The sequence below is a fragment of the Solanum stenotomum genome, chromosome 3, assembly GCF_019186545.1.
Source record: "Solanum stenotomum isolate F172 chromosome 3, ASM1918654v1, whole genome shotgun sequence".
Classification (NCBI taxonomy): domain Eukaryota; kingdom Viridiplantae; phylum Streptophyta; class Magnoliopsida; order Solanales; family Solanaceae; genus Solanum; species Solanum stenotomum.
In genome coordinates this window covers 62,289,991-62,362,079 of record NC_064284.1, presented here as the reverse complement: position 1 = coordinate 62,362,079, position 72,089 = coordinate 62,289,991, and the positions used below count along the sequence as shown (strand labels likewise).

General features: G+C 33.3%; 5 protein-coding genes across 6 annotated transcripts in view; 1 reads left to right on the top strand and 4 right to left on the bottom strand.

The window, feature by feature from the left end:
• Positions 1 to 2,107, bottom strand: part of LOC125860965 (calcium-dependent protein kinase 28-like) — a 7,601-nt gene extending 5,494 nt beyond the window's left edge. The window contains exons 1-3 of one of the 2 annotated variants that reach the window (XM_049541023.1): positions 1,501 to 2,107; positions 238 to 368; positions 94 to 135 (exon numbers count right to left, since the gene is read on the bottom strand). In XM_049541023.1, coding sequence (XP_049396980.1) covers positions 94 to 135; positions 238 to 368; positions 1,501 to 1,938 — 611 coding nt within the window. In that variant the 5' untranslated portion in view covers positions 1,939 to 2,107. The remainder of the gene's footprint in view (positions 1 to 93; positions 136 to 237; positions 369 to 1,500) is intronic. The other variant, XM_049541024.1, reaches the window with a different exon arrangement.
• A 17,145-nt stretch (positions 2,108 to 19,252) lies between these two features.
• Positions 19,253 to 20,823, top strand: LOC125858609 (WEB family protein At2g17940-like). Its single transcript, XM_049538437.1, has 2 exons — positions 19,253 to 19,428; positions 19,895 to 20,823. The coding sequence occupies exons 1-2, from the start codon at positions 19,288 to 19,290 to the stop codon at positions 20,408 to 20,410; spliced, it is 657 nt and encodes a 218-aa protein (XP_049394394.1). The 5' UTR covers positions 19,253 to 19,287; the 3' UTR covers positions 20,411 to 20,823.
• A 174-nt stretch (positions 20,824 to 20,997) lies between these two features.
• Positions 20,998 to 36,876, bottom strand: LOC125858608 (ranBP2-type zinc finger protein At1g67325). The gene is made up of 7 exons (XM_049538435.1): positions 36,614 to 36,876; positions 24,275 to 24,666; positions 24,118 to 24,184; positions 23,072 to 23,145; positions 22,808 to 22,980; positions 21,678 to 21,758; positions 20,998 to 21,337 (listed from the first exon to the last, which is right to left on the bottom strand). Exons 1-7 carry the CDS (start codon positions 36,771 to 36,773, stop codon positions 21,289 to 21,291), a joined length of 996 nt encoding a protein of 331 aa, XP_049394392.1. The 5' UTR covers positions 36,774 to 36,876; the 3' UTR covers positions 20,998 to 21,288.
• LOC125858610 (agamous-like MADS-box protein AGL61) lies at positions 32,973 to 34,219 on the bottom strand. Its single transcript, XM_049538438.1, has one exon. The coding sequence runs from the start codon at positions 33,640 to 33,642 to the stop codon at positions 33,097 to 33,099; it is 546 nt and encodes a 181-aa protein (XP_049394395.1). The 5' UTR covers positions 33,643 to 34,219; the 3' UTR covers positions 32,973 to 33,096.
• Positions 36,877 to 56,333: 19,457 nt separating the features above from the next.
• LOC125859148 (agamous-like MADS-box protein AGL29) lies at positions 56,334 to 56,882 on the bottom strand. Its single transcript, XM_049538859.1, has one exon. It carries the CDS (start codon positions 56,880 to 56,882, stop codon positions 56,334 to 56,336), a length of 549 nt encoding a protein of 182 aa, XP_049394816.1.
• Positions 56,883 to 72,089: the final 15,207 nt, after the last annotated feature.

The following is a 72,089-nucleotide window of genomic DNA, read 5'->3' as shown; positions in this document are numbered from 1 at the left end:
CAGTAAAACTTCATAATCAGCAATTTGAATAAAGAGCCGGGGTTCTGCAACTCACAAATAATCAACTGAAACTGGAAATTTCAGAATACTTACTTGGACAAAATTCGGTCCAATAGTTCTCCACCTTCACATAACCTAAAAGAAAACAAAAACTGAAAAATCTTAACTTGCCATTCAAGTGGAAGGATTAGTAGTAGGGAAATAAACCAGGACCTGAGAGATTTTAAAAAAACTTACTCCATTACAATGTAGACATAATTATCATCCTCGAATGAATTATAGAATTGAACCACATTCTCATGACCACCTAAGGCCTTCAATATCTTGACTTCTCGTTTCACATCCTCAACCGCAATGGGAAGAACCATCTGCAGCAAAAAATGAATTGGTACGATACATTGAAACTGTGATAGACTGGTAAACGGAAGACTAGATAATCATACAATTAATGTAAAAGTTAACAAGATTGGACAACAGAAAAAAAAAACACTTCGAAATTCGTATTTTCAAAATTCATAGGCCCATCATCCTATAGTGTTGGCGAAAACTCCAGATCTGATGAGAGGAGATTATAGAAGACAAAGCAGGCAGAACATTTTACCCAGGAAAAAAAAATTTACACGCAAACAGCATAAACTTGCTGCACCATGGATCAATGGATAATCGAACATTTGAGAAGTCATTCACCCATAAGAAATAAGAGATTCTGCAAGTGCTCTATAGACTAGAAAGCAGCTTTTATGTGAACCAGGTCAGTTATCCATTTTCCAGCAAACTAAGCAAGACAATAACAGCAGAATTACTCATGAAAGCCAATAGTTCAGTATCAGCTTCAGTTTATGATTCTCTGAAGTTCGTTGACTTCAGATCGCTACAAGTCCACAATCCCAAAAAGGCAATCAACCACCAAGTGCAGCTATGTTTTTCAAATATGATGTCTGTTTACATGGACAGATTCAGTCTCTAGCCAATTAACCATCTACAATAACTACTTAAGCAGGAAAAATCAAGATTCCACCAAAGATACTCCTTTTCAGGCAGAAAAAGCAAGTACAATAGAATGAGATAGCACTAAAAAAACATAGGCATCTACCAACAAAACCAACACTAGAGTGGCTGATGGATATACTTTTCTAAGAACCGAACGACTGTGTCAACAAGAACAAGATGAGCCTACAGAAGATTTCAGAATCACTGATGACTGCCATCTTCCAAATATCTCTATCAGAATCTAACATCTCAGAAACACATAATAGATTCAAAACAAGAACACAAATAATCCTCTAGAACTCAAAAGCAAAAACTGTCCACAACCCCTACATGTGAAAATCAATAGGAAAAATGAAGTCTTTATACTTCAGGGGAGGGGATTACAAGGTGCGGAATCAAACACTAGTCAACAGGGATGAACTAACCAACTAAGCTGCTAAGATTAACCAGAAAAAATGAAATCAGCTATACAAAAGAGGAAAAAAATATCTTTTTTTGATATGGTAATACCTTGTTTTTCTCAATTCTTTTGACAGCCACACGATCTCCTGAAGATTTATCTGTAGCAACATATGTATAACCAAATTGACCATGACCCAACAATTTCCCAATTGTATATCTCTTTTCAAAATCTTTATCATACCCAAAATCTGTTCTTTTCCCACAAGGAATAACCCCACCTTGTCTTCTTGAACTTGGCTTAACATTCTGCTGTGAATTCCTAGGTTGTTTTTGTTGGTTTTTCTGGTTAATATTACCTTTACCTCGATTATAATTCGACCCTTCTTGATTTCTTGAATTAACAACCGTTGTTGAAGGTGCTTTTGAGGTTTCCCTGCGGTTTGGATGAACATTTACCGTTGTGTTTGTGTTTGTGGTGGTATTGTTGGTTGAAGGGGTATTGCTATTTGACCCACTAACTTTGGAGCTTGAAAAACAACCACCCATTTTGTCAAATGATGTAAAAATGCAATCTTTTTTAGATCATTAGACAAATGTATTTGTACATATAATCAAAAGAAAAGAGAAGCCCCCTATTTGGGTGAGAATGTGAAACAATAATGGAGATTTAAGAGGAAAGTTTGAAGTAGATAGGAGGAAGAAGAGAAGAAAGAGAGGGGTGGCGGGGTGGGTGGTGTTGATGATGGTGGTGGTCAAAGAGACTTTTTTTTGGAAGAAGGAAGAGGGAAGGTAGGGGGTGCGGAGTGGGGGTTGGGGGTGCGGGGGAGTGGGAGGGGGTTGCTATGAAAAACCCCCCTATTTTTTCCAGTTTGGATTTTGGTGAAAGTTGAAAAAAAATAATCACATTTTATGAATTTTTTTTTTTTAAAGGTTTCTTTCTATTTTGTGACTTTTGTCTATGGTGTTCTTGGCATTTTTTTTTGTAGTTTGAAGATTTTTTTAGGGTGTGTTTTGCTTTGGGGAGTAGAAGCCAAGTCCACTCCTTGCAAGCTTATTCCACACGGCCTAATAAGTACTCGTTAGGTATTCAATATGTGTATTAGGATTTGATTTATTTTTAGGAGAATTTCGAATAAGAGTAGAGGGATTTCAACCATTCAACCACACTCATATTAATATTAAATGTGAAGACTCAAAAATATGGTGTGAGTAGGGGTGTTCACAATTTGGATAAAAATCAATCCAAACCAAAAAACCGAATCAAATCGATAAAATAAAACCGATTTTATTTGGGTTTGGTTTGATTTGGTTTTAGATTTTTGAAAACCGATAGTATTTGGTTTGATTATGATTTTATTCGAAAAAACCGAAGAAATAATCAAACCAAACCGATGAATTATATACATATATTTTATTAATATACATACTTAATATATTATTTTTATAAAGAATTTTAAAGATCTTATACATATTTTCTTTATAATTTACTTATTGAAAGCAAAAACGTCCAAGATGAAACATTTATCTTATTGATTTCATGTATATGAGTGTCTATAACAATTCTTGTGGGACTGAAAATGTTATTGTCTCTTCCTTCTAGGCCAATATAGTGAATTTTAAAGCTTTATTGATGGTAAATTTAGTGATCGAATGTTCAGTAATTTAAGTTATTCTAATTATTTTTCGTTTTGAATGGATTGTTGTCACTTTTTTCACATTTTGAATGAATTATTTCTTTTATTTTTGTGTATGGTTTATAACCGAATAATCAAACCAAACCAAACCAAAACCGATAACCACCAAACCAATAAATGTATATTATATTTAGTTTGGTTTGGTTTTGATAATTTTAAAACCAATTAAATTGATTTGGTTTTGGTTTTGATCAATAACCGATCCAAACCAACCTGTGAACACCCTTAGGTGTGAGTTTCATTGTGAAATTATGATTGACGAATTATTAAAATGATTTTAAAATTTGAAGTATGAAGTTGAATAATCCAAGAATTATTATAATTTTGTACAAAATCTTAAAATTATTAATATATTAGTCGCTAAAATTTTATGAGAGAATGAGGTTTTAGCACAATTTTATTATTTATAATTATGTAATTACTAATTTCTAGTTGTTATACACAATTACGCTCTATCACCATAAATAATCACAATTATCAACTTTTATTGTACAATTACTATTATCATCATCTTCTTTCCACCAACCACCTTTACAAGAATTCAACCTCCATCAAACATCCATTAGGTAGAAATTCAAATAAATTCTCTATTATTCTTGACTTCTTGTCGTATTTCTAAGTATACACTCTTTCATAGAATTTCATGGTATGATTAATTCATGAATATAGCTAAAAAAAAAGTTTTTATACATACACATTTGGAGGTCTAAAATGTTATTCTCATGACTGAGTTGAGTAATTGGTCAAAATGGCTTCTTCATCTCTTCTTGATTTCACTATCTAATCTCAAATATTTTTTGAGAATTATCTTTAATACACTTTACATGTTTAATTTAGATACTGATAGGATAAACAAACATTATTTATTAGAAATTCAAATTTAAAAATATCTTAATAATCATATATACATTCTAATTTATTATTTTCATATTAATAAAGCAAAAAAAAAGTAATATTATAAAAATTCTTACTATCAATGATTTTTTATCTGTCGTATTAAAGAAATAAAATTTGTAATAACATATTAGTTACAATTTTTGTTAAGCTACCATTTAGTGCTTATAGATATTTATATATAATCACATCATAAGTTAATTGATTGTATAAATATTTTTATATCAATAATACATAGGATTTAAACTCACATCAAAATGCTCGAGTCTAATCCACATAAATACAAATCACAGTCAATACTTACATGAAATAAATTTATATTATTATTATTTATTATAAATAAACACCAAAAAAATTCTTCTGTGGTCAAAATAAACATTTAGACTTCACTAGAAGTAATTCGTAGGATTTTAAAGAGATGCAAGCTGCATGAAAATTGAAAACGTGGTAAAATTTAAATTTTTTTATATTATATACTTCATATTTTTTATTTCAACTAACAATAAAATATTATTATTGATCTCTAATATTCAAATATTTCATCAAGACCTTCTTTAATTTTGCCTATTCATTTATTAACCTATCATTTATTTTATTTTTTCATTCATCAATCAAATAACATTTTTCTCAATATTTTTTTCAAAAAATGATTTTCATAGTGTCAAACACACCCAAAGAAAATAAATAGGAAATATAAACTAAGCTTATGATGACAATAGTCTCTTATATTTTAGTCAAACACCATTTTTAAATGAAAATTGTGTATACATAATTGATTGTTTATTATTTTGGATAAGCTAACAAGAATGAGTCAAAGTTCCTTTCTTTCTTACGTCGAAAATAAAGTTTCATTATTTTACATGGAATTTATGATATAATTATATGTAATTAATATAATTTTTATCATTCTAAGTATTATTTATTTTTTTACATATAGTATACATTAAGACCTCACCGTTAATTTAAGAATTTTCTTTCCTCACACAATTTTTATAATAATAGCTTGAGCATGATGGGATTAATCGTATTATATATATAATATAGGATCTATTTATTAAAATGTAATTTGACTATATAAATAAAATTGAACCCTTAACTTTAATAAAAAAGATTATTTGGTGTTTGATATATGCATTATAATTCAAAAAAAATTGAATTCGTGCATTTGAAGATTCATTTTTTAAAACAATGCGCCTATTCATTCTCAAGACTCTCCTATCCAATACTCTCATCCTAAATATATGTTGCTTCAAATGATATTGGATAGTATATGTATATGACTAGGCTGAAAAATCTCAACAACTAATGATAATAAAATTTATATGTATCGGGTGTTTATATTAAACCAATGAATATAATATATATATATATATATATATAAAATAAAAAATTTAACATCATGAATAACTAATATACATTTGTATTTTAATTTAATATTTTTAATATTAATGATTTAGTTAGGTGTAACTATATGATGCAGATAATTAATATTCTTCACTAATGGCATTATATTTAACTTTTTGTTGATCACATCATAAAACAACAACATTTGTAGGGAAAAATATTACAATATTGATACTGGATATGAATTATAAAATAGAAAATAACTTATCGCAAATACTATGTTATGGCAAGTCATTACCTTGAAAGCGATTTATGTTTAACTCCGACGCAATCGTTGTAGTCGATCACTCCTGAAGATTTCACAGTTATTTTCAAACATGTGCACTCGTGATTGAAAGTTTAGAGATTGTCCAAAATCACTTGTTAAGAATATTTTAAGAAGAAGAAAGGAGGAAGATGTTTTCTTTTCGGGATAAGGGTCTAAAAATACTCCAACTTTGGTCGAATTTGCTGTTGCGATACTAAACTTTTATGAGGACCTATTACCTCCCTAGACTATTTAATATCATATTTTAAACATATATATTTGTCCACGTGGACATAAAAAATAATGCAAAATTATAAATAGTAATGTGTCCACGTGGGCACATATATACCTTTAAAAAACACTATTAAATAGTTCATGGGATAAAAAATACACTATTAAATAGTCTAGGGAGGTAATAGGTCCTCATGAAAGTTTAGTATCACAACATCAAATTCGATCAAAGTTGGGTATTTTTCAGACCCTTATCCCTTTCTTTTCTTTTTGGTGTTTTCTCTTATGTTCACCAAATACACTTCTTATATAGAATTTGTAAGGGGATGAGTTGCAAAGAAGCAAGTTAATTTTGAGAAATGAATTGTGAATGTAAATGATATTAAAAAGCCATTACATTACATTTACATAAAATCTTTTTTAAATTTTTTTTGGAACAGATATGTATGTTCATCTCCTTTGTAACGTAATTGATTTTATATCATTTGCATTATACTTAATTAATATAAAGGTAGAATTAACTCATTTATAGAAGGAAGAATTAACTCAACAATATTAATACACATTGTGCGTATCTTTATATACGTATTTCACTATATTTTAGGGGTTCTCGATCTATACAATTATTGTTATTGTGTTTTTCAATTAATCTAACACTTGGTATCAGAGAATATTATATAAATCTAGAATCCTATACATGGATAAATTAAGATGTTAGTAAACTACAAATTGAAATTAGAACCTAACAATCATGACACAAGAACTTTACATTAGGGTTTATGCTTCTAAATCAACTGCAATCAAATTTGCAGTTAATTAGTACTTCAATCTATTTATGAATAGGGTCATAAATCAATTGCAATATGCTCTGATACCAAGTGTTAGATTGATCGAGAAACACAACTAGAATAATCACATAGACCATGAACATCTATAATATAATGAAATAAATGTAGAAAAAGGTTTGTACCTTTATCCATCATAGCAACCTGTAACAGAAAACGAACTAAGTTGAATATTTCTCCCTTTTTGCTTATGACGGCTGACATCATATGAAGAAACATTTTAGATTAAGTTAAGAGAGGGGACCTAGCCTCATATTTATAGATTTAAAAGTCTTAATTTAGTGTGTCTCTCCATTATGAGCTCATTGATCTCCAACATCCATACACTATTGACAGCCAACATCTATTTCATCAAAATAATACATACTCATTATGAATTCAGATAAAATATAAGGCCTGTGTTTTATCCACCAACTATTAATATGCAGCCGACCGTTTTATTAAATCGTAATAATAAGTTGATGTTAAGTTTATATTTAATTAAATAATTATAACACATTATTCATAATTAAAATAAAAGATGAAAATCAAATTATTGTGCATTGTTTAACGACAGAGCTAAAAATTTATATAAGAGATTTTAAAAAAAAAATTGAGATAAATTTTAAACATCATTAATTACTCCAGTACTAGAATCGTTTCTCATGTAAACAAAAATTCAAACATCAATCATAACGGAAAATGTCAATTTTAGCTTATTTGCACACTATAATATCCGAAGATTTAAATGAACCCCTTGACCTTTTTAGCAATGTCATTGATTTTGATTTTAATATGTTGGTTTAATAGTAAGAGGACAATATGTTATGATTGAACTAAACATATTTGACAGGTTCATATTCTGCAACACACAAAGATTCTATATCTATATTTAAATAGAAATTTATATCTATGTTGACCTCTTTATAACATCATTCTTATGTAATAATACTTTATTATAACAATCACGATTTTCTCAAAATTAATTTTTTTATATCATACTTTAGCTCTCTATAAAAATCATTACCCATAACAAACAGTGGTGGAGCCACATTTGAGGGGTGTTGATCGACACCCCTTCGTCAAAAAATTACACTGCATAGCTAACAATTTATATATATATATATATATTTCTTTATATTTTGACACTCCTTAGTTGAAAATCTGGCTTCGCCATTGACAACAATAACCTTAATTTTTAACAAAGTGCTATTTGGAAAATTACACCCCCCTCCCCACGCCCTCCTTTCGAACTCCTACAACAAATATCTTTTTTTTGGTCATATAAAATATAAAAGTTAATCATCTTTAGAAATTATAAGATTATCAATAACATTTTTAGAGAGTTTGATAAAATATTTGATATATATTTTAATACACTATGTATGATATATTTCTTTCATTACAAGAATTGAAATCTACAAAACAAGCTACTATTCCATCAAGTTTCCAATAAAATTAATTTTTAGGTAGTTTATAAAATATGTGTCTTAGAGATTAAATCTCTCTAACATTTAATTATGAAATTATTGAAATTGTATTAATTTTTTAATAGCTGTAATCTTTATTATCAAATATGTCTTAGAGCTTAAATCTCTATTAAAGGTTGACTGACTTACTAACAACTTCTTCGAGCTTAGAGAATCTCCAAAATATTTGAAATTGTATTAATCTTCTTTAATTATTAGTTACATTAGTGAAGTCTACATATCTTTGAGATTTAAAAATTTAAATAATTTTGTTATTTTTTTTTGTAATATTTAAAACAATAGGTTTTATGTAAAAAAATAATTATCTATTTAAATGTCAAATATTGTTATATGTGTGTAATAATCAATCCCTATAGCTATCAAAAATTTCTAAATGAATATTATTATTATTATTATTATAGAAAATTTTGAGTGTATAATAAAGTGTTTTAGGATCGACATGGGTTGCGGTGCAGTAGTGGAACTGTTTCACCCTTAACAAGAGGTCTCAAATATTCCATCACAAATTCATGAAATATTCATAAAGAGATCAAAACCTCAAAAATTTCACCACAAATTCATGGAATATTCATAAAGAGATCAAATTCAAATGATCCATTTGAGAAATACGCTACTAACGACCCTCGAGTTATGAAAATCAAGTCCAAATCATAATAGTTCGAGAAATGCACCACTAACTGCCCTCGAATTATAGAAATCAAGTCCAAATCATCCAAGTTTGGGATATACGCCACTAACGACCCTCGAATCATGAATAAATATCTTATGAGAGAAGAATCAATGGAAGAACAAAATTGTACTTGCATTGATTTATCAACAAAATATTCTTGTTTCTTCATATTTTATTTATGGTTGATTTATTTTCCATATGTTTAAAATTTGTTGCAAACACCTGGATATGGTGAAAATTCTGTTGGGAGTGCCACCTTTGAATGAGTCCTATAGTGTGTGGTCTGAATTTAGTCGAGACTCCAATATGATCAAGTGGGAAATGAAAAAAAAAGTGTTTTAGGAAAATCACATTGTATGGAGTAGTATATTATTGTATGCAGGGGCGGATCTACGGTATCGGAAGGGGGTTCGGACGAACTCACTGACTTTTCCGTAGATCCTATATTCATATTAAAATATCAAATATAAAGTACATATAAATTTACTGCGAACCCACAGGCATAGTGAGGCGAGTAGCCCAGTGGTAAATCCCTCGGCTCGCACTTCGTGGGTTTGAAACCCATTGAGCACCATATTTTTGGAATTAATTTCTAACATACGTAGGTTTATATAAGAAATTTTTTTAAAAACAGAAAATTGGTAAATTAAAAAAGTGTTTTTGGAATTAATTTCTTACCTAAAGATAATAACGTAGGTTTACATATTTATTTATTTATTTTTAAAAACAGAAAATTGGTAAATGAAAATAAACAGAAAAATAGTGTTTGTGTCCTACTCTAAAACAACATCTAACCATTGATTTCTACTCAAACACTCAAAAAACTTTGATCCAAATTTATTTTCAAAAGTTAGGGTTCTAACTTCTATTGTTAATCTGATTGCTACCATCTCCGGTATGTCCTAGGTACTCTTGCCTCTTCCTTTTCAATTTTTTTTTCTTATTTGGTTTCTTTTACATTGTTTGATTATCTATTCAAAAATTAATTTTTAATATTTGATTCTAGGATTATCCACATATTGTAATTGATTATGTTAAATAGTTGTTGTTTGCTTTTCGAAATTTTAACTTTTGAAGGCAATAGTGGTTCAAGGTCGTAGTGAAACTAGTAAACTATATGTTTTAGGTGTCAAAATATTAATGGTGAATCTAATAATTTTAATCTCACTTAGAAAAATATTGAATATTATAGTAATAATGTTCAAAATTTATATTTAAAAAACTATTCATTTTTTAAAATAATATTTTAGAACTTTAAAATAAATTACTCATATCTTTATATTATTAAATCAAGTAGGTAATATTTTCAAACACGATTAACATCTCATTAACAAAATTTGCGTTTTATAATTTTTGAGATCGTTGTCCTTTATAAAATTTAGAACTCATAGACCTGAAATTCTGACTCCGCCTCTGATTGTATGTAGTTGGAAGATGCACTCTCACACACCACCTAAACCCCACCTCAAAATAATATTTTTTTTGAGTATGTGTTGACAGTCTATAAGTTAAGAACATAGTTCTTTCTATGAATCTCCTATACAAATTTTAAAATAATTGTTTTGGTTGGGATTTTTGGATGTAGTCAATGGTGTTACATTAGAAAATTTTATTTTAAAGAAAAAAAGGAAGAGGGATTTACAATGTGCTATTTAAAATTGTACAGCTGGTGCCTTATAATTAAAATATTATTTTGTCAACTAATTATTTTTTATAATACAAACAAACCCCTTGTGATTGGAAACAAGATGTTCAAACTTTAGATGTGAAGTCATCATAGGTTATATATAATCAATTATAGAGTCTTAGTCCATATTCAACTTTTTATATAATCCCTGGTTTTAATTTGGTTGATTTACTTTTTTTTTTTTACAGTTCGTTTAAAAAATATATTTTTTCGTTTTAGTAATTTTTTAATTCTAATTTTCTTCAAGACATGTTTAAAACTATAAGATTAAAGAATAATTTAATATATTTAATATATCTTTAATTTAAGAGCACAAGATTCAATTTTTTTCTTCTTAAACTCCAATGACAACTCAAAATAGGTCACATGAATTGAAACAAAAATAATAAAAATAAATAACTTAAGTAAGTTTTTATAGGGTATGACGTAGTTAAGATGGTAATGATGGAATCTCACATAGGAGATGAACAAATTTCTTAGACGCTTTATATGGCTTAGATAATTCTTACCTTTTAAATTAACTCTTGGGATAAAGTCAAACACAAAATTCATTTAACATGGTAGCAGAATTAGACCCCGATGTTGAATCCCCAAGATAAATTGTTCATGCTCCAGGTGGGATTTCCAAGCAGAATTGATATTTGTAGTACTTTACAAAACACGATAATATTTTGGTAGACAAAAAGAATATTGAAAAAAGTTCAAGCAAAAAAGATAAATACAAAATATAGATTGTCTAAATTAGTAACATTAAAGCTTTTATATGGTGTTATTCATATAATTCTAACATGTGCTTAAACTTTAATACACAAAATTATTGAAAATAATTCTAAAGTGTGTAGAAGCGATAAGTTTGACCCTAAAGCACGTTAATCTAAATTATTATGCAATGACTCACATAATTTAATATTTTTTACGTTTCAATTTATATAACTGTGATTAATTAGACAGAAATTTTAAGAAAAAAAAATAGTGAAAGTTTAAACTTAATTTTTTAAAAATAAAATATATTTATTTTAAAATAGACAAAAATAAATATGTCCTATGAATTTAGACTGACACAAATAAATTAATCTATGCAAATTGAGCATAATATTTCTTTTTAAAAAACAATTTTTTAAGTTTGGTAAAAAGAGAGTAGCACTAGTCCGGTGGTTTTAGCCTTATTCAAATACAAACACTATTAATTAAAGTGACAAGTCCAAGACTCCAACCAATATTTGGGTCGTGCTCTCCCCCTNCCCCCCCCCCCCCCCCCCCCCCCACCCCAATAAAAACCACCCCACCCACGTAATTTTTTTTTAATTAAGTGTTCAGTATTCATATTAGAGTCTAACAATATTCGAGTCTGGGTCAAAAATTTTCACATTGAGAGATAAAATGCTTCCAAACAAAGGAAACTCTATATTCAGAAGGACTCGAACCTGAAACCTTTAATTAAAAATGAAGACATAATTATCACTCTATCACTATTCTTGTTGATCACACACAAGTATTCACACTCTAGTCACTAATGAGAAATATATCCAATAATAATATACCTCCCAAAAGAATCTCAACTATACCTTGTTTTCTAGTTATACTTTCTTCGTTCTAAAATATTTTTCATATTTTATTTTTCGAAAGCTCAATTTTATGAACGTTGACCAATAATTTAAGCTATATTTTTTTTTTTATCATTAATATATGGAGAATATAAATCAATAATATTTTCATATTATATTTAAATATCTAAATTTTAATTTTAAAATATGAAATTAATCTAAATTTGACTTTAAAAATGAATCAAATTTACTTTTTTTTTTTAAAAGTGATAGATATTTTGAGACAGAAAAATAATCACATAGTACTATCTCTGTCCACTTTTAATTGTCATAGTTTTCTTTTTTAGAGTCAAACTATAAAACTTTGACTAACATTTTACGATGTATTTTTTCATCATATTGATATGTAAAAAATTACAATTTATAACACTTTTCGCATAGTTTTTGAATATCTAATTTTTTTGTTTAAAATATTGAATTAGCGTAATCTAATTTAACTTTGAAATTAGTCAAATTAATTTTCGAAAAACACAACATGACAAATAAAAGTTGACGGAGGGTGTATGAAGTAATTGATGATCCAATCCCTGTCCTTGCCACATGGTATTGACCTGGTCTTTTTGACAAGTTCAAATTTCTATATCTTTTTTGCAAGTCCAAGTCATCTTCCTATATGTTGAAAATTGCAACCTAGTGGAGTATATCTCTTTTTTCTTCTTAATTCATATAATTAGATGACCACTCTAGATAAAATGACAGTAAAAATGATCTTTCATGTCTGGAAGGTTCAAAGTAATCACTTAAATATATTCCTGAGAAGTTTTAATCTTTTAAATATTTTTTGAGAAAATATTTCTTATTTTTATTTTTATTTTAGGGGAATGATGAAAAAATAGGATTTAAAATGAACTCATATTTGGATGTGTAATATTTGCTATTGTATTTCTTGTATTTGGGGTAGTTTTTGGAACTTTTAAATCTGGAATTTCTTGTCAAATTTTTTCTTTCATAATTTTTGTTAAAATTGAATAATCAGACTTTGTTAAATATTTGATGGAAATCAAAAGGACTCAATTTTGACATACTTAATTAGATAATCAAAACTTTTTAAGAATATATTTAAGGGATTATTTTGATTCTATCCTAAATATAATGTGTTGTTTTTGTCATTTTTCTATAATTCTATGAGATAAAGCTACATGTAACACCTCGTTATTTTTAAATTAAACGAGTTTAATTTCTCAATTTTAGATCAATATTAATTAAAATGAATTGTTTAATTCACTTCACCTCACTATTTTTCATTATAGTTAGTATCTTCTTGAATAATAGGATCTTACTTAAGTACTTAACACAAAAAGCATTCACATTATGCAAACTTTTTCTTAAAAATTTCACAAACTTTCTTTAAATTAAAAGCTAAAAAATGTCAGAGAAAAGCACTAGTACCAGAATATTCTTAATCTTTTGATTATTTAACTATATATTTATAAAATTCAAAATCTAAGGTTTACCAAAGACCACTTTGAATTAAAATACAAATTGTAGACTTAGACTACATAAACTCTTCATGTCTGGGTGACTCTCATTCTTTTTTATGATTACACGCATAAGTTTTTTTCTCGAAATGAGTAGTAGTAAGAATCAAACGTAATAATGACTTATGTCTGCTTAGATTCTATATTTAAGTGTGTGATGATCTATTAACATAGATTGTGATAAAATAATAAGTATATTTTTTTTTAGTTTTAATCAAAAGTCTCAAATTTGAATTATCAATATAAAGTCGACTTTAACGTTTTATTTTATATTAGAAGAAAAGTCTAACAAGTGATTCATGTGCCATTATGGAGAAACTCATAATGCTTATTGTAATTATTTAGGTAAAGCTTGATGAAAGAGCCTCTTATAGTATGACTAGATAATGTTGCCCGTGCTATGCACTGGCCCAATAATATAAATGGTATATTTTGGGGCTAATAACCGAATTTTTGAAGCGATTGTTTGCGTGGATAAAGGAATAAGTTTTTCTATCACAAACATGTACTTTCTTTGACGCTATTTAAGGCATAATAAGACTACCCACATACAACATTTTGTAAATATTTTATGTTGTCAATTATCATGATTTATAGTATTTTTACGATAGATTCACTTCAAGAATCAGTGAAATTTTTTGTACTTTTTTCAAAACATATTTTATGTTGTCAATTATCATGATTTATAGTATTTTTACGCAATTTTTAAATATAAAAAAATAAGACAAATAAATTAAAATGGACCCAATATATGTTATTTTTGTTGTCTCAATTTATGTGACACAAATGAAATTTGGAGAGTCATCCAAATTTTCATATTTTTTAAAAAAATGTTTTAAGTTATTAATTATTGTGATTTATAATATTTTTATGTAACTTTGAAATAACGTACATTACTGGTCACTTTGTCCTAATTTATGTGATATGGATAAAATTACAAAATTAACCCTTTTAAAACGTCTTTCAGATATTTTAAATTGTTAATTATTATTATTTATAATACTTTTTTGGTAATTTTAAAATGATATGTGTTATTTTTTCTGTCCCAATATATGTGAGCCTGAAAGAATTCTGAGAGTCAACCTATTTTATTATATAACTTTTAAATATTTTAAATTGGTAATTATTGTAATTTTTAATGCTTTTTAAGTCATTTGTAAATGATAGATGTTGCTTCCTTGATTGGGACTTTTCAATTTGTGACATATATATATCTACTATAGGGAGTTTATGCCCAAGTTCTACTATATTATACTTGGGCATAAACTCCCTTTTAAAAGTCCCACAAGTATAATATATAATATTTAAGATTGGGAAAAGTCACAATCTTGAATATTATATATTATACTTGGCCCTAAACTCCCTTTTATAATATAGTAGAATTATAAAATTAACCCTTTTGAAATGTCTTTAAGATATTTTAAGTTGTTAATTATTATTATTTATAATACTTTTTTGGTAATTTTAAAATGATCTATGTTATTTTTTCTGTCCCAATATATGTGACCCGGATAGAATTTTGAGAGTGAACCTATTTTATTATATATCCTTTAAATATGAAATATTTTAAGTCATTTGTAAATGATTTATTATATTATATTATTATATATTATATAAACTCCCTTATAGTAGAAAAATAAATATATATTATATAGTAGAAAAAATGATTTATTATATTATATATTATATAGAGAGTTTATGATTGGACATTACAATGTCCCATCATAAACTCCCTCTTATATAATAGTAGAAACTACACACTCGTAAACAAATGAGACTTTTTTTTTTATGAAACTATATTTTTATTTATTATTTTGGGGTTTAATTAAATGGAAAAAATGATAAATATACCTCCAAACTATCGTAAATGGTATGCAGATATCCTCCGTCATATTTTTGGGACATTGGTGCCCCTACCATCCAAAAACTAGAGTATATATACCCTTCACTCTAACTGAAGACTAAATAGGGACACGTTGCCCAATCTTATCCGTTGATCCGATATTTAATAAATGTCGAATTTGTGGATAAGATTATGACACGTGTATATGTCCGTTAGTATAAAGGGTATATATGCTCTAGTTTTTAGACGGCATGGGCACCAATGTCCCAAAAGTATGATGGAAGGTATCTACATACCTTTTACGATAGTTCGGGGGTACATTTATCCTTTTTCCCTTGATTAAATAATTATTTTTTTATGAAACATGTTGAATATATATATATATATATATATATATCTCCCCATGAGCTTTCTTTTCACACATCAAAATTAAAGAGAACAGTAAAAAGTGTGACTTTTCAACATTTTATTTTAGGTGATTAATAGTCTACAATTTACTTTTATTTTTGTGAAAATAAAATAATGTTTTTCAAATATGAACATAAAATAGCTGCTAGAATTTATTAATTTTTTTAAAAAAACGTGCACTATTACAGGTGGACCAAAAATTGATTGTCTGTGAATTTGTGGTGCTGTAGTGTTAATGTCGGTGTTTTAAAAGAGACAAATGTTCTACTTAGAGAAATTCGGAGCAAATTACTTAGATACACGCTAGTTTGTAATGTTATAAGTCTTATTTGATTTTGATACGTTCAGATACTTCCAGCTATGTTCAGATACGTTTAGATACATGTATCTCAGATAAATGAAGTAAAAATTAGGTGTAATTTGTTGTAGATATACTGTATCCAAGTGGATTCGCGTGTATCTGGGATACATAGACAAATCTCGCTCGCCTCCTTCCCATCTCGCTTGCGTACTTGGTATCCCAGATACATGCGAATCACATAAGATACATGTATCTAAGCTGTATCTAGTGTGATTCGTTTGTGAGATAATCTCACTTGCCTCCCTCGTGTTCTCACTTGTCTCTCTCCCTAGTTCAGTGTATGTGGTAGCAAAATACATGTATCTAGGTGTATCTGACTTGAAATTTCTAATATGAAATTATTAAATAGTGAGATAAAATGTTATTATTTCAAACAATAGGGAGAATCAGTAAATAGGAATGTTTGGGTAATAAGGGAGTTTTCCAGTCCAAAGTAAATAATTTTTTGGCAATTTTTAAACGATCAAAATTAATAATTTTTTCTAAATCCAAAGATACACCAATTATTCCTCTGTTCACGATTACTTATCTACTATACTAAAACAAATGTTTATTTTTATTTGTCTAGTTTAGAAATTTAAGAAATAATTTTTCACTTAATTTCTAATTTACCCTAATTATTGCATTTTTTTAAAATATTAAATTTATGATATATTCAAAAGGTAATATAAAAAACTGTCATTCTTATAAAAATTACTTATTTTTTTAAAAAAAATCAGAAACATTCTTCATAAAAAATATTTTTTGTCTATGTCAAACACACCCTAAAGTTGAGAGTTAAGACTATCAACCATGACTTTAGAAAAGCATATATTAAAAAATGGATTAATTACGGAAAACATTTGTGACTCACATGGGAAAAAAGAAGAAGTGCAAAACACATATATTTCAATGCTTTTATTTATAAAAACAAAAGATAAAAATAAAATATTCATCCATTTCTTTTTTCCATCTAGTTCACTTTTTAATTTTTTGTTTTTATCCATGTGCAAACACTAGATAATATTTTTTTTCTTAAAGAAAAAGTTGGAATTATGTCTTTGGTATACCATTTTACCTTTGAACTATATATGGTTGATTTATCTGTTTTTTCCTTCCATTTATTACTACTTACTAATGATTGAAATAATTTGGTGTAAATATCGAGTATTGATGAGTTCATATAGTGGTGGATGCAACATAACAATGAGTTTATTCGAACTTAATATAACTATGGCACTAAGCATATTAGTGGTGTGTATATGAGTTTTCTTTCACTATCAGAATCATTATTTGACAGGGCTACTAACACTTCAGTCTCTCTCTTGGGCGGAACATCAAGTACATTTATTTTTACCGATTAATCAATTTCTAAAGATTGGAGTACATTCTAAAGACCTACCACTCCCTCATGAATTTATCTTAAATCGAGATCTTTTGGCTCAACTTTATTCTATCGAGGGAGCAACCCCATTTTCCACCTTGAATTGATCAAAATATGTGGAATGTCTTACTTTTCCAGAAGGATTAGATGTATGAAAATCCACTAAAACTTCAATGAATATTATATCCAAATCCATTTATTTTAGAAGTGCGATAAATTAAATTTTCATTTAAGAACCTCAAAAATTAAATATTTTAAATTTATATTTTAAATTCGTCTCAATAATATCATAATCTAAAAATTATGATGGACTAACCAATTCTTTGTCTAGTAGCAATAATTCATTGTAAGTACTCCCCACTAGCTTTTAATATAGAATATGGGGTAGAGTATGGGGTCAACTCTTGAAATAGAAGTCTCCTACTTTATTTTTAGTTCATTAATACTTTCACTTTTACTTGTCATTTTTTCCTAAAATAAATTTTTGTTTTTACTTGTCATTTTTGACATATCAAGAAAAAACAATAATTTTTTTCAATATTTTACCCTCATCATTAAATACTTATTTTCCAAGACCTTTAATAGGGGATAGTTTGGTAAAATACATATATCAACGATTATTTTCTTAATGAATATGCCAAGTCAAACCGTGACAAGTAAACATAAACAAAGGGAGTATAAGAAGCATGTGTTAGTTTTTTTTTCCATCAATTATATTTTTTGAAAAATAACTTTTTAAGAAAAATTAAATTCTCTAGTAAAAGTAGAAAAAAATATTCCACAATTGACATTTTATATTTTTAAAAAATACTTTTCGTAAAAAATATTTTCCTTCCTTGAAACATCCAAAAAGGGGGTAATACAGTGTGGTCACCTTCTCATCAACTTTTGTTTTTTTTGCTTCCCACTTTGGGCTTTGGGTTATTATGAACCACAACTTTCATTGCCCCATGCCAATAGAAAATAGGTTCGTTAATACCTCGACAATCTCTTAAATTTCATTTCGATCTTCAAATTATAACTTATTCTAATTAAATTTTGAACACAAAAAAAATAATATTTTTATTAGATATTTTCAAGTCAAATTTTAAGAAAACTTTATGTTTATTCTAAGTGCTAATTATGTAGATAAGTTAACAACTTAAAATATATCACCTTTTTTTAATTATACATTTATGCACTAGTCCCAATAAGCTGTAAAACCTCAACCTTGTTCCAATCTAGACTAATAGATATTTTATATTATTAACTTCCTAATAGACGTTTAAGAACACACGCGACTGACGTATATAATTAAGCCGCGAAAAATCTATATTCTAAATAGATATTAGATTTTTTGTTTTTGTAAATAAAGTATTATTTTTAATATTGTTTAATTAGTAGGCATTTGTAATGTGATGGAGCAACTAACAAAGAAGCCAATATCAACATCAATTAACAAACATATGATATAATTCTAGTGAAGTGAAAGCCAAGATATGAAACTCTCCACCCATACTATCTTAAATGATTTTTTTAACCTTCTAATTAGGTAATAACTAAAAGTGTAATAATACTACCAATTTTGTAACAAACAATGTGGTCCCTTTTTTTCTTAGTTCTTCATGTCTATATATATTCAAAACTCAGACCATCAAATGACAAACACCAGATTTCATCATCTTTTTCCTGCATATTGAGTTCTGACTGAGTAAGAAATGGAAAGAGGAGGAGCACTGGTGGTGCGGGGACGTGTAGAGATCGATACGAGGCAGCCATTCGGGTCAGTGAAGGAGGCAGTCATGTTATTTGGAGAGAAATTTTTGGCAGGAGAAATTTATGCCAAGCAACTCAAAGAGGTTCTTTTTCTTCTCCTTTCGACTTAACACTTCATTTTGAATTAACCATGTATGCAGTCAAGCAAAAATTCATATAGTCGACCCCAACTTGCTAATGATTGGGGACGTAGTTATTGTATGAAAGAAACTACACAAGCAACATAGATGAAAACAACAATGCTAATGAAATTGAAAACAAGAGAGAAATATAAGTTTAGGGAACAACTAAAAGTGTCAAAAAGCTGAATTTAGACGGATCAAAATAAGTTGTGTTAATAAATGGACAGGTCATTACTTAGGCTGAAATGGGCTTTGGAACAGGCCATAAACCAACCCTCTGGGTTGAATTGGACAGATCAAAATAAACTAAGCTAATAGATAAACGGGGCGTTATTTTCATCGACTAGTTTTGTCACTCTAAACACAACTACTTAAGCCCTCAACTCTAATGCATGTGCATAAAGCTTAATTATTTCAACTATCTCAGGTGCAGAGCAAGGCAAGTGGTGAACAGAACCAGTCTAAAGTTGAATCACCAGTAACAGTAGAGCTTGAAGAAACAAAGCAAAACCTCCAGAAAAGTAAAGAAGAAGGAACATTCATGGCGCATTGCCTTCAATCTTTAAAAGAAGAGCTAGAACTAACAAAAAGAGAGATACAGCAATTGAAGACAAGAGAACTGAAGCAGAAAGTACCGTTAGCGCTGGATAATCCTGAGATTGATGAAGAGCTCAAATTCATCGAGAATCCGTCATCCAAAGTTGAAGCCAGAACACAGTTTCAAGAGGAAGATGACAATGAGATAGAGTTCAAGACAAAGAGGTCTGTTAAATTTGCTAGTACACCTTTACTCACTAGGATCATTGTCAGCAAAGATCATGTAAATAAAGAAATGGAGACTAGTCCTTCACAACTTAAGAAGAAAATGAAAAGGAAAATCAGGCCTTTAATCCCTTTGATTAGTGGATTGTTTTCCAAGAAGAAGGGAAATCAAGAACACTAATATTCATACAAACGGTTCGAGCTCTGGATATGGAGTCATCTTTGTTAAGGGTGAATTTTACCCCCATTGTGGGACTTCCCATCAAAAATCCAAATATAGTCACCGATCCCAATACAGATACCAGGCGGGAAACCAAAAAAAAATAACCACAAAAGCCATGTTAAGTTTGAATTTAGAATAAGGATAATGGTAGAGGTCTCAAGAAAAGATTTTTACCATTGAATAATTGGTTGTTACTCTAAGTTTTCTGTTTATTAGGGAATGTGTTGGTTCATTTGTTTTATAATCAAGACAAAGAGTGCCTGTAAATTAGTTCAATATTCTTTAAATATGCATAATTGTACACATTGAATATGTATACAACAACAACATACCAAGTGCAATTACACAAGTGGGGTATGTTGTTGATGTATATATGTGAATTGAGAAGATGATCAACATATTCTTGTTCATTTGTTGTGTATTAAATTTGATGATTCCTCTGGCAAATACTCGAATAGACTATCATTTTCAGATACATCAGACTGGAGAGACAGAGAGAGGAAACAATTGCATCTCATGTTCGCTTTCACCAGGAAAACAGGCAATTCAATATAAATGTATCAGATGACTCAAGTTGATACAGTTTGCAATATCAGTCTCAGAGTATTTGATGAAACAGTTCAATGATAAAATAGAGAACATACTGATACTATTCTCTTGAGTACCTTGGTCACCTGAAGCAAAACTGGTAAAACAATCAATTTACACCATATCTACTAATGTACATCATTCACCAAATCTACTAAAACTACACACAACATGATAAAAAGTTTAAAGGAGGATACCAATGTATCTTGCAAAGCTACAACAAATTCAAGTTGGTTATAACTCAAATGCTATGCAACACTAACAGGTTGAGCTGGCACGTCTCTCTCACTTTTGCACCTGTACAAGCAAAAGTCCTAGATGTCAAGACACAAGTATATGTTTTGAAAATGGATGGTTGGGGATCAAGATTGTAAGCAAAATAGATATTCCTCATCAAGTTTTCTCAGTTCCATATTTGTCTCTCGGCCTACATATCTCAGGTGATGCAGTTAAGCCAACACCGCTTCCCTCCCTCTGTTCTTCCGAAGGGTGAATCTTTTTAAACATTAAATACTTTACATGTGATTGAAAAACTTTTTATTTTTAATCAGAAAAAAGAAAATGTGATTGAGAAGACCATCATCACAATGAGAATACAAGGCAATATGGGAATTAATTAATCAAGTTTGAAGCATACCTATTACAATTTGATCGAGAAGCGTAATTATGATTACTGCAATTTGTGCACATCCAGTCCCCATCACGCCATTGCTTTGCCCTGAGAAAAACATCCAACAACACAATTTAAAAAATGAGTGTAAAGAATGGTCTCTAGCACTGTACTTAGATGTAGACAATGATTATTTCGTCTGGAGCTAGTCATCTTGCATTATCAGTTTGCAGTTGGTTTTGCCAGTTGCATAGTGATAATACAGATCTGAAACATATTAGATGAAGTTGTGCAAACAAAAGATTGATATATTTTTAATGGGTAATTGCACGAATATCCCTTAATAATAAGGTACAACAAGCCCTGTTAGGTTGCTAGAAGCCCTCTATCAGTTGTCTTTCAATGTGGTCATTGGATAAGTAAAGGAATTTTCAGCTAAAAAGAGGAAAAAGAAAAGGAAACAAACAAACTGAAAATACCCTCAAATCACATCAAACTTCAGACATTTTTATCTTTTTCAGGACAGTGGTGTCCGTGCCATTAGTTGCACCTCGACAAATTCCACCTGGTACCTGCTACCTCCCACTAGCACATGTACTGAATAACTCTGTTCTACAAAGCTTAAGCAGATGCGAAGAACACACGTATTAGGTAACTCAGCCCACTAGCATAACTTTATCTTTATTTATTTTTTGAATTGGCAACTTTAACCTTATCTTTATCTTTTGCCCTTCATTTGCAACTCTAGATTTCGAGTTGTAGCTTGTCCATTTTTCTCTTTCCTATTCCTAGTAAAGATGTCATATATGCCTGCCTCACAGCCTATTCATCCTTTTTTACAATTAGAATATGTAATTGTTCCTATTGGAACACAAAACTCTCGATGATGGCTTGTTGTCCAGCCTCTTAATTTGGTGGTGTTTAGGAACAAAGTTCAACAAAATTGTTCCTCTAATACCAGTGATCCTCAACAACCTGATGTCACTTCAACAAAGGGAAGGGGGGGGGGGTATTATCCTGTGATTGTTGCACTACTACTTTCCAAAATAAATGATCCTAGTGCTAAGTCAGTTTGAAGGACAAATGTGAGTATCTTCTGCTGCCTCCACTAGTCAGTCTAAATAACCCAGAAGCAAAAGTACATAATAAAATCTTACCCTTTACCAAGGAGTGTAGGTACTGCTGGTACACGAGGAATCTGCATGTTGGCTTGCAAAGGAAGCACCATTGAATTTTCTCTAGGAAAGATCGTTGGGATTGCAGTTAGTTGATTTCCCCCTGAATCCCCCATCCATTCTGCTCCTGGATAGCCTTGTTGATATCCAAATGTCTATAAGTTCAAATAAAAGAATATAAGAATGTCAACCAAACAATCCATAACATCAATTTATCGATATCAATACCAGAAGATGGTTCCTTACATGCCCTGCATTCAGCCTCTTGTTGTCCCAATCATGAACAAGTTCCTCAGATGCTAATCGCTTTGTTCCAAGAGCTTCATTGTGCAAGGGAAGACAGGAGTGATCACACTAGTTCAGTTACACGCACAGATTACTGGACTAAAAGCAAACATGAGCAGGTAAAAAGACCGACACAATTTTCTTTGCCAAAGAGCAACAACATACCCAGTGAAATCCCACAAAGTGGGGTCTGGGTAGGGAAAAGTGTACGCAAACCTTGCCTCTATCTCGTGGAGGTAGAGAAGCTGTTTACGAAAGACCCTTGGCTGAAGTGAAGCAAATCAAAAACATAATGGAAAGGAGAAACAGCAGTGAAGAAAACATGACAACTAATAGGAAACCGGTGCTGAGCATACAAGTAAGGAACAGCATCAGCAAAATAGTGAGATCACCTACTCAAGCATAATAAACAACAGATGCCAAAGCCAGAAAATAGCAAGTCCAAGCAACATAACTTACGGCTTCCCTTTAATCTTCCCACTATGTTACAGCAAAAAAATAATTCTTTTTAAATACAGATTCAGCTCAGGAACAACATGTCTAAATGTTCACATCACTTTTTCCTCCAAACACAAGTAAAATTAATTGGAAGCCCTTGCTCAATAGATGTTTTGTATGTATAGGTTCCAATGGTTTGGCAGGAACTAAAATGAAACCGGGAAAACTAGTCAGAACTAGCCAGCTATAAAGTAGAAATAGTTAAAAAGAGTTCTGCAAGGACAGTGACTGTGACAAGCGAGGGCTGCTCAAGTGTAAGAACCCTCAGCCTCCAACGCTGAGGTTGCAGGTTTGAGTAACCAAGGGAGCACAAAGTGGGGAGCTAAGGTGGAGGGTCACAACAAAAATTTAAAATAAGGACAGTGACTGTATAAGCATTCTGATATATATATTTCTTTTGGATAAAGTAATAGCTTCTTTTTTTTTCAGGTAACTTTAAAAAGTATAAGCTTGTGATCTATACTCATTAATTAAATGGAAAACCAATGAAAGATTTACGATGTGCAAACCTGTTATAGGGGTACTGGTAAGAGAAGACGATGAAGCTGGAGGTGCAGAAGCATTGCATTTTTTGCACTACAAGAGCAGATGGGCATCCACATGAAACTGCCAGTTAAAAATGCTTTTTGATACGTTGGAAGTATTTAGTGTTCTATTTGCAAATACCTGAGCTCGAGAAGAGTAGTTGTGAAAGCCACAACTGCAGAGCCAATCACCATTACGCCATCCATTTGGAACTGGAAGAAGCTGATTCGTTTGGCTTGCATATGGAACTCCAGGAGTTTGCAGCCGTCTATACCGATCAGCAGGCTGGCTTTGGTATTGACCAGCCTCCCCCAGAGACCAGTTAGAGCTCAAGGGAAGTTGTTGGAGAGCTCCATGTCCTAAGAACCCAATGTTCAACCTTTGTTCCATACCTCCTTGTGTCCTGGCAAAATAATTTGTATGAGATGGGAGAGATGCTCCAGGGATTGCAATTGCTGGCATTGCTGCTACCTCCTTTGGTTGTCCACATTTTTTGCACTTTTCTCTTGATGCATAATTGTTGTTAGTGCAACCTAATGGAGCATTCCCACACACACGCAATACACATTGCATCCAGGAAGAGGAAACAAGCCAAGAATACGCACGCCAACCCCGCCATCCAAGATGAAAACAGACAGGAGAAAACATAAAAAACTCAACCTAGCTGAAATCAGGTTTCTTATGAAGTTTAACATAACAAATCAATCTCTCTTAAAATATGAATAATGCATAACAACCTCCACTATATTTGGTAAACAACAACATATCCACTGAAATCTCACAAGTGAGGTCTGGGAAGGTACAATGTATGCAGACCTTGCCACCACCTCGTGGAGGTAGATAGATTTACTTCGAAAGACCCTGGGCTCAAGTGCAACACATTCTGGTATAAAGGAGACAATGAAGAGAATATAGCAAATAACAAGGAAACAGTGCAAAGGTCTACTAGGGTAGAATAGTAAAAAAACAATAATAAACAATGATAAAAATAAAAATCAAGAACTACAATAACACAACTAATACCATCGCACACACCAGCCACCCTAAGCAAGACAACACTACAATACCTACTAACCTTCTACCCTAATACCTGCCGTCCATACCCTCCTACCTAGGGTCATATCCTTGGTAACCTGAAGCTACGTCATATCCTGTCTTATCACCTCTTACAAATAATTCTTCTGCCCACCACTGCCTCTCCTCGTACCCTCTATAACCAACTTCTCACACCTCCTCACTAGTGTGTCTATGCATCTCCTCTTCACATGTCCAAACCATCTTAGTCTCGCTTTCCTCATCTTGTCCACCACTATATCTGGTAAAGACAATTCAAAATAGTCAAGTACTAGTAGCTTTTGGTTTATAATTTGCTCATGAACATCATTTACATCATTTTTATTTAGTCCATTTGGATTCTATAATTTGCCTAATGACAACATACACTTATAATGCACCCTATATTCAATTTCATTGTTTGGCTTTTCTTTATAGGCAATTAATTGATGTACAAAGAAACTAAGTGAGTTAAGAAAAAAAAAAAGAGAAATAACCAGGAAGTGCATAGCTCACCAAAGCCAAAGAGCCAATAATGCAATGGTTATGCCAAGAGTAACTTCTGACCATTGTCCTATTTTGTTGCAATGCGGTGAATGGGAAAAGCAAAAATCCTACTTCAAGTTTAAAAATTGGTGGCTTGAAGTAGATGGTTTCCGGGAACAAGTCCAGAGGTGGTGGAGTGAATCTGAAGTGAGGGGATGCCCTGATTTTATACTAAGCAGGAAGCTAAAACAAAAAATCAGAGAATAAGGTAGTTTGTGGTGAGTTGAGCACCAAGAAGAACAACTTACTAGCTGAATTGGCTGATATTGATTTGGCTCAGAACACAAGGAATCTAAACGAAGATGAAATGATGGTTAGAGCAACAGTCCTGGTTGAGCTGGAAAAGTTAGCAAAAAATGAGGAAGCTAGGTGGAGACAAAAATCTAGAGTTCTATGGCTTAAACAGGGAGATAATAACACACAAAATTTTCAGAGGATGGCAACAGCACACAAGATACAATGCTATTGATAAATTGTTAGTAAAAGGGGAGGAAATCAAAGAGCCAGAACAAATCAAAGTAAGCATAATTGAGTTCTACGAGAACTAATACTCTGAGTCAGAAAGCTGGAGGCCAACTTTTGATATTGCTAATTTCCCCAGAATCTCTCCGGAAGAACAAGACTGGTTGCAAAGGCCATATACTGAAACTGAGGTATTGGGTACTATCAAGCAGTGCGATGGTGACAAAGCCCCTGGCACAGATGGCTTTACAATGCACTTCTTCAAGGAATGTTGGGGAACCTTGAAAGATGACCTGATGCAAACAATAACCAATTTCCACTAGAATGAGTTTTTTGAGAAATCTTTCAATGCTAATTTTGTAGCACTTATCCCTAAGAAGCATGGAGCTGAAGAACTAAAAGACTTCAGACCAATAAGTCTGATTGGAGGAGTTTATAAAATCATAGCTAAGCTGATCACTGAAAGATTGAAGATAGTTATGGGGATCCTAATTGATGAACACAAAATGGCTTTCTTGAAGGGCAGACAGATAAAGGATGCAACTCTTCTGGCAAATGAGTTGGTGGATTCGAGGGTAAACAAAATATACCAGGAGTGCTATGCAAGCTTGACATAGAAAAGGCCTACGACCATGTGAATTGGGCTTTCCTCCTCAAAGTATTGAGAGATATGGGATTTGGCAACAAATGGATTAACTGGATCAAATTTTGTATATCCACTGTGAAATGTTCTCTCATAATAAATGGCAATCTAGAGGGTTTCTTTCAATCACAGAGAGGGTTGAGCCAAGTTGATCCTATGTCACCCTTTCTATTCATCCTAGCAATGGAGAGACTAAACTACATGATCAGAAATGCAACGGAGAATGGATGGATTAGAGGTTTCTGTGCTAACAGAAACATGGGCAATGCTTTGGAGATATCTCATCTCTTGTATGCAGACGATTCCCTAGTATTTTTTGAAGCAGAAGTCCCACAGATAAGGCATCTGAGAGCTATCCTAACCATCTTTGAGGGCATTTCAAGACTTCATGTTAACTGGCATAAAAGCTGACTTTACCCAGTTAACTATGTGCACAATATGCAGCTTCTAGCTGAGAATTTAGGGTGTCAAGTGGCATCCCTTCCTACTAAATACCTAGGAATGCCTCTTGGAGCAAAACACAGAGAACTAGAAATGTGGAGTGAGGGTTTGGAAAGAAGTGAGAGGAAACTAGCTAGATGGAAAAGTCAATACTTGTCTTTGGGTGGTTGACTGGCTCTTATAAAAACAGTCATGGATGGCCAACCTACATATATGATGAGTCTATGCCCCTTACCAAGGAGCATAGAGAAGAAAATAAATAAGGCAAGAAAAGTTTTCCTGTGGCAAGGCAATAAGGAAAAGAAGGGCTACAATCTTGTCAAATGGGATACGGTGACCCTTAGCAAACAACAGGGTGGAATGGGAATAAAGAAGTTGGGTGCACACAATGAAAGCTTACTGAAGAAATGGTTATGGAGATTTTGTCGTGAAGATATGGCACTATGGAGGAGTTTCATCTCACAGAAATACGGGCTTCAAACTAGCTGGATTACTGAGGAGGTGATTGGTACTTTTGGATGTTCAGTGTGGAAAACAATTAGAAGAATGTGGGTATCTTTCAATAACAACCTGAAGTACAAAATTGGTAATGGAGAAAAGACAAGTTTCTGGAATGAACTATGGATTGGGAAGAGGATCTGAAGACTACTTTTCCAGACTTATACATCTTGAGCCTGCAACAGATGGATAAGGTGGCACAATTGTGGAGTCCTCAAGGGTGGAACTTGATTTTTAGGAGGGCACTAAATGATTGGGAAATCAACAGAGTAGCAGATTTCCTGCAGATTCTAAATGCCTTCCCAGGGACAACTGTAGGTCCTGATTTGCCAATCTGGAAGATACATAGCAAAGGGTCCTTTACGGTGAAATCATGTTACTGGGAGCTTGAATTTTAGACAGACAATGACAACAAAATGGCCATGGGAACTGGTTTGGAAGGTCAAAATACCCCATAAAGTTTCATGCTTCATTTGGTTGGCGACCAGGAGAGCATGCTTAACCACGAAGTACTACAGAGAAGAGGTATCTAGATTTGCTCAAGGTGTTTTATGTGTGAGCAAGAGGCAGAGATAAATACTCATTTATTCATGCATTGCAAAACAGCCACAAATCTGTGGAACATGTTCTTCTGTATACTTGGGATAAGTTGGGTAAAGCCAAGGACCTCATTTGATATGCTGCAAAGTTGGGAAGGAGTGGAGAGAAGAGGATCACAAGAAGACAAATGAGACCAACAACCATCTTTTTCTACACTGTGGAGTCACAGGTCAACTATGGTCTTTATTTTTGAGGCTCACTGGTAATAGCTGGACGATGCCAGAGCATACTGCTGACCTGTTGAGTTGCTGGATCAGGAGAAAAGGAAGTAAAAGCCAAAAAAAGTGGTGGAGAATTATTCCAGCTTGCATATGGTGGTCAATATGGAAGGAAAGAAATGGAAGATGCTATGAGAACAAATCAAACTCCATACAGAAAGTTAAAGAAAATTGTATTGCATATTTGTATTTTTGGTGTAAACAGGAATGTATAAAGGAGGTAGAACAACTAGTAGATATGCTAGGATCTTTGTAATTAGCCTCCCTAGTCCCTCTATGTAAGAATTTTTGGAGGTCAACATCATATCCTTAATGCTGAGGAATACAAAATTACTAATTTAAAAAAAAAAAGAGGACCACAAGAAAATTGATGGAGAAGCATTCTGGCATGTGTCTGGTGGACCCTATGGAAGATGCCATGATAGCAGTCTCCAAAAGATCAAGATGAAGAGTATAAGTTTTTTGTATTTTTGGTGTAAACAAGAAATAGTGGGGGAGATAGATAGCTTAGTTGATTTCATAGGACAATTGTAAAGTTTCTATCTAGATTTTGGTCTTGATGATGCCCTCTAGGGTTGTAAATCCCACCCCATCAGCTTTTACCTGATGGGCTTTTTGGTGTGAATATACAATTACCATTATCAAAAAATAAACAAATTGGCAAGCAGCCAATTTATATATATTACTTTAAAAGCATGAAGTCCTTAGAAATATTGATTGAATTCTTTGTGTTACATTAAAAAACTTTACAATAGACAAAATTTTCATTTACTATTAGTTGCCTTTAGTTTTTCAAATGACTATTTTGACATGACATGCTTCAAATATATTTTACGACACATTTGAAAATTGATATGTTGTCGTGCGTATAATTCAAACGCATAATATAATATTAAGAGATCTAACATGTAGGAGACAAAAAATACTAATAGACAAAATATCTTTAATAAAAATCATTGCAAAGTACATGTAGTACGTACCATTATTGAAACAAAATAACAACAACAACAACATACCCAGTGAAATCCCACTAGGTGGGGTCTGAGGAGGGTAAAGTGTACGCAGACCTTGCCACTACCTCGTAGAGGTAGAGAGGCTGTTTCCGAGAGACCCTTAGCTCAAGTACATCAAATCCAAGTGAAAGGCGAGGAAAACAGTGTATAAAACATAAAATCCAATAAGAAAGAAAGTATATAATCAAACAAAGGAGACAGTAACATCCATAGAACAATGCGATAAGTGAAACGCAGTAAACAACAAAAGGCTAAGACTACTACAAACGCTAACAACCCATACTCTCTCAAGGGAGGACAACACGCTAGCCCTACTAACCTTCAACCTTAATACGCGACCTCCACTCCTTCCTATCTAGAGTCATGTCTTCGGTAATGCGAAGCTGAGCCAAGTCCTGTCTAATCGCCTCTCCCCAATCCTTCTTAAGCCTACCTCTACCCCTCCGCGTACCATCTACAACCAGCCCCTCACACCTTCTCACTGGGGCATCTGCGCACCGTCTCTTCACATGTCCAAACCATCTCAATCTCGCTTCCCTTAGCTTGTCCACCACAGAGGCCACTCCCACCTTCTCCCGGATAACTTCATTTCTAATCTTATCACTCCTAGTGTGCCCACACATCCATCTCAACATCCTCATCTCCGCAACATGCATTTTCTGGACATGTGAGTTCTTGACTGGCCAACACTCCGCTCCATACAACAAGGCCAGTCTAACTACCACTCTGTAAAACTTACCTTTAAGTCTAGGTGGAATTTTCTTATCACACAAGACTCCAGAGGCAAGCCTCCATTTCATCCAAGCAACCCCAATGCGATGTGTGACATCATCATCGATGTCGCCACTCCCTTGGATTACAGACCCAAGATACTTAAAACTTTCTTTCTTAGGAATGATCTGTGTGGCAAGTCTCACATCCCCATCTGCCTCATCCAACGCATCACTGAATTTGCACCCCAAATATTCTGTTTTGGTCCTACTCAACCTGAACCCTTTGGACTCCAGCGTTTGTCTCCACACCTCCAACCTCGCATCGACTCTATCCCGCGTCTCATCAATCAGTACTATGTCATCCGCAAATAACATACACCATGGGACCCTCTCCTGAATAGACCGCGTCAACTCGTCCATCACCAAAGCAAATAGAAAAGGGCTAAGGACTGATCCTTGGTGCAGCCCCATCTCAACCGGGAAATGTTCTGAGTCACCTCCAACCGTTCTAACCCGAGTCTTGGCTCCATCATACATGTCCTTTATTGCCCTAATATAAATCATCGGGACACCTTTAGCCTCCAAGCACCTCCAGAGGACATTCCTCGGTACTTTGTCATAGGCCTTTTCAAGGTCAATGAACACCATATGTAGGCCTCTCTTCCTTTCTCTATATTTTTCTACCAGTCTTCGCATAAGATGAATGGCTTCGGTAGTCGACCGTCCCGGCATGAATCCAAACTGATTCTCAGAAATGGACACCCTTCTTCTCACCCTCATCTCCACCACTCTCTCCCAAATCTTCATAGTATGGCTTAGCAATTTGATACCCCTGTAGTTGTTACAGTTCTGGATATCACCTTTGTTTTTATACAACAGAACCATTGTACTCCACCTCCATTCATCAGGCATCTTTGCTGTCTTAAAAATAACATTAAACAGCCCAGTCAACCACTCTATACCTGCCTTGTCCGTGCTCTTCCAAAAATCCACCGAAATCTCATCGGGTCCGGTCACTCTTCCCCTACTCATCCTACTAATAGCACGTATAACCTCTTCGATCCTAAAACACTTGCAGTACCCAAAGTCCCGAAGACTTTCAGAGTGCGCCAAATCACCCAACACAATGTCTCCGCCCCCTTTTTCATTTAAAAGTTTGTGAAAGTATCTTCGCCATCTTTGCTTGATAGAGGTCTCATCTACCAATACTTTGCCTTCCTCATCCTTGATACACTTCACTTGGTCCAAGTCGCGAGCCTTCCTCTCTCTTGCTTTTGCGAGCCTATACAATTTCTTCTCCCACCCTTTGTCCCCCAGCTCGACATACAAGCGTTCGAAAGCTGCCATCTTAGCCTTCGTAACTGCTAACTTAGCTTCTGTCTTTGTCGTCTTATAAACTTTCTTAAGCGTCCACTTCTCTTCCTCGTCTACGCACTCCACCAACTTTGTGTATGCAGCCTTCTTCGCTTCCACTTTGCCTTGGACTTCCTCATTCCACCACCAATCTCCTTTATGGCCTCCAACTTTACCCCTTGATACCCCCAACACCTTTGAAGCAACTTCTCTAATGCAACTAGCTGCTTTATTCCACATGGTGTCCGCATCCCCACTACCACTCCAGGCCCCCATCTCACTCAACTTCTCACCCATCTCCCGAGAAAGGTCAGGGGTCAAGCCACCCCACTTAATCCTCGGTTGATCAGATACAATCTTCTTCCTCCTATCCCTCTTAATTGCCAGGTCCATCACCAAAAGCTTGTGTTGGGTAGTAAGATTTTCACTTGGGATAACCTTGCAGTCCTTAAAGAGACCTCTATCACCCTTCCTAAGGAGTAAGAAATCTATCTGAGTCTTAGCTACCGAGCTACGAAAGGTAACCATGTGGTTCTCCTTCTTCGGAAAGCATGAGTTAGCAATCACCAACTCAAATGCCTTAGCGAAATCCAGAAGCGAAGTTCCACCCCCATTTCTCTCCCCAAAACCAAAGCCTCCATGAACATCATCAAAGCCATTAGAAGTTCCCCCGATATGACCATTAAAATCTCCACCAATGACAATTTTCTCGATGATCGGTATACCTTTAACTACCTCATCCAAATCCTCATAAAAGAGCTTCTTGGCCTCCTCGCCCAAGCCCACTTGAGGTGCATAAGCACTAATAACACTCAAAGTACAACCTCCAACGACTAGCTTAATCAACATCAACCTATCATTGATCCTCCTAACCTCCACCACTTGCTCCCTCAAATCCCCGTCTACTAAAATACCCACTCCATTTCTATCCCTAGAACCTCCTGAGTACCACAACTTAAACCCGTCGACATCCCGAGCTTTGGAACCTACCCATCTAGTCTCTTGGACACAAGCTATATTTATCTTTCTCTTCTTGAGAATTTTCACTAGCTCTATGGACTTCCCCGTCAGCGAACCTATGTTCCAAGATCCTACCCTCAAACTATGGGAACCCGTAACCCATTTACCACTATTTTCCCTCGTCCTCGGCCTCAACCGAAGACATGACTCCAAACCACCATCAGTTACCAAATCCACTAGAAAGAAATTGAATCTAATGTAGAATCTACACAGGAGTACACTTCAAAACAATTCTGCAACAGGTGACTACTCTAAAAGCCAGATAGCAACAACATTGAAACAAAATAACAAAATTTAAAAATATAAAAATAAAGCACAGATAATAATATGAATTTAAAGTTTCATTTTGATGCATAGGGCTTCGATAAGAGATATTATTCAATGATATTAGTGAAGCACTAGATCAATTACTTCCATCCTCTGGTGGGGATTGTACAGAGGACGAAGCTCCATTTTCTAGCTGCTTCAATTGGACATTTAACAAACCCTCAGTGGTATTTAGCCATTCTTTGAACTTGGTTATGTCCACAGCATTGAACTGGTCCATGGCCTCCCACCAACCTCTAACTCTAGCCTCGTTCATTTGATCCATAGAACGTATTTTTTCCTTTGCAGCTTTTTCCCTTGCATCAAATTCATTTAGCCTATCATTGTATTGAATTACCTTGTTGCGTGCCTCAGCAGCAGCGAGTTGTGCACCTAGATCTACTGTTGTGGGATTTATAAAACGATCAATGACTGCATTAGTAGTCGGATGAACAAATGAATACGGTTTACCGGTTTGAGAAGAAATAAATATTCCAAGATCGACATCACATTCTCGAACGAGTTCACTTGCTTTTTTATATAAGCTTAAACGACGTTTAGAAAATGAGGCATATCGAGCAGCTTCTTTTTCTATTTTCTCTAATGGAATTTTTTGGCGTCCTGCTGTTTTCTTCCCCTCCATGCTAGAATACAATAGAATATGTTGATCAATTGTTTTCAAGAAATGTGACTTGCAAAAACTGAAATATCATCATTATTTATACACATAAATTGGAAAATTATTCACCATGATAATTAAATTTCAAGTCAAATATTGCAATGGAAAGTAATCTTTTTTTCATAATGAAAATTATAGTAGAACATTTTTATTGAATTGATACTCAAATTTGAGCTTTATGGTAAGTAAATCTGAAATTTTAATTTAAAATAGGTAAATTATTTAATATACTAAATGAAATTTATTTATTGATTAAGTGTTCTGAATATAATTTGATGGGTTATTAACTACATACCAAAATCTTTCATGACTATTTATACACATAAATTGGAAAATTATTCACCATGATAATTAAAAATTTCAAGCCAAATATTGTAATGTAAAGTAATCTTTTTTTCATAATGAAGATTATAGTAGAACATTTATATTGAATTGATACTCAAATCTGAGTTTTATGGTAACCAAATGTGACATTTTAATATAAAATAGGTAAATTATTTAATATAATAAATGAAATTTATCAATTAGTCATTAAGTATTCTGAATATAACTTGATGGGTCATTAATTACGTACCAAAATATTTCAATTCCTTTATAGTAACTAGATCAAAATTTTCACTTGCTCAAATAAATCTATCATAACTTGGAAAGAAAAATATAGTAATATACTTACAGTTTTAAACATACATAGATCCTTCACTTAGATTGATATTCATTCAATTTAGAATGACATTTAATATAATTAAAAATTTAACTTGATCCGTAAATGCTTTAATAAATAACTATATTGAAAATCAAACTTTCGACATGTATTAAAATAACCAAATCTAAAATTCAACTTAAATTATAAAAAAAATATATGCTTATATGAGATTTTTTTTTTATGACTAATTATTTTTTGGAAATGCATTATCAATTTAAAAGTTGAATTTTAGTGCAACCTTTTACCATAGACATACTTGATTTCACTCCCTCGCATTGACTATGCCCCTTTTGGCATTAACCCACCCCACCCCCACTCACGAGCCACTGAAATGATGTAACAATATCAAAATACAAGCCACTAGTGATACTTTTCGTAGTCCTATATGACTTTAAAAGAATAAATATCTTAAAAGACCACTAACTATGAGGAATTATGTAGCAAAGTCATTAAACTTTGTTTTATATCAAATTAAGTCACTCACCTATAGTAGATTAGCATTAATGTCCATTTTTTGGTTCCCCTAAATACCCTTGCCAGCACATTAAGTAAAGTAACTTTTATGTTCTTTCATTCAAGTTCCCCAGTTTCTCTCTTATTTCGCTGCTTCGCTATCTTTTCAAAACTATAATATTTGATATCATAAAATGTATTGTTAGAGAATTAAATATAGTGCTTGACCAAGCTTCGGAAGAAAATAAGTGCTTATGAAGAGTAGCATAAGTTGTTTTTAGGAAGCTAAAAAGAGCAGTTTTTTCCTAAAAGTAGTTATTCAAAAACACTTATAAGATAAATACACGTAGAAGCACTTTTGAAGAGCTTGGTCAAACAAAATAGCTATTGAAAAGTGCTTTTCAAATTTATTGATCAAATACAATTGGTACTTTACAAAAGCAGTCATTTTCGGTGCCATTATTCCTACTTCTGCAGCTATAGGTTTACATTTTTTACCCAATCTGAGAAGCAGCATCCATTGATGAATGGTTATACAATGTTAGTCCTTATGAACTAATTGTTCAACACTTTTTACTTGGCGTAGCTTGTTACATGGGTCATGAGAGGGAACTTAACTTCTGTCTTCTCACCAAAAGTACTTTCTGAAAACTTGTTTCCAAAATGAATTGATTTTAAACCTTGACCAAACCGGCTATAGATGCTTATCAACTAAATACCCTTGCCAACACATTAAGTCAAGTAACTTTTATGTCCTTTCATCCAAGTGCCCCAATTTTCTCTTATTTCACTCCTTCATTTCAAAAGTATCATATATTGATATCATAAATGTATTGTTAGAGAATCAATTATTGTATTTGGTCAAACTTTTGGGAGAAAGTAAGTGCTTATGGAGAGTAGTATAAGTCCTTTTTTTTATGACAAAGGAAACCAGCAGCCGCTACCCTTTGGGTGCACACAGGGTAAAACCCCCGCTCCTATGCAATAGGGTAAAACCCCCGCTCCTATGCAATAGATCGCAAACCACATAGGAGAGGTAACTCGCACTAGGCAAGCCCGATGTGACGAGCTCGACCCAGAAGGCTAACCCCTTGCTTTCGCTAGCAAGGGGTTTTGAACTTGAGACCTCCAACATAGAAGTCCCAAGCCCAAACCACTGGGCCACCCCGAAGGTTATCATAAGTCATTTTTTAGAAGCTAACATAGTTCACCTTATGGTGGATGGTCTTGACCTCGGTGTACACTTTGAGGTTGCTAGTTCAAATCTCACTTGAGGCTTTTAATATGCCTTTTTTTTGAAAAAAAATGCAACAACTAGAATTGAACTCAGCACACTCTGCTTGTGAGTTGCGAAGAAGCGCAATGAACAGTGTTGGGCCAATGCACCAACTCAGCTTATGTGTTTAAGAGTGCACATTTAATTATATGATCCTTAATTAGGTATATACATGGGCTAACGTCTCTCACACATGGGTCCAACTCTGTTATGAACTAATTGGTCTACACTTCTTATTACTTGGCGGATAGCTTATTACATGAGCCGTGAGCAGGAACTTAGCTTCCATTTCTCACCAGAAGTACTTCTTTGAGGTAACACTTTACAAAATGAACTGATTTTAAAAGCTTGACCAAACCGGCTATCGATGCTAATCAACTAAAATCCAACTCCTACATCACCTCTATCAGTAAGTTCACATATATACTACTAGTACAATTTCATAACTTAGCACAATCAATCAAAGAACTGAAAAACAGATACAACTATAGAAAGATACAAACCAGTGCAGATCCAATCGCCAATTCGAGGAAACCACTTTGAATCATGAGGAGTTTTGTTGTCAACAAGGAGACGAGGCTGCTTACACCTATTGCAGAAACATCTGAATGCATAATTCTTATTACCGCAACTACTACACTCCCAATCTCCTTCTCGTCCCATTCCTCTCTCTGTGTATGTTATCTTCTTCGTCTCTCCGACGAGAGAGAGGGAGAATCGCACCGGCGAGTTACAGCTCTTTCAGTACAGCAAAGAGGGATTTATTGCCCTATTTTGTTTTTGCTACTGACGGGCCGGGGAATCACGTGACTCAAGCCTTTGGCGAAAATTACACTCTTACCTCTAATAACACGAGAAAATACTTGCGTTACGTAGCTCAATATAAAATATTAATCTATATATTTTAGGAAAAATTATTTGAGATATATTCGAATTTTAATTGAAATTATTATAACAATTTCAAACTTTGAGCATGACCTATTACCCACCTACACTATCTAATAGTGTATTTTTAAATGTATATATGTGTCCACGTGGACACTTTTCTATTTATTATGATGCAATATTTATGATGTCTACGTGGACACATATATACCTTTAGAATACACTATTAAATAGTACAGGGGCAAAAAAGTCTTTTTCAAAGTTTGGTATTGTTACAACAATTTCGGTTAAAGTTCAAATATATTTCAGACTTTTTTCCCAATATTTTATACAATTTATGTGTACTTTATTAGAATCATAAATTCACAATGTACATACGATTTAGATACATATTTTATACATGAAAATCACATGTATTTTTGAGAAACCTAATATGAATTTTATATAAAATAGATAGTTCTGAACATATTTCTTGCAAAAATTATACAATAATAATGTATGAAACCGTGAGCGATACTTGAAGTTGTGAGCTAGATTAGAAGAGTGGTTTTGTATACGTTTTGAAACAAAACTTGAGTTATATTTGGTAAACGAAAAAAAATGGCATTTGTATTAGTTGAATTTCATTATTTATTTTATAGCTAATTTTATGAGATAAATATTTTCATTAATGCAAATATATATATTTATATTTGGGTAGGTATTTGTATTTAAATTAAAGTATTATATATGTCACAAATATATTATCAAGTTAACAAGATCTTCTAACTTCAAAATATAATATTTTAAAATGTTTCGAGTTCTTTTAAAAAATAAAAAAAAACTCACAACAAATGTGAAAATATGTGAATATATAAAAGAACAACTTTCACATATAGCAAACATAAAAATCATATTTATATATTATAGCTATGGTTTGCATAATTGTGTTCCATAACCAATTTTGTGTTTGCTATTGATCTTTTAATTTGTATAATTCCTAGGTACATCCAATTTTGTACAAATTGTTCAATTTTGTATAAATTCATTTATACATTGTAATTTGTATAATAAGATCTATATTTATATAATTATAAGTGTATATGACGAAAATATATGTATTTGTATTTGTATATACACTTTTCTCTCGTTTTATACAGACACAAACGCATTTTATACATTTTATACCGAAATGTATAAAATGACTAATTGTATACCGAAAATGCATGGCTACTTGTATACCGAATCAAATGACAAAAAGATGGGATGTTTGTTGCGAATTACAAATAAAATAAACTATGAATATAACATTTAATTTGAATTAATAGTTTGCTATTTCATACCAATTTCCCTATATAAAATGTAGTTGTTCTCTTCACATGTTCATATGACATCTAAACAATTTAACGTGGAATACACATGCAAAGCACATCTGGTTATATGACAAAAAAAATACAAAACAAATATTATTTATAAGGTAATATTAGTGAGATAAGACTAATTACATGATTGAACCTCATCAAATTGAAATAAACATATACATTATTGCATTTAACTAATAAAAATTTCCATTGACCATCTTCATAGGTTTGCGTGAATAAGAGATATATATATGACGATCCACATTGAACATTCACAAAAGAATCTGCAATTATATTTTTTGCTAAGCTTATTTTTAAAATCTTCGCTTAAATAAGCAATACTATTTATTATAACATATATTTTTGGAATTGATAATCACGTGCAACACACGTGTCAAAAAACTAGTATATATATATATATATATATATACTAGTATACGTGCCCACGCGTTGCGCGGATAATTTAAAATGTGATAATTTTATACTTAAAAAAAATAAAACGTATTATGCACTTAATAATACCAATAACTTAAAATTACAATGACAAATAATTTTATCCTAAAATGACACGTGGTTTTTTGTGATGCATATGCATGTAGATTTTTAATTAATATTTAATATTTATTTTTTTATTTGAATGATAATTAGTATAATACTCTTAAGAAAACACAAATTTAATTGAAAAATCTTTTTATTTAAACCTCCCAACTTTCACTCAGAAAACTAAAAATAATAATAATAATATGAACGTCATTCTTGGCCAAATCTATGCAATACTATTATTTTTTGTAACAACTTCAACTATTTCAGAGATGCTAACGGATCATAATCAGAGGCATTATACTTATTTATTCGGATATTCAACTTAAATAAAATATTCATTATACTTTATCTTTCTAATATACCAAATATCAAATGAATCAAAACTTACTTTTATTTTTCTAATTCTCTAAATTTTTCACCATGATACATAAACTCAAAGGATGTTTTTCACTTTCATGTGCCACTTACTCCTATTTTTTCTTTATCTCAACATCGAGCAAAAATCTGATGGTATAATATAATTATTAAAAGTCGATAAAAATTAAAAACAATAGATACAAAAATATATAAGAGTATAAGAAGAAGAGATTCGTCTTATTTTTTAAACGTGGGAAGATTTTTTTTTTTTTTAAAAAAAAGGGTAAAGTTATCTTCTTCTTTTTCTGTTATTTAAAATGAAAATATTTTTAGATTTAAAAAGCTTTGCAGATTTAAAATATTTTAAATTACAGATTATAAATTAACTTTGTTAATTGAATATGAATTATGTTTTAAAAAACTCCATCGTGCATAAATATTCTTCTCCTTTAAACAGATTTTAAGATTTAAATTGTTTTAAATTTTTAATTCCAGATTTTAAATTAATTTTGTTTATTACTTAGTTATTAATATTTTTTTTGTTCCTTTTCTGATTTTAATTTAAGTATTTCCTCACTAAATTATTTTATATAAATATTTCTCCTAGTATATATTTAATTTTTTCCTTTCCTGACATAGAATTTATGGCCCCGACATCAATATCCTTGTTTTATCTTCTTCATTGCTAATAACATCCCATCTGAAACATAACATTTTAGAATTTCAAAATATTTGTAATATAAAAAGTAAGTTTTTCGTGAAAAGAATTCTTTCAAAGAAGCATAAATTACCGGTAGTTTCATCAGACCAATAATTGTACCACTATTGTATTCTTGGATTAGATATTGACATATATAGAATTGTACTCTTTGATTGAATATTGACATATATAGAAAATCTCCTTCACTAATGGAGGATTGATCCCTCCTTGGATTTGTCTTACTTTGATATATATATAAGAGAAAACTAATCATATAGATAATCATGATACTATATTATATCAAAAAACTCATAATTTGAACTATCATAGATTTTTTCAATATGAAAAATAAATTCAAGAAGACAACGAAAACAAAGTAAGTGTATGCATCTCAAAATATTTCTTTCCCTGTTGATTAATGGGGAAAAAAAATAGAACAAAAGGATAAGAAGTGGGTGGGGTTGGTTTAGAAGAAGTGGGGTAGTTTATTTATAGGATAATTCATTATGAGAAGTTAATAAATCGTTGATAAGAAGTTGTCATCAATTTGAAATTCTAAAATCATCAATCAGATAAGGATTAGGATCAATTCAAATTAAAAATAAAAAAATAAAAAAATATAGTTTTTGTATATTTTTAATATTTTCGAATTTTTCTGGGGGAATTTTATTTTGAAAATTGATACCGGGAAAAGAATTTTATGTGTGACTCTCATTTGGAACATTTCTGAAAAAATATTAATACTAATATTATTATTAGTTAAGTTTGTAATTTTTATTTTATAATAATTTAAAATTTGAAATTATTCCTTAAAATTATCCACTAATTGAATTGTTCCTTAAAATTATCCACTGACTAACCTGGAGCAATTTTTGTTTTTTTTTTTAAATTTGAAAATTAATAATCACACTCATGTTTTGCAATGTTTATTTTTCGTTTTTCAGATTTAGATAGTTAAATTTTTTAGTTATTATCTTATATAAATTTTGAAAATTATAAAATGATTATATCACGTTAATTTTAAGTAATCTTTTAATAAATAAATTTAATATTTTAATTTCGAATTTAAGATAATTACAAAAAGTTGGATTTTATTATTTAATCCTATTACATGTAATTAATAAATTTTAATTATTTAAAAATTCTACTTTATGTGGTGCTGACATGTGTCGTTCTAATTCTAATTATTGACATATGTCTATATTTATTTATTTAATTATTATTGATTATTAATTATTTAAAATACTAAAAATTTGTGGTGTTGACATGTGCCATTTTTTCTTCTCCTTTTATATATAGATAGATTTATTATTGATTATTAGTTATTTAAAATACTGAAAATTTGTGGTGTTGACATGCGTCATTTTTTCTTCTCCTTTTATATATAGATAGATAACTCATTTTTAAACTTCACACTTGATCAGAGTAGCTTGTTTGATAAAACTTCAAAATATGTTTATTTTGAAAGCGTTCTTTTGTCCAAGTGCTCTTAGAAATAAAGTACTTTTGAAAGTATATGTTTGTGTTTAACTAAACAATTTAAAATGCATTTTTACCAACATTAGAAGTAGTTCGTTGTGCTTGGTCAATGCTTCAAAAGTCCTAAGAAAATAACCCCTATTTTTTAAGCTTCTAAGAGGATTAAGGAGTTTAGGGATGACAATATATTGGACGGGGCGGGGCGAATTTAAGGCTATGCGGAATGGAGCGAAGTGAATCAATCTCTAAGCGGGTGTGAAAAATACAAATTCTAGTCTCCTCCCATATTTGTTAATGTAGTTTTACAATCTGCATTTAAGCAACTCTAGTAGATAACTAGCTTTGCAATAGTGAACTTTTAAATATTAAGGCCTAATCTATCGGTAGCCTCTTAAATTTGGCACAAAATTTCACTTAGACACCTTAACTGGGTTGTGTTCATATTAGACACCTCATGTAGGGTATCGTTGTGTCATTTTAACAATTTTTGCATATGGCTTAGTGAGTGTAATACACTCATTGACTGCATGTGAAAAACCTTTTTAGTTGACTTTTTAAATTTTTTCTCTTCTTCTTTCCCATTTTCAGCCACCATTTCTGAAACTTAAACATCCAACTATGGTGAATCAAAATAGTTACCATAAACAATTGAAAAATGATGGAAATTGTTTTAGAAATTTAGAAATATACCCATTTCAAGATTTACTAGTAAATTAATTTATGAGATTCTTTCCCAAAAGGATTGAATATTTACATAGAAGTAATTTTTATTTTTATTTTTGTGAATCTTCTAATTAGGGGAAAAAAGAAACAAAAAGATATTTAAAAAAAAACACTAATAAGGGAGCAATGTGTAGGTTGGCATGTTTCTCATATGTTTTTGCAAGTATTTGGAGAAGAAAATCGCCTTGGGGGGGGGGGGGGGGGGGGGGGGGGGGGGGGGGAGTGTGTGTGGGGGGGGGGGGGGGGGGGGGGGGGGGGGGGGGTATTTTTGCAAATGGACTGGGGTGTTTGGAGAAGAAGACTGGTGGGGGTGGGTGAGGGAATTTTATTGGCTAATTTTTTTTTAAAAAATTATTTGGGCAAAAATCCATATGTCATTGATTCATTGGTTACTTTTTATTTTTACTCAAAATTTATTGTTTAAGAATTGTTTTTGACACAAATGACAAATGTCATCGTTTAATTTGTCACTTTACACGTCATTCACGAGTGTAACACACACACTTCATATATTTTTGTTGATTGGAAAAAGAGTGTCAAAATGATATAGCGATACCGTACATGAGGTGTCTAAAATAAACATTGTCCAGTTGAGGTGTCTAACTGAAACTTCGTGCCAACTTCAAGGGGTCACCAATGGATTAGGCCTTTAAATATGTATCTACATGAGATGTGTCATGCAAAAGTAGTATATTCAATCATAAAATAATAAAAGACATTATAAAATATCAAGTTCTATAAAATAAAGAAAATGATAAAAAAATATATATATAATTTTAAAGAAAGTCTCAACTTGTAAATAATAAATAAAAACATGAACACTCATCTATGGCTGCATTGACAAATACTGAAGCAGGAAACAATGGAGTAGGTTTATAAAATAGTTATAGATGAAAATTTTGCTAGCTAATAGCCTAATGAAATAATTTTAAAACAATTCTTAAATTATTCTAAATATAACAATGGCGATTTATAAACTGTGTCACAATTTTGACCGTCGTGATTAACATCACACTAAACAACATGGTGGGAGAACCAAAGTCTAACCCGAAACCAACGCAACACCATTTAAAGAGACAAAGTTCATCATAAATAAAGAAACAGTTTAGTAAGCTAGAGAATTGGGTCCCTATAAACTCGACCCAATAGCCAAAACATCTAAATGCGAAAAGCAACCCGTGAGATTTGAAAGTCATCATAATAAAACTTAAAATAGTCAATTGGGGATGCAACCCAGAAACTAAACATAAAGTTAATTATTAATGTCTATGTACGAATATATGGACAAGAAACAAGGAAGAACTCATTGCAAGTCGAAAGATGTAACTCACCTTTGAATTCGGATCAAGTGTCTCTCAACTGAAGTCTCGGATCATCTGCTGGAAGATTTGGTGCACTCAATAAGAAAAAAAACAAGTGCACTATTAGTATACAAATCATCGTGTATTGATAGGATCACACGGCCAGTGCAATATACATATATACACAATTCTCTACCAAATAGTAACACAAAACAATATACAATATAACAACAATTATCAGTCACGCTTATATTCTCAGTCACATGTCACAAAACAACAATGCATGAATCAACCAATGCCATAAACATGTCTCACATGATCATAATACAAACATTGATCCTCTCATGGAACCTCAAGCATAACTTGGTACTCTTACGAAACTCAAACCAAACTATCAGACGTGGTATTCGAGTCAACCGTATATAATCATACTAGGCGCGGTACCCTAACCAACCAACAATATCATGTACTGACGTGATACCCAAGCAAACCAACAAGCACATCAAGCATGCATAATTTCATAGCACAATAATCATGCATAATCACATAGCACAATGAATAAGACCACTTGAACCCACAAGTTACAATCACACATTCATTTCATATGTTTCCCTACCATGAGTGGTATTCAAGCCAACCAATAATATCCTATATCGACATGATACCTGAGTCAACCAATAAGCACATCATTATGATACTACTCCATTGATATGATGATGATTATGATGCTACTGCTTCGTTGGTAGGATAATAATGCTTCATTGATAGGATGATGATAATCTATTAGTAGGATGATGATGTCCCATCGATAGAATGATAATGCTCTATCGATAAAATAATGATTGATAATGATCTATTGATAGGATAATGCTGATAAAGATCCATTGGTAGAGTGAAGATAATAAAGAACAGTTGGTAGGATAATGTTGATGATACATTGGTAGGATAATGCTGATCCATTGGTAGGATAATAATAATGAAGATCCGTCGGTTGGGTGATGATAATAAAGAACCTGCTGTTAGGATAATGTTGGGATCCATTGGTAAGATAATGCTGATCCATTGGTAGGATAATGATAATGAAGATCCGTCGGTAGGATGATGTAGATCCATTGATAGGATGATGTTGATCCATTAGTAGGATAATGCTAATCCATTGGTAGGATAATGATAATGAAGATCCGTCGATAGGATGATGTTGATCTATTGATAGGATGATGTTGATCCATTGATAGGAAAATGTTGATCCATTAGTTGGATAATGATAATGAAGATTCGTCAGTAGGATAATGTTGATCCATTGATAGAAAAATGATAACGAAGATCCGTCGGTAAGATGATGATATCACATTGATAAAATAACGATGATGTCCCTATGGGTGATGATATTATCTTATTTGATGATACTCTAGGAATGTCCATCTGGGTGATAAATATGATGTTTCTCTCGACATTTCACATTATCGCGTTTGATATTGATGAAATTCGTGAATATTCTTCAAACGTTCTTAATGCTGAAAAATGTAATCTCGTGTCATAAAAAATGCTTGTATATGTTGAAAGTGACGCTTTCACTTGTTCCCATTTTGAACACTTTGTTTTCGTTGTGACTTATGCTTTACTGGGAATTTAAACGAGGTGTTGTTGATCGTATTTTGAACTCTTTCTTTTTCTTCTGAAAAACTTCAATGACTTTCCTGTATCCATAGAAAAATTGTCAATTTTTGGGAGATCCTCGCCCTTTTGACTTCTCCATGTTCGTTGAATGGAGGAATATGATGAACTTGAGGCAATCTTATAGTCATGCATTAACAGAATAAATTGTTAGTTTTTAAAAACAAACTGATCTGTGTTGACTTCTTCAATCGCTTGCTCATTTTCTTGCTATCTTTAGTTGATCGTTCTGATCTCTTGCTTCTCGATAAACAAGAAAAAATATTTTATGCAAAAACATTTGAAACGTATAGATAAAATCTTTAAGAAAAAGGTTTTCAAAAAGCTATAATTGAAAAAGGTCACTGTCAAGTGTCATGTCACGTCAAACTTAAATGAACATCCTTGGTTCAAAACTTTGGTATGTCCGATAGCTTGTTCTGGAGAATTTAAAATCCTTAAAGCTTGGGAAATTTCAGTCATGGTTCTCCCGAAATCTACTATATTCGGGAAGTTTTCTAGTTGACCCTGAAATCCAACGATGCGGGAGATTGTCGAAGTTGACTATGAACTTTAACAATGCCAGAGATCATTTGAAGTTAGTTTTAAACTTCTAATCATGCTTGAAATATTCAAAATGGACTACAAACTTCTAGTGATGTTTGAAGAAATTTTTGAGGCCATCCAAAAAATTTCTGTCCTAGTTAGATGTCTTGGAGTATCTCAATGCATCTTCAGTCTCAACTTATTGGAGAGATCCTTTTCTTAAGAACTTTTTAGTCCCTCTCAAAATTTTTGTCCCAGTTTCTATTGTAAATAAAAATAGAAATCTTAGGGAGATATGACTGAGACATTATGGCGCCTACGTTTCTAATTCTTGAGAATTCAAGTCAAACGTAGTTCCCCTCTCGAGGATCTACAAAATAGGAAAAATTACAAAGAAACAGATCGAGGCCGACATAGGCCGCTTACATATCTCATTCTTGAGAATTCAGGTCGAACGTAGTTCAAGTAAAAAAAGAAAACACATTAAAAGGGATAAAGGGGTGACCGAGGCCGCTATAGGCCGCCTACGTATCTCATTCTTGTGAATTCAGGTCAGACATAGTACATTATAAAGGGATAAATTCTAAGAATAAACTATTACAAGGAAATAAAGGCTATTACAAGGAAAAGATAGAAATCGAGTATTCAAACATGATATGTTTCGACAACATTTAACTAGATTGATGACTTGTGATATCCAATGTTCATGCTCAACCATGTGATGTCATCAAACAAATGTATCTATGTGTTCTCTAAGCAAATTGATGAGTTCTCTTTCTTGCGTTTTTGTCAAATAGGCACCAATTTTGATTTCTTTGATGTGTTCATCATTTTCCTGATTCACTATTTTGATCTCTTCTGAATTCGACTTATCGTGACTTTCGAACTGTCTGAACTCCTCAACCAGGTGTTTGGGTATCATGATCTCCTCGTTGTAGTCCTCAAATTCCTCCGCATCTACCCCATTTTGTTCATTCAACTTGTGACATGACATGATATTGACAGATTTGAAAAGATTTTCACTGAAATCATAGACAGATGTTGTTAGATAAATATAAAACAAGTAAAGCAAATTTTCGTAATAAATGAGGTTTTCGTTTGAAATAAGAAAATAAGAACTTCTGCCATGATGATAAATCATTTTGCATTTTGAAAACATCAGGATGGAGATTAAAACATAGTGAGGGAAAAATAGAGTAAATGATGGGTCTCGAGCCTCATTCAAAATACCACCAACTTTTAGAAATAACATATAAAATTTTCTATGTCTACCAAGACGAGCGAGGAATCGAGAGCGGAATGGATGTCCAGTTAGGCATTTTCTCCTTTGGCTCACTGTCTAGTATGAGTGGTGTCTTTATCATCTCTTCAAGCACAATTTCACCTTTTTTGATCAAATTTTTGGTTCCTTCCCCTACACCAATTTGCATTGGAAAAAACTAATATAAGTGAGACAATGATTTCTGAAAAGTTTGATCGATCTTTTGCTTGTTCTGACACTCATTCGGCACTAAAGGAAAAGCTTGATGGAGTGCCATGATCAGAAATTTGAATTTCTCTCTTTTGGTTGGAGAGGCTACAACATTCTCAAGCTTTTCAAAGTTGACTGAGATTATAACTTTTTCACATTCAAATCTTCTTCGACTTCAACCATATTAATAGTCACCCCTCCATGATTCGGCATGGGGTTACTATTGACATTATGAGTGGTAGTATGAAGAGTGATGACCTTTTGATCTATCAAGTCTTGAATTTTATGCTTCATGTTTATTCAATCCTCAGTAATATGCCCAACACCTCCTGAATGGTTAGCACAGTGAAGATCGGGTCTATAAAACTTGAAGTTGACATTGATATTTTTTGGATCAATTGTCTGTATTAGGATAGCTGATTTCAATCTCTCAAAAAGTTATGTTCGGCTATCAACCAAAGGAGTAAAGACTCTAGAAGGTTTCTTCTCAAGATTTGGGCGAGGAGGATTGTACTTATTTAGAGGTACTTGACGGTAGTTTGGAGGATTTTGATAAGTTGGTGCTTGCGTTTGGAAATTTGGGTACTGTGGAGCTCGGTAGCTAGGAGGGGTACTTTGGTAGTATGGGGGTGAATTTTGGTAACTTGATTGGATATTTGAGCAATTAACTGATGGAGCTTAATGATATGTATGGGTATTTTGGTAATGTGGAGGTGGAGTTTGGTAACTATGTGGTGAAGTTTGGTAATTGGGAGATGGGATTTGGTAACTCGGTGCTGGAGTTTGATAACCCGATTGGGTATAACAAGCTGGATATGAATTTTGTGGAGCTTGAGGATAACCTTTGTAAGGTGAGGATTTTATGAAGTGTCCTTTTCCATCAGATACCCAGGAAATAGAAGACACATCTTTTCTCTTATTTTTCAACAATCCTGAAGATTCGGTTGGGGCGGCAATGCGAGAAATCTTTCTGATTTTAAGCCCATCTTCGATAGCCCCACATACCTTGACTATCTCCACAAATTTTTCTCCAATGAGCAACATTATCCTATCATAATACTCTGGCTCTTGAATGCGTATGAACACTTCAACGATCTCCTTCTCAGACATAGAGGGTCGAACCCGGGCGACCTCTTTCCTCCACCTATACTCATATTCACGATAACTTTAAGTGAATTTCCGCTTAATTCTCTCCAAAGAATAGCGATCAGGAACTATATCCACATTGTAGGCGAACCGTTAGACAAAATCCTTAGCTAATACATTCGAGCTAGACCATTTATTTATCTCATGAAAGGTAAACCATTCCAACGCTTCCCCACTTAAACTTCGGCCAAAAAGTCGCATTAACAAGGCTTCATCCCTGCCAACTCCTACGAGTTGGTCACAGTAGGCTCTCAGGTGCGCCAATTGATTCCATGTTCCTATGAAAGTGTCAAATTTTGGCACTTTAAACTCTTTCGGGAGGTCCAGATTCGGATGAATGCACAGATCCTCATAACTCAACCCATCGACTTCAGGAATATAGTGCAGCTCATTCACGGATTTCCTGATCTCTTCTTTCATATTCAGCTTGGCTGTCTATTCCTTTGACCTCCACTCTCTCTCATGTTCTTCATAGTGATCAAGCTCGGAACAGTTGACATAGGGTTCATTTGGAATTGGAATTTGAAAAGTAGTCTTTTGAGGCAATGGTGGAGCAATGAAGGAATTCTGGGTATTTTGAGTGACTTGGTAATTTGGGGGAAAATCTAGAGGTTGGTATGCTAATTTTGGTAATGGGTGAAAGTTTGGGGATTGCTAACATTTGGTTTTGGAAGGGGAGGATAAGTTTATGGGTTGGTGTTTTGAGGAGGAAGTGGCGCTTGGTAAGAAGCAGAGGCATGAGGGGGATTTGAGGCGGTTAGATCAATGATGGGGGAGTTTTGAGCAGGGTTATGAGATGGGTTCTGAAACTGTTCTACCCTTGGAGGAGGAAATAGGAGTGGAGGTCTTGCATCTCCTGGAGGGTTGAAAGTGAAAATTGGATTAGGCAAATCTTGCCTCCTTTGCATTTCGACCCTCATTTCGGCAATCTGTTGCATCAATTGCATAATTAATTCATTTTGATCAGCGGCGGTGGGCTAAGCCACGACAACATCAGTCAAGCCAATCTCATCATTGTTATCACCCATTATTACCTTTCCTTTTTGTGAACTTTGATAGGGGAAGGAATCTTTGGTCGCCTTAGATCTTGTGAAATAAGGATGACCAGTTAACTTATCAACACAGATCAGTTCTAAGTACCTGACAAAGAAAAATAACTCAAAAGATAAACGTGTTAGTCTATGTAGATGATAAATAATACAAAATATCACACATTGGTGCAAACACACAAGAGTTGCTTTATTCGAAGATAAACTAGCTCACGTATTTAGAGAAATGACTAAATAAATATAAATTTGTCTATTTGGTTTTGAGCTTAGTGAATCAGAAACGTCAATTTAAGTCGAGACAAAGTTGATTGTATCTTTCACTTTCATATTTCTGATTTTCGATTGATATGAAACTCTGTTCTCCTTGCAAGAATTGGAAAAGAAAAACAAATTCTCAAAATGGGGACCGAGCCTTGAAAGGCTGCCTACGTATCTCACGAGGGAGAATTTAGGTCCTATGTAGTTTGATTCTTGAATCTTTTTCGATTTGAGATGGTGAATCTTTTTCTGATATGGGAGAGTAGCATTTGAAAAATGAAGTTCGAATTTTGTTGGAAAACTAAAGACTTAAAGACTATTTGGACGCACTTTCGATAGTGACTTGATATTTATGCTTAAAGGGTTCTAGAAAAATTCCAAGACGAGTAGGCTATAACATCTTCAAATAAAGCAACATATTCACACAAACAGTGATAACACATAAACAAATATTGCGCGATCTAAACAAATATGTGACCTTTTTGTACCAAGGGTAGGCCTAACGATTTGAAGGATGTATAACGTCGTTTGAAACATTCCATTGCCTCGAAATCTAAATTTATGCAAATTTTACGAATAAAACTGAAAGGGGATACATAATAGGGAAAAAGGATACAAATAATCAATTCCACACATGGGTACAATTCTAAATAATGCTTCCATGGACGATCATTCTTTTTAATTTCTTGTCATCTCCAAATGTTCACACTTTGGATGAAACGGTAACTTGATTCTTCTTCGACTCGAACAAACTATTAACTCCCAACCCCAAAAGATAATTTTGCCAAATGACGTATACATCCTTCAAATTTAAACACATAAGTATGATTGTCTTTTATTGACCAATGAGCCAAATAGACACAAGGTTGGCTTATAATGGGCCCAACATGCCTTGAGTGTTGGGTCAACTTAGTTCAAAATGTGCTACATTTGGGATTTGGTTTCGCTCTACGCTAGATGACTAAGAGTGGTTTTTGAAAGACCGAAAACCCAAACGGACAACTTAGGCTGGAACTCACGACAATCATTGGATGCCTGATGTACCAATAAATTACTTATCATTCCAGAAAAACATCAAGTACAAAAAGTCTGGCTGCGATTATGCAGAAACCGTCCTTCATATACTATACATACAAGTTGAAAAATGTCATGAATGTAATGACAGTTTATAACAATTTAACAAGTAAAGAATATAAACAATTTAACAATTAATAACAATTAGTCAAATAGTCAAATCTGATGGTTAGAACTTAATTAATCCCCCAGCAGAGTTGACATTCTGTTTTATTTAAAACATAGAAAACGACAGGTTTTAGAGTTGCCACTTAATTTTTAAAGAAAAATCAAGAAAACTATTTTTTTCAAAAGATTAAAACAGTAAATCTAATGAAAATATTTAAAGGGTGTTTAGGGTTCATATTAACATTTTGGGAAGGATTTGAAAGCACCCGAAATGTCCGCTAACATGCAGTTATCCAGTAATTAACTATTTGGCTAAATGTTTTAAGAAAATAAGCAACTTAACTAAAATTGAGAAAACTAACTATCTTAAAACTTAAAAATAAACAACTTAAAACTTGAATTATTTTTTAAGGGAAAGGGAGATAGTATAAAGGATTTACTTAAATAAAATATTTTACAAAGTAACTTAAGTAGTAAAATAAGTATGATTATTTAGTCTTTAGAAAATTTAGAAATGACTATCTTTTGGGGGAAATCGAATGTGGACAACCTTAAAATCGACTAGCAAGTAAACAATTAAACAAATACGAAATAAATAAAATAAACAGAAAGAGAGTTTTGAACCCAAGTCTGGTTATTTGTCCTCCTGGGCGAGTACTTGGTCCTAATTTGTCTTGGGCCTTTGGCCCATTTAAATCACTTGTTCTGTCTTAGTCTAACATAAAAGAAATATGTTTCTTTTGGGCCTTAGGCCCAATTTTTTCACTTGTCCTAAGAACTAACAAGTAATAACAAGTAAGAGAAAAAAAAAAGCTTAGGCCCAAAGTAACAACATTCAACTTTGAAAAAACAAAGGTGGGTCTTTTTTGATCCAATTTCTTCAACTCTCCGATCTGCGGCACTTCTGATTTGGGTTTTTAACCCAATAAGATTACCTTTACTTTTCACGACTCAGCAGAGGTTGACTAAAAAAAGAGAGAATGCAAGGGAATGGGAGTCCAAATGGACTCAAACGGGTGCCACATGTGAAAAGAACAAATGTAAATATTAGTATTCATATTTGATAAAAGTAAAACTTATTATTGAAAGATACAAGCATCCATGATAATCAACCACTTACTAAAATCAACACTTGCTCACTGGAATAGAAAATAACTCGTGATTTTTTTTAGACAAGTGAAACAGGTAGGGATTCGTTATAAGAATAATTTATTCTAGCGGGATTAATTAAAGGCTTTTAAGATAAATTACATCGCGCTTGGACAAAGATCAGTTTTTGGCAAACAAATATAAGATGTTCTCAATTCTATCATATAAAGCAACTGCCGATTCTAAAAGAACCAAAAGATAACAATTTCACATCAAAACAGGTTAATCACTCATCTAAAAAAAATGAACTAAGTAATGCAACGAACATAATAGCAAGAAACTAACCACAAAGTCTAACTCAATCAAGGAGCACATGAGCGAAACATGAAGAAAGCAAAGGCATGGAAATAATAATCTACTGAAAAAGCATCTTAAAAATCAATGAAGAGGCAAACCGACAACTCTTCCCATTTTCAACATCAAAGCAATACTCATTGTGAAGCAACAAGTGCCAGGGACAATAAGGAATACAACAACGATTATGAAACTAGGAATAAAAGATGATAAGAATCTAATAAGCTCATAGAATCATGTTAGAACTAAAACAAGCTCCTCTATGATTACGACAAAGTAGTAACACAATTTAGATGAGAAGAAAATTAAACTAAAATGAACATAGCAAGAGGCTGAAGCTCAAAACGAACATGAAGAGAGAACTTTGAACAGCCCACAAACCTCAAAGAAAATACCAAATTACAAGAGCATATGCATCAACCAAGAACAACATTAAATTTAAGCTAAACAAAGGCATGTTTTCAAACCAAAACTAGGGAATTCATGGATAAAAATAAATAAAATCATTTTTTAAAGTCGCAGCTACTGAAATCGACTAAAAAATATAACCAAAATAGGTTGCTAGCAAATTAAACTTGAACAATTATTATCCACGCCAAAAACATGAGCAAGGGTGTACTATCATGCTAAAGAAGAGAATGTTAGAAAATAAACAAATAATTTAAAAATAGCAACTCTTGGCAGAGAGACCGAACCAAACAGGTGACACTTCTTAGATGCATAAACACGAGATCGGATGCTTAACATTTACATGAACAAGTGTAAGGACTAGAACCGAGATACCCAATACTCTTTAGAACAAACTAGATGAGCAACACAAACGAAGCATCAAGAAAGCTAGGAGTACTTATAACAAAATATGAACAACAAGAACAACAAAAACATTAACAGCTACTCAAATATCCAATCAGAACACCTGAATAGAAAAACGTAAAAGAACTATGAAGTAAACAAAACTAGGAAAGAGTTTACCTCTTTTCGGGCAGCGAACGAGGGACCACGAGCTAAAGATACTGAACTTCCACCACCACAAGCGTAAACCTTGAAGATTCCGATAAACCAAGAAGACGAGTGAAAATGAAAAGAATCGAAAAAATGTCTTCTTTGCTATTTCGATTATATCTCCTATATATTTATATTCTTCTATATCTATTTCTCTCTATCTCTATCAATAAAAAAATCTAACTTTTTCCAACCTTTTTCGTCCAACCTCTAACAATAAAGAAGAAAGAGGCTTAAATAGGGGAGAATAGGGCTAAAAAAGGGGGAAATTGGGTGGGTCTGTGGATGAATTTCAAATTCAAAATTCGAATTCTTTTGAGGATAAGGTTGATGAGCTGTCATTTGTACAAATACTCAACGGAACTTTGAGGGGAGCCGTCCGATTTGGGAGAAAGGACGCTCGAAGAAGGAGATTGCTCCACCTAGCACTGCTCACGTACAAATGATGAAGGAGAGAGGGAGAAAACGACACAGCCGAGTCGAGCCTCGCGATTCTAAGATGTTCGCGAGTGAGCTGGGCTGCTGGATTTGCAGATGGGTCGAGTTTGTTAGACTGCTACTGCTGGGTCACGCTGGTTGAAGAAGAAGAGCGCATGGGTCAGGCCGAGTTGTATTGGAATGTATTGCTGATGTTTGTTGTATGCTAGAATGGGCTGGGTTATTGTTGCTGGATAAGAGTTGGGTCTTAGGAGAATTAATAGTGGGTTGAGGACATGGGTTGTAACTCTAGCCAATTTAAGTTTAGAACTTAACCAAATTTAATTGATGAAATCGGGCAATTTAAGTTTCACTGTTGTTTGCACTATTTCCTCATGTGTACCATGTCCACTATCACCGTTCTTCTTTACCTCCCTTGAGGTTTCACTACTTCTCTTCTTTGGAGTCAATTGCTCCAATTGGAACACACTACGAGTACCCACTGAATTTACATGTCTTGAGTTAGGATTTGTATTACCGGGCAAACCTCCTTGAGGACGTGAGTTTTGAGCACTAGCAAATTACCCCTAACCAATAAATTTCGTGGAAACTGATGCAGACTACCTAAAATCACCTCTCTCTGTTTCAAGAACTCAAATTACATAATTAAGGGTTTTGAGCAGTTTTCTGCATAAAATCCCAATTTTCTCACTATAGCGGCCCATATCTTGCTATAGCGACGTCGTTACAACGACAACTAGCCTTGCTATAGTGGTATGCACACTCTACTATAGCGAGGTTCCCTCTACTATAGTGATGTCGGTGATAGATCTACAACCTAAACTCCGAAAAAGGCTACTTTTACAACAAAAACTCTTCCCTTGACATCTTGACTCATACCTTTCACGCCAAATTTAATTATGAGAGTTCTACTTACCCGAATTCAATTTCGAAAGGCCCTACAAATACTTTAATGGCTACAAGTATACATCAGTCAAATCTCAAAACAAGACCCTACCCTTTCCCAGATTTCATCTGAGGCTGACCTAGCCAAGAATTTTTAAGTTACTATCTGAAAAGTTTTCTGGCTCAAATTTTTTTCCTATAGATGGATGGACCTACTCATAATGACTGATCATGTTGTTACACTTTGAAATTTTTGTATACGTAAATAATAAAATAAAATGAAACTTAAGTGGGATAGGGCAGAGCGGATTTATACAGGGTGGGGCCGATTAAGAATAGAAAAAAATGCTATACGGGGTGGGGGAGGGTGGATTGAGAATTTTGCGGGTTTGACTTAACCCGCCTAGCACCCTCCCCATTGTCATCCCTAGAGGAGTTGTCAAAAATGAAAATAACCAACAACTTGCATTCTCTTGTTTCCTATCAACTTAAAGAAGTAAGAATATAACAAAAATAGAATCATTTACAATACTCTATTCGTTTACATTTGTTTGTCTTACTTTAATTTTTAGCCTGTTTAAAAATAAATGCATTTTTTCTTTATTGAAAACTCTTTAATTCTAACTTTTCACGTGACATATTTAAGACCACAAGATGGAAGAATATTTTAGTACATTCTACATATATTTAGTTTAAGACCACAAATTTCAAAAGTCTTATTTATTTTTATAAAGTTAGAATCAAATCAAAATCAGACAGACAAACAAATTAAAATAGAAGGAGTATATCACTAATTATCAATTAGAAAAATTCAAATTCATTACAATTAAATTTAATCATTTGATGTGTTATGTTTATCGAACTAAAGGAACACATAATCTTCAATAATTGATTTACTATTGTTGAAGAGTTTCACATTAGTATTTGACAAAATTACATTTTAAAGTACTTTTAAAAAGTTTGGTCAAATATTAATTGATATTCAAAAGTGTTTTTATAAAATACAAATTATTTATCACAAAATATTTTTTAGAAAAGCACTTTTAAACTAAACTAATTCAAAATAAGCTGTTTTTTTGAAAGTTTATCCAAATAGGCTATAAATTGACTTTAGTAATAGCAATTATATATTCCCTCGTTAATTTACTCTCGATAAATATAGCACATTTATAAACATGTCACATTATGCACTCAAGGGTGTGGCATAATGGCCGAAGTGGTTGAGAGTTCTGAGGTCTCAGATTCAAATTCCAGCAAAGCCAAAAAAAATACTAAGTGATTCTTCTCATTTATCCTAGTCTTGATAGACGAAAGTTGGTTCGAAAACCACACTCATAAAAAATAAGATGATTATATATTTGTCTAAGAATATCCAGATGACGAACTATTTGAAATAAGACTAGGAGACATAAACGTTTCCTTTATATAGTGTGATCAAACTCCATCGTTATAAAAAAACAAATCATTTTTTAGTTGAGTCATTTTTATTCGCATATATTGTTTGCACCTTTATTTTCTCAAATAATTATTTTGGCATGAGTTTTTATTTAAATAATATATTCTACGACACATTCAAAAAACTGATATGTTGTAGTGCATGTAATTCAAACTCATAATACAATATTAAAAGACCTAACATGTAGGGGACAAAAATCCCAATACACAAGATATCTTTATTAAAAATCATTGCAAAGTACATGTATTACGCCATAATTGAAACAAAATAACAAAATAAAAATAAGATGATTTTAAAGTTTCATTTTATTGCATATAGCTTCGATAAAAGATATTATCCGAAGATGATTTTTATGAAGCACAAATATCAACTATCTGCATCCTTTGGTGGGGAATGTATGGAGGACGAAGCTCCATCTTCTAGCTGCTTCAATTGGACATTTAAGAAACCCTCAGCGGTATTCATGATACCTTCAAACTTGGTTATGTCCTCTGCATTGAATTGATCCATGGACTCCCACCAACATCTTACTCTAGCCTCATTCTTTTGATCCATAAAACGTATTTTTTCCTTAGCAGCTTTTTCTCTTGCATCCAATTCATTTAGCCTATCGCTGTTTTGAATTACCTTGTTGCGTGCCTCTGCAGCAACGAGTTGTGCACCTAGATCTAATTCTGTTGTGGGATTTATAAAACGATCAATGGCTACATCAGTAGTCGGGTGAACAAATGAATACGACTTACCAGATGGAGAAGAAAGAACTATTCCAAGATTGACATCAAATTCTCTTACTAGTTCACTGGCTTTTTTATATAAGCCTGAACGACGTTTAGAAAATGAGGAATATCGAGCAGCTTCTTTTTCTATTTTCTCTAATGGAATTTTTCTGCGTCCTAATGTTTTCTTACCCTCCATGCTAAAGTACAATAAAATATATTAGTCAAATGTTTTCAAGAACTATGACTCAAAAAAAAATGAAATATCATAAATATTTATACACATAAAAAGAATTTTTTTCACCATAATGATTAAATTTCAAGCCAAATATTGCAAAGGAAAGTAATCTTTTCTTCATATTGAACATTATAGTAGTAAATTGATATTGATTTGATACTCAAAATCTGAGTTTTATGGTAAATGAATCTGGAAATTTTAATTTAAAATAGGTAAATCATTTAATATACTAAATGAAATTTGTCAATTAGTGATTAGCCATTTTGAATATAATGATGATTCATTAATGATGTACCAAAATTCTTCAATTCATTTATAGTAATTAAATCAAAATATTCACTTTCTCAAATTATAAAAAAATCTATCACTTATTCTTTTATAGTAACAAAATCAAAATTTTCACTTTCTCAAATTAAAAATAAATCTATCACTTAACTTGAAAAGGAAAATGTATTAATATACTTACAATTTTAAATATATATATAATGAAGATTCATTAATTATATACCAAAATCCTTCAATTCATTTATAGTAACTAAATCAAAATATTCACTTTCTCAAATTATAAAGAAATCTATCACTTATTCTTTTACAGTAACTAAATCAAAATTTTCACTTTCTCAAATTAAAAAGAAATCTATCACTAAACTTGAAAAGGAAAATGTATTAATATACTTAGAATTTTGAATATAGATAGATTCTTCACTTAGATTGATATTCATATAATTTAGAATGACATTTAATATAATTAAAAATTTAACTAGATAGTAAATGCTTTAATAAATTACTACAATGAAAATCAAACTTTCAACATATATTAAAAATAAATAAATCTAAATTCTAACTTAAATTATAAATATTTTAGCAAAAAGGGTCATATTTGCTCTTGTACTCTTAGAAAATGGTCATATTTACCCTTCGTCATACTTTTTAAATATATTTGCCCCTGCCATCAAATTTTAGGTACATATTTACCCTTAGATTGTTAAGTCTCATGTTCCCACTTTTATTATCCTATGTGGTGCCTATGTGGCACGTGTGTATATGTATATTTATTTCACTTAATATTTATTTTTAATTTAATATTATATTCAACCAAATATTAATTATACCCATCTATCTAACCCACCAAATCCAACTTCTAATATATTTTTCATTGTCAATTTCCTAAGAGAAAACCACAAAACTTTGACGAGGAGAGTTTTGGTAGCTCAGCCATGAGAAATTGGGCTTAATTTGCTACTTTATTTGTGTGTGTTGCCATAGTGCCAAAACATGTTGAAAGAATGTTGATAGGGTACTTAAAACAATGCTTAATTTTTTACTGCATTTTGTGTAATGACCCGAACCATCGTTATTTAGGGAAAACAAAAATTTGGGAAAATCTAGACCACTGTCTCGCCAGGGCAGGACATATACCGCTAGGGCAACAATGCCACAATGGGGCAAGTAGTCGCCAGAGCGGGATAAGCGAGACAAAATGTAAATAACACAAATTCTTAGTTACTCCTTCTTCTTAAAATACCTAAATTAGTTGGAGAACACCCTAGAAACCCCAAAAAAGCTACTCCAAGCTTGGGTAAGATGGAGAGAGAGATTTCTAGTGTGAGGATGGCGATATCTTGCGGATTCTTGGTCAAATTCACCGTCATGTCGTCCGGAAAACCAGAAAATTATCTGCAATTCCTCCGTGCAACTGCTTGGCGCCCAGGTAAGCTAGGTTTTATGAATTGAGTAGTTATAAATATGTGCTCACTACGTAATATATGTAAATCAATGGTAGGAATTATGCGAGGCCTTAGTGCACCGAATGAAATATGATTAAACCCTAGAAAGAAGCCTTAGATGATGAACTAGGGATAAATATAGTTGAATTAATGCTTACATGATATACGTCGATGAGTAGTTTGTAGGTGATGGTTGTGATTTCATGTTGTGTGATGTATGCTTGTTCTTGCTTCATTATAATACATGTATGTATGTGAATGTTGCATTATTGATCACATTAATTGTAAATGAGGATAAATGAATGATGAATGTCATGAATCATGACTTGATTGTATGATTATGAGAATGTACTTTGTGATTGTGATTGTGGCTTGTTGAATGGATCAGGTGTTGCGTTTCGACACACTAACTTGGATCGGTTGCCACATTCCAACATAATTATGGGATCGGTTGCCACATTTGGGCATAATCTTTTGGGTACCACGTTCCGGTATGCTAACAGTTTGAGTTTGGGTTCCTGAAAGGACCAATGATTTGTTATAACTGTATGCCTTGAGGATTGTGAAATTGTACCTTGTTCGTAATAATAATTGATATTGTGTTTCCCGAAGTTGTTATATGGTTATGAGGACTTATGTTTAATTGTTCTTCTATGGTGGGCAAACTTGATATGTACCTTGATGTTGAATGAATCAGAAGGGACAAACCCAATCGGGACGTGATACGATAGGTGAGGAGTTCGCATTTCAAGAATTATTAATGTCCGAGTAAAGGGTGTTGTGTGTTGTAATGGCGAAGAGTGGGGGTAGTATACATGATGTAAATGCTTAGGTGGATTTCAGTTTGAAGAAAAGGATTTGTGATTAGGGGTTAGAAAACTTGACGTAATGTACTATGTGGCCTTGGCAGGGTAATATGAAGAGGAAGTAAGGGTATGACGGGAGCGATTAGTTGGAATGCTTGTAATTGTATTGGGGACTATTCTATGTGTTAGAATGTTTAGGCTATGATCAAGAACCTATTAAGTAGGTTGACCAAGAGGGTGTTTATTAGTTAGAGTACTAGTGTAATTCCGAGGTTTTCAAGAGAGGGTAAAGGTGGAGAAGCGAGTGGTTTATTACATGTTCTTGTTGGTTGTTTTCTTATGTTATGTGGTGGGCGTCGATTTGACAAAATGATGCCTACCAGTACGTGTGGTTTGTATTGATACTACTCTTGCTATGTCTTTTTGACATAGTCTGGATGCAGGTTGGTGATGTTACCTTAGATGACGATGAAGAACTCTCCAACACCTTCTACTTTTCCTTCCACATGGTGGGAGTTGTGTCTTTTATTTATTATGTCCTTTTGTACTCTTAGTAGCTCTTGTACCTGTTTAGACTAGATTCTTGGGGGTGTTAGTTGCTTTACAAATTTTAACCCAAAATTGTTTAAAAGTGTTATTTATGAAAACCCTATGATTTCTTTTATCTTCGTTTTTCATTAATCTTCCGCATGTTCTAACTATTGGGATATGAGGGTTCTCCTACTTAGGTGTTAATGTGTAGGTGCCCGCACGGCCCGGTGGATTGGGTCGTGACAAATTGGTATCAAAGCCCAGGTTACCGGTCTCCCCGTATAAGAGCAAAATGTGGACTAAACTCCTGTGGATTGTTGTGTTGACGTCCACATCTAATCCTCAGAAAGCTAGGAAGCATTGTAGGTCTTTTCGTGCGAGTGTCGCTTTGTGGTATGAGTTAAGTCCAATTGGTATTTCCCGATTCCAATTGGTATCTCAACGAAGTAAACCGAACGTCGTGGTCACAACTGAGGGGCCACAAGCAAAGAAAATTGGAAACTGAAAAGGTTCCAATTGGTATATGGCCCTAAGGGTTGCGAAATTGGATGGATGACCATTATTAAGAATTTGTACTTGTCTGTTCTTTGTATCTTGAAGACGGTGAATGTGTGCTTCTTGTTATGCGAACTAACTGCGAATGTGAAGCCATAATTGCTTGAATGTGATAATATGATTTCGTGTACTATAAATGTGTGTTTAAACTTTGTTATGTGTAATATGCTGGCTAAATTGTTGAAATTATGCAAGTTGTAACGACTTGAGTAATGTAAAGCCATTGGGAAAAGAAGGTCCGACTAGATGTGATGAGAAGGTTTAGATAAAACTACGAGGCAATTTGTGAGGAAGATCTGAACGTGTTTTGTGCTTGTGTAATAACCGTGTGAATGTGTGGGTGTATCCTGGGGATGTGTGGGTTGTGGTACTGAATTAATAAGAAAGAATTGGTTGTGTATCGTGGTTTTGACTTGGAGTAGTCAAGGATTTCTCCTAGTTTGCAGGATTATCCTAAGTTTGTTCGGTAAAACTAGAAACCTTAGTGAAATTTAGAAAAAGAGAGAAAACCCCAGAAAAATCTCAGTAGAGGTTCTGTTTTCGTTTTAGCCGCTGGGGCGGGATTATTTGCACCAGGGTGAGACCGCTAGAGCAGAAATTCTTCTGCCAGAGCTGGATGAGGTGAGACAGAACCTTAGCCTGTCTTTTCTAGTTTTTTCCAAGTTTCCCAAAAAGGACCCCAAATGGTATTCGGGCTAACCCCTACAATTCTATCAGTGTTCAGCAGTCGAGAATAGTTTATAAAACTTAGTAATTCACCATTTACTATGGAAAAAGCTGGAAATCTTGCATCCAAATGCTTACAAAACATAAGAAAGACAAAAAGATAAAAACCAAGTTGTCCTAAAATTTACAAGCCCAAGAAGGGTGAAAGCCAAATCAAGAACCCTTGAATTAGGTGGTGTCAACATCTGAGTCTAGATCCTCCGGAGGTACTAGGACGGTCGCCGCCTCGTCCATAAAAGTAAAGCGCTGGAAATCCCTTTTCTCGACCTGGGAAAACCCTTGGCCAAGGGCAACACAAGTGAATATGGTCATCACGATCTTCTATATTTGAACCATCAGACGATCCCTCTCCAGACATTTCCTCCTCTCCTAGCGTAACTCACGAGGAAACATCTCGACCTCTAGGGCAGTGCTGGGTAAGCCGGAGTGAAGTCAGCAAAGGCACTCCCCAACCTCCTCTAGACGGCCGCCAGATCCTCCTCGACCCGTGCACCTGAGAGTGGGGCCTCGTCATCCGAATCCACGGTCGCTTTACTGTTTCTTGCCTTACCCGTTCTCCTCTTCTTGCTCCGAGAAGTAGAAGCCTGTCTAACCAAAAGAGGGTGAAGAGGGGGATCCATAGGTAGTACCTTATCAGTGTCGAGAGCGGCATTCCCGCCCGCTTGCACAATGGAGTGATAAGACCAGGGATGAAGAACGCCTTCTTGTTACCCCGGTAGAACATCTTCCACTCAGAAATAATCTGCGCCCCGACATTCAACTCAATGTCCTGCACCACGCACGCCACTACCAAAGCAAGAGGTAAGTCACGTCGGTACGGTTGCCCGACGGGCGAATCCTCCTAGCAACCAAGTGTAGCCACCTCTTAACATTCGGTGGCCAGTCTATGCTAGTAATACCCTTAGCAGTAGGCCAATAAAGTCTGTTCTGACGGGAAGGCTTCACCAGTGTGTACCTTAGCCATTCCAGATCCATCTCCCTCAACTTGGCCTCGTACTCAGCGTTCGAGACCTCAGGCACCTCTAGAGCCTCATTAATGGCGGTGGCATTCAGAGGGATGTCGACCCCCAGATGCGAATGATAGGGTAAGGGTCGTCCCAACGGACGGTAGGCAGGATAGCATAGAACTCCCGCACCCAGTAAGCACATGCGGCAGGGGGATCCTCGGTTAGTCAAAACCAACCCGAACTCCATCAAACGAGCATAAAAGGCAGGCTCTTTCTCCTCCAGCCCGAGTAAGACGAAACCTCTCTCGCAATAGAATTAATATTCCAGAAATCATGATGCCTCTCTCAACTGGCAGCATTGAGAAACCAGACGAAATATAGATTATCCTCATTTGCATCAGCCATTTAGAGTGTTGACACCCAATTTTGGCCCTCCACAATATGTATTGATCATCGAGCTTCTTAAACTCCAAACGATTTGAAATAATTAGTTTTATAAATTTCAAAATATTTCGCAAGTTACTTTTAATTAATTTTATCATTTTTATAATTTTTAAGTAACATACATGTTTTATATAATTTTGTATATAATTAGTATATTTTATAAACATTCAAAAATCATCTCAAAAAAGATTTTAATTTTAGTAAGTATTTTGTTAAATTTGTTTAGTTTAAATTATGACTATAATTTTGAATCATTAGTTTATAATTAAGTTAATTATTTTATTTCGTTAAGATTAGAAAGTTCATTGGTTAATTATATTTAATTCGTCTTACTTATTTATTAGTCGAGTTCGCTAAGTAAATTCAATTTGGTTATCAATGGACTAATTGCAATTCACTTGGCCCTCTTCTATCCCATTCTCAATGATTCCCAGCCCTTTTCCCTTTAGAAAACCCACTCCTGCAAATGCAATTCAACAGCCCACCAAGCCGACCCAGCTCCAAACCCGACCCAATAACCCCTTTACTCTTCTTTTTCTCTCTTTAATCCTCTCAGCAGTACGGACAACTCCAACAATGCTCAACCAAATAAAATGCAGCTTGAACCTTATTCTCTCTCACGTTACTGCCTCTCTCCCTCAAAATTCATTTTCTCTCCCTCGAATTCGTACATCGTTGTGTGCAAGGCACGAACCTTGGTACTATTTGAAACTTCTAGGAAATTCCCTTAACGGTAATATTTCGTTTTTCCTTTTCTTTTTCAATCTCGTTCAAAAATGGTATGATTCGTACAAGTGCCAGCTCCCTCAACCTTATTTGTTAATAATTTTGAACTGTGAGGGCTCCCACATCGATTTCCATCTCCTATTTCCTCCCAGAAGTTTCTCTATATAAACCCACCCCACTCCCTGTTCATAGGGAGAGAGTTTTGGGAGACCAAAGAGTACCCTAAAAGGTTTTTTTTGGGAATTCTTAGTTCAATAGTTTAAAATTTTGTGGTTGTTCGAGTTTAAAGAGGTGGTGGAATCGCCTCCCTCAAACTCGTCGTTCAGTTCGCTGCCCGGAAAGAGGTAAATTCTTTCTTAGCTATTTTTTGTTTAATTACCACCTTTTCTTTGAGTTATATTTATGTGTTCTCAGTTTTGTTTCAGTTTTCATGGGTCAGACTTTGGTTTGATATTTAAGTAGTTAATAATATTACTTTTGGGCTTATTGTTAATATTTTGTGGTTATAAATCTCCTTAGCTTTCTTTGGTGTTCTATTTGTGTTGCCATCTGAATCAAGTCCCGCCCCTGCTGTTCATTTGAAGCTTTGTTTTGCCTATATAAATGTGTTTATTGTCAAGCCTAGGCCAATCCTGTTTCCATCATTTTGCTTTGTCATGTTGGATCCTTTAAGTAATATGCCTTACTGGTTTTTCTTATATAATTTAGCTTGTTTAATAATATCTCTATACCTTTATATTTAAGTTGTCATGTAGAGATTTTTTATTCATTTATTCCTTAACCCAATATGTTGGTTGCTTTATGAAGATGCAATAGCTCATTTGTCCATTGTTCTTAAAGGCTATGTACTACTAGCCTCTTTCCAGATGCCCGCTCTATTTTGTTGTCACTATTTGATGTCATTGTGGTTGATGGTACTGAGGTATAATTAATCAATTTGTTGGTATAAAGATTTGATGAATTGTCATGCTTTGAGTAGAGCTTTTCTCATCTTAGTTTAGCATCTTGAATGGGCTCTTTTTTTTGGCCAAATCGATTGTTTAAGATGAGATGATCACTAGCTATATGTTTGTTTTATTTTGAATGATCTGAAATGATATGTTGAGGATCTTATTTGTTCGGGAATCATGAGCTGATCCTGGGTCTAGTCGAGCTCTAGATGAAGTTGAATTTTAATTCAACTTCTCTTTGGTTGCTCCTAAATCCCTTAGATCCTCATGTCACTCCTTCGAGCTATAGGTCCTAAATTGTGTACATTAGGCTACTGTTTTGTTATTTATCAGTGATGTTGTGTTTCTCTTCGTCTAATTGCTCTTTTTTTTTTATTTATGGAAAAACTTTTGTTTCTCTGTCACCTTATTTTGAAATGGGAATTATTAGTTTGGAGTCTTGGTTATTTTCTCTTTGTTGAATCGCATAGATCAAAGTTGGCGAATAAAAGGTTGCATCCTCTTGTCCATTCTGTATTATAGAAGTGCTAAGTTTGCAAATATAGTTAACCAATTCATGTTAAAGTCATATGATTAAGTCAGCAATCTTTCTTGGCGAGCTTTAGTACCATTGTGTGTTGCTTTTATTTTCTGGATACAATTCTTAATATTTGATTGAATTATATCACTTGCTGATCATCATTTCATATTGNTTTTTTTTACATATCTCTATATATGAGTATAAATATTTAGATTTATATATTTACTACTTATTAAAGGTTAGGAAAATCGTTATGCCAAAAATATGTTTTAATCAAGTATATCCTTATTTTTCTAAATAATAGACTTAATCAACGTATTGGTCTTATTTTGAAATAATTGTTTTATATTGTTATGATTAAGAAGTTTAATAGTTAATTAAATATGTGATTCATTTTGTTCCCCATCTCTATCAATTTCTATTAACACTTGTGACCTCTTGAAATTCTTTGAAATCCAATTGGTACCTCAACATTTCAGCCCAAAAGACCCATTTTAGCCCACAATCTTATTATTCCACCGACCCAGCATACAAACACAACTCCAACTACAATCAAAACGTGAACAGCAAACATGAGCTCCAAATTCCCCAAATCGCCCCTTAATTTCATCTTCTCCCTCGTCTCGTTCGTACGATGTGCGTGCCCAGCACGAGATAGCGTTCCAAGAAGCTTCTAGACGAGCCACGCGGCTCTTATCCATCCATTCTCAAATTCTTCTTTTCAACCGTTTGATTTGGTACGAATTTGTACCTCCTCCGACTCACAAATCTTATCTGCTACGGAATTTTGGATTTTGCATTAGTCCCACATCGATATTTCGTCCATTTTTGGGATTCTTGGGTTTCTATATAAACCCACCCCATTCACTGTTCAAAGGGACGATTTTTGGGAGGCCAAAAGAGTACCCTAAAAGTTTTTTTTGGGAATTCTTGGTTCCATAGTTTAAAATTTTGTGGCTTCTTGTGGTTGTTCGTGTTTAAAGAGGTGGTGAAATCGCTTCCCTCAAACTCGTCGTTCAGTTCGCTGCCCGGAAAGAGGTGAATTCTTTCTTAGCTATTTTTTGTTTAATTACCAGCTTTTCTTTGAGTTATATTTATGTGTTCTCAGTTTTGTTTCAGTTTTCATGGGTTAGACTTTGGTTTGATATTTAAGTAGCTAATAATATTACTTTTGGGCTTATTGTTAATATTTTGTGGTTATAAATCTCCTTAGCTTTCTTTGGTGTTCTATTTGTGTTGCCATCTGAATCAAGTCCCGCCCTGCTGTTTATTTGAAGCTTCGTTTTGCCTATATAAATGTGTTTATTGTCAAGCCTAGGCCAATCCTATTTCCGTCATTTTGCTTTGTCATGTTGGATCCTTTAAGTAATATGCCTTACTGATTTTTCTTAGATAATTTAGCTTGTTTAATAATATCTCTATTCCTTTATATTTAAGTTGTCATGTAGAGATTTTTTATTCATTTATTCCTTAACCCAATATGTTGGTTGCTTTATCAAGATGCAATAGCTCATTTGTCCACTGTTCATAAAGGCTATGTACTGCCAGCCTCTTTCCACTTTCCAGATGCCCCCTCTATTTTGTTGTCACTATTTGATGTCCTTGTGGTTGATGGTACTGAGGTATAATTAATCAATTTGTTGGTATAAAGATTTGATGAATTCTCATGCTTTGAGTAGAGCTTTTCTCATCTTAGTTTATCATCTTGAATGGGCTCTTTTTTTTGGCCAAATCGATTGTTTAAAATGAGATGATCACTAGCTATATGTTTGTTTTATTTTGAATGATCTGAAATGATATGTTGAGGATCTTATTTGTTCGGGAATCATGAGCTGATCCTAGGTCTAGTCGAGCTCTAGATGAAGTTGAATTTTAATTCAACTTCTCTTTGGTTGCTCCTAAATCCCTTAGATCCTCATGTCACTCCTTCGAGCTATAGGTCCTAAATTGTGTACATTAGGCTACTGTTTTGTTATTTATCAGTGATGTTGTGTTTCTCTTCGTCTAATTGCTCTTTTTTTTTATTTATGGAAAAACTTTTGTTTCTCTGTCACCTTCTTATTTTGAAATGGGAATTATTGGTTTGGAGTCTTGATTATTTTCTCTTTGTTGAATCGCATAGATCAAAGTTGGCGAATAAAAGGTTGCATTCTCTTGTCCATTTTGTATTATAGAAGTGCTAAGTTTGCAAATATAGTTAACCAATTCATGTTAAAGTCATATGATTAAGTCAGAAATCTTTCTTGGCGAGCTTTAGTACCATTGTGTGTTGCTTTTATTTTTTGGATACAATTCTTAATATTGGATTGAATTATATCACTTGCTGATCATCATTTCATATTGATCTTTGCTTGTTTATCTTGCTAATCTTTATTTTCCTCCCTTTTCTTGTGCATGAACTTTCTCCGAATGAGTTCAACGAACTCCCCTCTCTTGCATTTTCCCTTCTTGAGTCAACCTCATCGGAATCATGAAAGGAAAGCTAATATTAATGGGTTAAATTCCAAATCAGTGGCAACAGCTAAGTAGCAGTGTAATGGCAATCCCAAATGGCCGAAAATTGAAATTTGGATTTTAGAATCCAATTCAATTGCATCAGTAGCAGCAGCAGTCCCAAATGGACTAAAATTGGAAAATTTTGGACTTTAATTAGTCCAATTTGCAGCAGTAGCAACAGCCCGCAAAGGGCTAAAGATTTTGGGATTTAGGACTTAAAGGTCCAATTTGAGCATAAGCGACAAAAGTGGTCCGAGCATTAAGTCCAATGGCTTGATTCGGAGACATGCTTTATTTCCTTTATTTGTCTTATTATTTGTTTATTGATTGATCGCGAATTAACTCTTTATCTAATTTAGATGAATCCTTGGGAGTTTTTAAAATAACTCTTCTATTTCGTTAGTTATTTACTTCAAATATCTAAATTTTCAAAACCCGTTTTAGTTAAGTCACTCTAAGCTTCAAGACTAACTTGAGAATTATCTATATTTTTTCATAGTTAGTATTTAGCTTTCAAATCCACGCTTAAGTTATTGTGTTGATTTTTCGACTCAAAAACTTGACTTGGATAAAATGTTAAGTTAAATTATTATTTTGGCACTTCAACATTTGAATTATTTCTTTAATTGGGATAATATGAATGTACAAGTATCAAAAGATTTATCATTTATCAAAATAAAAATAAAAATAAAAAGTCAAAAAAATATAAAATAAAATTTTTCAAGTAATTTAAGTTTTCTTTTAAAATTAGTCAACCTTTAAATCCGTCGGTTAACCGCGTGTTAGCGGATTCTCTAAGATGCCTAAACCCTTCCTTAGAGAATTATTTGAACCCTTACCCAACTCTGGTTTATTAAAGATTTTACTTCAAAATTACCTTCTAAATGGTTTTCTTAATTTTATCCCAAGAATTAAGTGGCGACTTCCAAATAACTCATTTTTCCAAAACATGTACAAAATTGCCAAAGTTGCAAAATTGGCTTCAAGACCTTAGTTTTCGAAATCGGATCGTAACATAGAGAAGTCTGCAAGTGATGGGAAATACACATTAGAGCCCAATAGGAATGGACAGTTTAAGGCTAAAATGAGAAGGAGAAATTTTTGAGTTAAGGGATGCAGGCCATTGGTCTGGTATATCAAGCCACAAAAACCAAAATCTCGCCAGGGCAGGATTATGTAGGCCGACACAGCAGGATGAAGGTCGCCAGAGCGGCCTTCATCTTAGACGAACACCAGGCGCGACAATGGCGCCTCTTCGTCCCAAATTTCCCATTTTCGACAGAATTCCAGCATATTAGAGTGTATTAACTACCCTAGAACCTAAATATGCAATCATATTAGCAAATAAACCCCTAAACAATGAGCAGATTCAAGTTTATGTCAGGAAAACCTTTCAACTTCCCCCATCCATTTTGGTACCGATTCCAGCGTATTTCTAGGAAATCCTTATGCCCAGGACTTTGTGGAGACGCTGGGGACGTGAGAGAAGTGCCCATGCTATGTTTATTATATCAAACAAGCAACCAATTTTCATTTCGAAAACTACCCCCCCAAAAACCTTTTCTACCCAATCATTTAGAGTCATGCAATTGATGTTACTCAAGTATCGAAGTAAAGAGCGTAAGGAATGCGTAAATTACCTAAATTTTGACGTTCGGAATGGAGTGGTTGAGAGAGTTTCGAGCATTTTGGAAGTAAAGAGGAGGATATGGGAAAATCATTCCCCTCCCTCCCCCTTTACTGTTTCCGATCTCTCGCTACAACAGGAGATTTCTCGCCATAGCGGCCCAGTCTTAGCGGAAGGGTTGCCGCCCTGGCGGGGTTAGGCTGTGAAAACTGGGCATGTTCTTTTGTTGTATGTTGCCTCAAATTCTTCTAGTATGTTGGGTATAAGACCTCTTCGTGTGTCAAATAATTGAAGAGTCACCATTCGTCGTGATCATGTAGTGGACCAATCTTTTAGTTTAAGAGTACTCCAAAATAGAGTATATGACAATTCGTGCACTAGTCGTTCGGGGATGAGTGAGGGGTAAATTGATATCTATTGTAACGACCCGAACCGTTGTTATTTAGGGAAAACAAAAATTTGGGAAAATCTAGACCACTGTCTCGCCAAGGTGGGACATATACCACTAGGGCGGCGGCACCACAGTGGGGTAAGTAGTCGCCAGAACGGGATAGGCGAGACAAAATGTAAATAACGCAAATTCTTATTTACTCCTTCTTCCTAAAATACTTAAATTAGTCGGAGAACACCCTAGAAACCCCTAAAAAGCTGCTTCAAGCTTGGGAAAGATGGAGAGAGATTTCTAGCGTAAGGATGGCGATATCTTGCAGATTCTTGGCCAAATTCACCGTCATGTCGTCCAGAAAACCAGAAAATTATCTGCAATTCCTCCGTGCAGCTGCTTGGCGCCCATGTAGGTTAGGTTTTATTAATTGAGTAGTTATAAATTTGTGCTCACTGCGTAATATATGTAAATCAATGGTATGAATTATGCGTAGGCCTTCGTGCACCGAATGAAATATGATTAAACCCTATGAAGAAGCCTTAGATGATGAACTAGGGATAAGTATGGTTGAATTAATGCTTACATGATATACGTCGATGAATAGTTCGTAGGTGATAGTTGTGATTTCATGTTGTGTGATGTATGCTTGTTTTTGCATCATTATAATACATGTATGTATGTGAATGTTGCATTATTGATCACACTAATTGTAAATGAGGATTGAATGATGAATGCCATGAATCATGACTTGATTGTATGATTAAAAGAATGTACTTTGTGATTGTGATTGTGGCTTGTTAAATGGATCAGGTGTTGCGTTACGACACACTAACTTGGATCGATTGCCACATTCCAACATAATTATAGGATTAGTTACAATGTTCTGGCATAATCTTTGGATCGGGTACCACGTTCCAGTATGCTAACAGTTTGGGTTTGAGTTCCCTGAGAGGACCAAAGATTTGATATGATTGTATGCCTTGAGGATTGTGAAACTGTACCTTGTTCATAATAATAATTGATATTGTGTTTCCTGGAGTTGTTATTTGGTTATGAGGACTTATGTTTGATTGTTCTTCTATGGTGGGCAAACTTGATATGTACCTTGATGTTGAATGAATTGGAAGGGGAAAACCCAACCAGGATGTGATACGGTAGGTGGGGAGTCTGTGTTTCAAGAATTATTAATGTCCGAGTAATTGTTGTGTGTTGTAATGGCGAAGAGTGGGGGTAGTATATGTGATGTAAGTGCTTAGGTGGATTTCAGTTTGAAGAAAAGGATTTGTGTTTAGGGATTAGAAAGCTTGACGTAATGTACTATGTGGCCTTGGGGGGGTAGTATGAAGAGGAAGTAAGGGTATGACGGGAGCGATTAGTCGGAATGCTTGTAATTGTATTAGGGACTATTTTATGTGTTAGAATGATTAGGCTATGATCAAGAACCTAGTAAGTTGGTTGATCGAGAGGGTGTTTATTAGTTTAATTTCGAGGTTTTCAAGAGAGGGTAAAGCTGGAGAAGCGAGTGGTTTATTACATGTTCTGTTGTTTTCTTATGTTAGGTGGTGAGCGTTGGGTTGATCGATGATGCCTACTAGTATTGGTGGTTTGTACTGATACTACTCTTCCTATGTCTTTTTGACATAGTCTGGATACAGGTTGGTGATGTTTCCTTAGATGAAGATGAATAACTCTCCAGCAGCTTCTACTTTTCCTTACGCATGGTAGGAGCTGTGTCTTTTATTTATTTTGTCCAGTTATACTCTTAGTAGCTCTTGTACCCGTTTAGACTAGATTCTTGGGGGTGTTAGTTACTTTACAAATTTTAACCCAAAATTGTTTTAAAATGTTATTTATGAAAACCCTATGATTTCTTTTATCTTCATTTTTCGTTAATCTTCCGCATATTCTAACTATTGGGATATGAGGGTTCTCCTACTTAGGTGTTAATGTGTAGGTGCCCGCACAGCCCGGTGAATTGGATCGTGACATTTTGTGTGGTTAGTTATTTGTGCTAAAAATGGTAATATAATATGATGAAAATGATATATGTAAATAATATTAATGTGGCCAACTTGCTACTACATTTTGTGTTGAAATTTCTCCAAAAGAAATTATGAAACTGAGCTTTAAATTGCTCAGTAGGTATAATTAATATTTGGTTGGATATAACATAAAATTAAAAGGAAATATTAAGTGAAATAAATATGCATATGCAAGTAGACATGTCACACAGGTACCACATATGATAATAAAAGTGAGGACATGCAACTTAGCAATCCATAGATAAATATGTACCTAAAGTTGGATGACACGGGCAAATATATCAACAAAGTATGACGAAGGGCAAATATAGTCCTTTTCTAAGAGTACATGCACAAATATGACCATTTTCTGAATACTCTAACGTCCTTGTTGAAATTAGAGAATTTTTTCTAAATTTTTATGACTAATTATTTTTTGGAAATGAATTATCAATTAAAAACTTAAATTTCAATGCAACCTTTTACAATAAATACATTTGATTTCACTCTCTCGCATTGACTATGGCCCACACCCACTGACGAACCATTGAAATGTTGTAATAGTACAAGCTATTGGCGATATTATTTGGGCCTAGTCCTATACAACTTCAAAAGTATAAATATCTCAAAGATCACTTAATTATGAGAAATTATATCGCCAAATCATTAAACTTTATTTTATATCAATAAAGTCATTCAACTTAGGA

Bases quoted from the DNA above. Each gene is read 5' to 3' on its own strand.
- LOC125858610 (XM_049538438.1), bottom strand. From the start codon at position 33,642: ATGGAGGGGAAGAAAACAGCAGGACGCCAAAAAATTCCATTAGAGAAA.
- LOC125859148 (XM_049538859.1), bottom strand. From the start codon at position 56,882: ATGGAGGGTAAGAAAACATTAGGACGCAGAAAAATTCCATTAGAGAAA.
- LOC125858609 (XM_049538437.1), top strand. From the start codon at position 19,288: ATGGAAAGAGGAGGAGCACTGGTGGTGCGGGGACGTGTAGAGATCGAT. The intron at 19,429-19,894 runs GTTCTTTTTCTT...CAACTATCTCAG, and splicing joins ATGCCAAGCAACTCAAAGAG to GTGCAGAGCAAGGCAAGTGG.
- LOC125858608 (XM_049538435.1), bottom strand. From the start codon at position 36,773: ATGGGACGAGAAGGAGATTGGGAGTGTAGTAGTTGCGGTAATAAGAAT. The intron at 24,185-24,274 runs GTATTTGCAAAT...CTGCTCTTGTAG, and splicing joins ACTACTCTTCTCGAGCTCAG to TGCAAAAAATGCAATGCTTC. The intron at 22,981-23,071 runs GTAAGGAACCAT...TTGAACTTATAG, and splicing joins AGAGGCTGAATGCAGGGCAT to ACATTTGGATATCAACAAGG.